The sequence below is a fragment of the Saccostrea cucullata genome, unplaced genomic scaffold (genome assembly GCF_032062105.1).
Source record: "Saccostrea cucullata isolate Sc308-1 unplaced genomic scaffold, CSIRO_AGI_Scuc_v1 ctg1306, whole genome shotgun sequence".
Taxonomy (NCBI): Eukaryota; Metazoa; Mollusca; class Bivalvia; order Ostreida; family Ostreidae; genus Saccostrea; species Saccostrea cuccullata.
The window spans coordinates 63-72,151 of NW_026921754.1; the positions used below are offsets into that span (position 1 = coordinate 63).

General features: G+C 34.3%; 1 protein-coding gene across 1 annotated transcript; it reads left to right on the top strand.

The window, feature by feature from the left end:
* Window positions 1-1,856: 1,856 nt before the first annotated feature.
* LOC134260686 (reversion-inducing cysteine-rich protein with Kazal motifs-like) lies at window positions 1,857-58,258 on the top strand. The gene is made up of 23 exons (XM_062743231.1): window positions 1,857-2,046; window positions 5,766-5,821; window positions 13,153-13,227; window positions 28,307-28,343; window positions 34,197-34,279; window positions 40,086-40,167; window positions 40,556-40,744; window positions 45,138-45,268; window positions 46,781-46,909; window positions 47,426-47,537; window positions 47,888-48,067; window positions 48,552-48,648; window positions 49,198-49,334; window positions 49,686-49,829; window positions 50,281-50,493; window positions 50,899-51,094; window positions 51,268-51,357; window positions 51,472-51,536; window positions 51,934-52,061; window positions 54,139-54,268; window positions 54,586-54,687; window positions 54,970-55,181; window positions 55,639-58,258. Exons 1-23 carry the CDS (start codon window positions 1,992-1,994, stop codon window positions 55,861-55,863), a joined length of 2,868 nt encoding a protein of 955 aa, XP_062599215.1. The 5' UTR covers window positions 1,857-1,991; the 3' UTR covers window positions 55,864-58,258.
* The last annotated feature ends 13,831 nt before the right edge of the window (window positions 58,259-72,089 follow it).

The following is a 72,089-nucleotide window of genomic DNA, read 5'->3' on the forward strand; positions in this document are numbered from 1 at the left end:
TTGTGTCAAATAAACGTTTGGTTGCTGCCATGTTATAAAGCATAAACTGCTTCAAATATTTGAATATAATACTTAGTCCAGGATATGTTGTATCTCATTCTACATTTTTTGGAGTCGCTTGTAAATGTGGGATTTTGTATTTCAGGGGATACATGTACAGGTCTTATGCATGTAAATATTGTATTTTACATCAATCTGTACACGCACAAGTGGCTAACTAACGAAATAGGCAATGTAGCGGTAATGTATACTTTTATATGTATCGGTAACGTCATGTTTTTTGTAGCGATAATTGGTATGTAGCGGTAATGAAAATTTTGAAAATGTAGCGGTAATGATACGCACCCGCTGGTGGACAGATGGTTTAATTGGTTAGAGCAACTGACTGGAGATTCAGGGGGCCGGGTTCCAATCCCGGTCTGGTCCGCACTTATATCCTCTCCCGTTACATCTGGAGCCGTACCATGTCATGGAAGTGAGTTAGTGACAGGTACATATTAAAGACCTGTCAGGGAATTGGAAGATCCTAGACTGGTGTCTTCGGGGGCCGAAGGAAGATTGCATAAGGTTGATGTCTTTGGGGGCTGAATTAAGGAGGATAGCCTAGGCTGATGTCTTTGGGGGCCGAAGGAGGATAGCCTAGGTTGATGTGAATGTGGGGAGTGCTAAACCAGCAACATAAAGGTTAGCCCCGATTTTCAATGCAACAGCTATACTATCTGTACCTGTTGATATAACTTTGACCATTTACTAACGTGCTTCACTCTCGCTATTAAAAAAAAAAGACCGAATTGGACAGAGCTTGAGAAAAAGATTCTCGTCGAAGAAACATGTCCCAGTACGTCTGTCTTTGCCAAAAAAAGGTGGAGCCCCCCCCCCACCCATGTTCCGAGTTCCGACGCCTATAGAAAGAAAAGTAAGAGTAGAAGGGGCTAACATGTACTACTGTAAGGTCGTAACATTACACCGTGCGCGACATTCAGAAGTTAATTTCTCATCATTAGATTTTTCAACAGGTAAAATGTCCTTATTGTCCACAGTATTAAGCCGCCATTCACATTTAAATAATTCCATTAACTTTAACAAACAAGGGTTGGCAGGTATCGCGGTGCGGATTATTAAACTGACCGCCCGCTCGGTTAATAAAAGAGAAATTCTGGTGCTCCATTCAACCCCTTTTACCTTTACGAGAACAAATACCTCCGACATACCTGGCGTGTTTTATTAAACGATAGGGTTACAGACTACTAATTTTACCCCTATTTCATTGACCACTCAAGTAGTTCCAGTTTAAAAATAGAGGTTTTTTCTTAAAAATTCTATGGGGTGTTTATGAAGTAGAATGGGGTTATTTTTGGGCATAAATGGAAAGGAGAGGGTCTGAAAAAAATTATAAAAATGATAATAATGGGAAATTTTGCTTTTAAGTGCGTAGTAGGAAGGGTGTAAAGAGGCCCATATTTACCCTTTCCTCGAAGAGAAAGTGAAAAAAGCAGGGTAGGGGTTATTTGCCAGGCCATAAAAAGACTTGCAGACTATGAATGTTCCTGAGAACTTGGTAAATTTTTGGACTTGAAATGGTCTTACTCTGTGCCAAGTTTCAGGTAAGTTGAGCCGGTGTAATTTTTTAAAATATTTTTTATGTTATAAAGGAATGTATAGCAAAATAATTGGTAGTCTGTGTCCATAGGAAGAAAATATATTTTAAAAATTAATGGAATCAACATGATTTCGTATATTGAACAGAAAGAAAATAATTAGTTCCCTTAAATTGTATAGCCATGCCGTGTAGTTAAAAAAAATACGCGTGCTTCATCGAGCGTGTCGAAAAATATGACATTTACTTAGGGAGGTAAAGGGAACAGCCATTGTATCGCTATACACGGAAAGCACATTGCTAAAAGATCGGTTCGCGAAAATGTTCAGTGTTGATAGTTATACGAAGGGAGTAAGATGCGTGAATATCGAGTGCATATTGTGAATTTACCGACATGATTGTGTATATATTATTCTCCATAGGGCTAATATCACACGTTAGTTGCAAAGGTAAGTTTTTCACCTTCACGAGCGCTGTAGATGAAAGGATTTTCTCTCCCTCTCTTCTCTCGCTGTGTGTATTGGATTTCACATGTTTTGTGTGTACATACCGCCATAGCAGGTCGAAAAACGGTGAACACGGTCTTGATACACAAAAAAGCTAAGTCCCCAATGGGGCCAAACATATAAATAAAATGTAAGTTATTTACAGTCATTTAATAGATTTATATATCCGATTTTGTTAATGGTTATGCCGTGACCCCATTCAGGTGAAATCACTCGTATCGGAGTTAATGCAGCGAGGAGACGGCTTTTTGTAATTATATCGACTTTTTTTTCTTCAGAAAAGCAGATCGTTAATTTTTTTTTTAATTTTCTAGTTCTGTTAAGTATTATACAGATTTAAAAGGTGACGAAATTAATCTTCATACAAAATCTCTCTCTCTCTGTCATGTTCATTTTTGCACATAACTTTTTGGGATTCAATAAAATATTATATATATCATATTTTATAAATTAATTATTTGGATGAATATTTTTCAACATATAATTTTATTATCAATATTAACATTATTTTGCATTTATCTGAAAGCTTAATTGGGTATTTATAAAGTTCTCAAGAAAAAAAAATCATTTTAATTTGTGTGATTTATATAAAAAAAACCACACACACCAATATAAAATTAATTATTATTTATACCATATAATTTGGATTCCTCTTCACTGTGTCATTGTAAAGTTCCTTATTTGAATCTTCAAAATTTGTTTGCAACGATTTCCTTCTGTCACTTAATTAAAATGTGATACTTTAATAATCATGATAATGATTAGGCTTTATGTTCGTAAGAATGGGTTTCAATATTCTTTGTCTGCAGCAAGTGATATTCATTAAAAATGTAATTTTTTCATCCAATTTCAAATGTACCAACTTTAAAGTTATTAGAATTTGATAAGATAGAGTGCATCATATTTAAAGATTCCAAGATTTACCAGCTTACTATGCTCAGCAGATCTGGTTTTGATTTATTATATTCTTTCATAATTATCATGATTATAGATCAAATCTGACAGCTATTTAAGGTGCAATCTATAAATTTATTATTCAGAGTCAAAATGTGATGATATACCGTGATATAAAAAAAAAAAACCCTGAAACACTCAGACATTAAACATGAAATGCATATTTATCATAAATAGATGGTAATTTTTTTAAAAGAGATTTTCATCCAAAGTGTATGAATTATATATTATGTACATTTGAAAAAAAAAAAATTTATAAAGCTTGATTATTTTAGCTGCTTTATTCAGTGACAAAGATAGTAAAATATTTTAGTTTACTTGATTCCCCTATCTCCCTCTCTCATTTCTCTCTCTCTCTAATCTCTTTTTCTCTCTCCTCTTTCTCTCTTTCCTCTCTCTTTCTAAGACTCTCTTTCTTCCTCTCTCATTATGACCATATCTCTCTCTAAGACTCTGTTTCTCTATATAAGACTTTCTTTCTCTCCCTCTCTCTTCATGACCTTCTCTCTCTCCAAGACTCTTCCTTTCTCTTTCTTTCTTTCTCTCCCCCTCTCTCTATTACTCTCTTTCTCTAAGCTTTCTTTCTCTGTCTCTCTCACTCTTTCTTTCTCATAAGACTCTCTCGCTCTCTCTCAGCCCATTGTGTGGATATCTTTTCAAGTCCATGTTGAAATTTAATGGTAATAAATAATTATAATTAGTTTGGAAATGGAAAGGATACTTAAAATGAAGGTGGAAATAAACTGGATACCTACAACAAACATGAAGCTGGATAGGATACTTATAAAATGTAGGTGGAATGGGTTAAGATTAAGTTAGACCTAAATGTAGTAGGAATCAAGGATAGTACACATAAAATCATGTGAAACTGGATTGGATACTTAAATGTCAGTTGATTGATTGATTTTGTATTGTTTAACGTCCCTCTTGAGAAATTTTCACTCATATGGAGACGCCACCACTTACCCATAGAGATCTGTAAATTTTGTCCTATACTCAGAACTCGGGACATTTGAGCAGGGAGGGATCTTTATTGTGCCAGCACAGGGTCTACTGTGACACGGGGCTTCGGTTTATACGGTCTTATCCGAAGGACCGGCTTCTAAATCCCACAGTTGGATTTGAACCCACGATGTAAGGATCAACTCCATACTCTACCATTCTAGAGCACTGATGCTCTAGCCATTGGGCCACACTGGCTAATTATGTAACATGTATTTTAATACATGTAGTAAAACATTTTATAAATAAAATACATTCATGGACATTGGGACTTCATCATAGTTCATGCTAGACAGCAAAACATGTTTTTTTTATTTTTCAATTTGAACTAGAAAATTATGAAAAAAAAAATAACCAGATGTAATAATTTCTCGATAAAACCTATGAATTCACCTGTCCCCTGTAACTTCGTCATAACCGTGTGTTAAAATGCTTTAACCCAGCTGCAGATATTGATGTAAGAACTTAAAGAACAAAGGTGAATCCAAGGTGTTCACTAACTTTCCTTGCATCATATTACCATTTTGAAAAGTGAAACATATCCTGAAAGTTGGTTTTTTGAAAACCCCCGAAATATGATATTACTTAGGGTTTGTTGTATAATTTATGAATTTAAATTTTAGATATCCCCCTATGATGAAATTGACCCTTTTTTTTCATTTTTATGAATATTATCAAAACAATTGAAATAGGGATCGTATAGAAAATTAATATATTCAAATTCATAAGAAATGTATGCATTAGCATAATTTTTCCATTATTTTGATTTCGCCTGTTTTGATGTCATTCTTCTCTGACTCATAATTTTTGCATATAATTCAATGTAATACAAGATTTTTTATTCGATCGTTTAAGAAAGCAGGATTATTTTTCAGATTTTAATATTTATGAAGTCCTAAAAGACTTGCATGGTTTCCTTTCCATGGTTGTTCAGAAAATATAAATATGGCTGTGATATTAACGCCTGATATTCAGTATAATAATTTTCTTCTCATGTGAAATCAAGATACACTCAATCCAGTCAAAGTCCACCCCAGTCTGTTCAAGATCCTCCCCAAATATGGTCAAGATCCCTCAACTCAACCTCTTCAAGATCCACACTGACCCCAACCTTTAATAAGATATAACCCTGACCTACATGTAAAACCCATATCGCACACACACACACACACCCCACACACAAATCAAAATCTATCCCCCAAGCCCCAAGCCTTATCAAGATTCATCCTTAAACACCAACCCCCCAGTCCCCCCCCCCCCCCACCCAGTCAAACAGAAAGAAACTAGTGAAGACCCCCCTACCAACCCCATCTCAAAGACCCATTCCCATCTCACAAAGATTTTTTCCAAGTTTAGTATAAATCTTCTAAATGTGAGCTTCAATCTAAGAAAAAAAAATAGTTCTGTTTTATGATATGTCATAAGATGAAAAGGTTTATCGTAACTACTTAGAGAACTTGAAATAAAATGGGGTCAGTTGTGTAAGTTATAAGTGTGTACTTGTTATTTCCTTGTATGGAATATTACAACGTCAGTCAGTAAAACTACATGTACTCATTTATTAGAAGACAATATACTTAATATTTCCAGTTAGGATTATTAAAGTGTTTTTGTTTAGTAAATGTAATTTTTTCAGACTGATACATTTGGTAGATAGTTATTTTGTACATGTATAAAACTTTTAAATGGGACTTTTTCTGTTGTAGCCCCTCAATGTTGCAGCACAGTAAAGGACGAGGAGTGCCGAACAGCCTGTTCTACGGTAAGGGAAAGAACTCGGTAAATCAAGACATATTGGGGAAGAAAAAATAAAACAAGATGTGTTTTTGAAACACTGATGCCCGGGCTGTGAGGCAGCTTGTGGGGAGGTTTGAACTTTCTCAAACGCAAGTCAAACTCTAAGGTCAAGGTCAAAATGGTTGGTATCTAAGGGAAGGTCTTGTCATAAGGAATAACCTGTGACATATGAAAGCCCTAGTGCTCAACAGGGTGTTCAAAAGTTATGGCCAAGGTTAAACATTTTTATAAAGTAGGTCAAATTCTGAGGTCAAGGTCAAAAGGTCAGAAATATTTATACCCATTGTCTGAAAGGTCTTGTCACAATGAATACACATGTAAAGTAGCTTTCCTATGTATGAAAACCATATAAACTCTTTGGTTATCTCAAAGTTAAGGATTATGACAATAATCTTCAAGATATCCAAAGATTTAAGATATCCAGGGTAAAATACTGAAGGAAGAAGGGGTTAATGGGATTTCAAAATCAAATTGACACATCCATCCCCGTATTTAAGATGTTAGTAGATTATGGTATATTAATTTTGGTGTACTAAATCATTAAGTGTACACATATGGATAGGTGAAATGTATACCATATAGCTAATGATAAAATTAAAAATAAATTCCTACTATATTTCTCTTAATTTTTTAAATTATTTCAACATTCTCTGTTGGTAACCATGGTGACGAGGCCCTTTTTAACTTTTTTGAACATTGAAAATCTCTTCTGTCGCCAGAACGGTCACATCAGAGACGCGAACACATCGCATGTGACATTTATGTCTCGACTGTGTCTTTTAACTTTAAGCATATGTTCCACACAGTGAGCAAAGATTATGATAATTTATTAAATATTATGTGCATATATAATTGATATAGAGTCACACTCAAATGATAGAATTATACATTAACAGAGCTCAAAGAAGTCTTCTATGTAAAGGTGTATCTTGAAGGAAGAACGTTAAAGAATTTTCATAATTAGAAATTTGAATTTCATTTCATTTAATATCTGCATTTAATTAAATGCAAAGCTGTCAAACTGGTGTGAATTTGAAAGCGGGTTTTATCTGATGAAACTTACATGTGAAATCTCGAGTTTTGTATAAATTAAGGGTCGGCAAGTATATGTAACTTTATCTGCAGATGTAATAGGTTCATGTAAGAATTCAAGCACATTTTATTATAAAGTACCTGTTTTGATTTCTAACTTTTTACAAACTTTAAGTTCATTATGTAATGGATGTATATGACTTTTAGTGATAAAGTTTTTTGGGGGGGTCTGAGAAGTTACAAGGAAATTCAATGCATTCAAACCTGCTGCTTCATTTTATTTTCGGTATATTTAGAAAAAAAATATAAAAAACCTTTAGGGAAATGATAGTTCCTCATTTCATTTCCTATCAGGGCAATTATTTTAAGAGTTGATTTTTGTATGAGAATCACTTTTGTAATATTAACTAACAGCTGTTAATACAAATCTTAGTATACATGTACCTAAATACTGCTTGGTAGGAAAATACATGTAAAAACAAACTTTTTCCCCAACTGTTTTTGGAAGAGAGTTAATGTGCAATATAAACATTCGACAAGAAGGCGTGTAGCTCTAAGTCATTACAAACAAACACACAGATCAGCCTAGAGGACCAGGGCTGGCTAGCTGTCAATCACAGGACCGACTTCTATTCCGGCTGATCAAAACGTTTTAAAGAGTCCGGGTGATTTATGACTGAGATAGGACAAGGGAGCTGTGATATTCTATACAGCTCTCCGTTACCAGTCTGTGTGGATCAATAATGTGTTCCCATTAACCCTGCCTTTATCTCCACACTATCTGTTAGGGTTTGTTATATAATCCAGACCTGCTGGCACAATGTATAGAGAGAGAGAAAAAAAACTTGTGACCTGTTTGAAAAGTTTTTTTTTTATTTTCATTTTTGGAGCTCTGAAGTGGTTTTTATGAGGTGGAAAAAGTCAATTGGAAAAGGACAATCATATATGATAGTTCCCTTCTGCTATTTAGTCTGTTAATTATGTCAAGGGGGAGGGGGGTGGGTGGGTAAGATCCCTGGAGAAGGTGTAGGACAAACTGACAGACAGACAAATTTCCTGTGAATGGGAATGTCTGGCAACTTGAGAACAATATGTCATTAGAAGATACATATATCTGTATTGTATTTCTCATCAGAAGAGTTAATTAAGAAATGAAATATTCAGACACTGTCTACAAAATATATTTTCAAAAAGTTCACAGATTGCTACTTTTAGTTCCAAGATTAAATAAATTAAGCTGTAAATTGTCACTGAAGGCAGAGCAGAGGTCAGTAGTATTTTAAGATATGGTACATGTACTAAATCGTAGACTGTAAGACTTGAAAAAATTGATATAATAGCGGACATTAAAGAAATTAAAAAGGGGTTTCAGGTTCCTGATTCCCTATCAGGATCAGCTTGCATTTGGGGGAATATCAGAATAACCGAAGGAATACTTCACATTTAAGGTTCAGGGAAAGTCCCTGGGTCTTAAGGAAAAACATGAATAGGGGTATTGTTAAATAATATTTCATTCACAAGGACTAGTGAAAACCAATTTTTAGTCAAAAAATGAAGAAAAAAAAATCAGGCTTGATACGTTGAATGACATAAAAAAATGTTTGAGATTAACATATCTTTATATACTGAGAATTAAAACAAAAATATATACAAATATAAATGTTACCATAACTTAAAGAAGATGATTTGTATGAAAAAAATGTGAGAAATTCCTGTGCAACTTTGGTCTGTTAAAATCTGATTAAGACATATATCCTTTTATTAAGATTTAATTAGATTTTGTCTCGGTACAGTATTTAATTTTAAATTCGCTTTCCCTTTTGGGAGGGTGTTTTCGGCCAACGGAAACAAACAGGGGGAGATAAATGACATCATCTAATTGCGACAAAAGAATTTAATAACGGCTGAAAAAATCCCGAGAGGCAACCCCTTATTAAGCCCAGGAGGACCTAGGGAACCTTTTTATACCCGTTTTAATTAAAACAGAGAGAGATTTGACGAGGTATAGCGTTTGTACACTGTCTGACACCTCATTTATTTCCGTAGAAGCCCTCCATGTTTACTCTCTTCTTATTAAGTCATGACTCCCCTCCGATTCCCAGGAATGTGACTTTTTTAGGGGAGGAGGAAGGTTTCAGACTTCACGGACGGACGCTGGATTAAGAAGAGACTACAGTGGGCTACTGTCTGCTCCGGATTTGTAAGATAATCCAAAGGAAATCCGACATTGAGCCTTTAGCTAACATGACTCTCTGCAATGTTAAGACTTGTGTACCTCTTATAACACAGCTTTTTTTGTTCTTCCAATGCCATTATCCAAAAAAAGGTTTTTATTTAGATGTCAATGAGACAAAGGGATATTCAATATATTCAAGAACCCCAAGGCTCATAGTTTTGAGATACTGTCAAATAGGCAGCAACTAATTTTTTAGGAGGAGAGGAAAATTTGATTAAGGGAAGGGGGTTCTTGTTTTCACTAATGCTAAGGGAGTCTTTATTTTTCATTATTACTGGGGGATCTATCAAAAAAGGCCCATAAGTTTGGATTGTGTCATCAAATTAAATAAGAGGGTAGTGTGAGATTGATTTTTTGGTAAGGGTTAAATTGAATTTATGTGCAAATTTGTTTAGTAGGCCACCAGGGACTAGCTTTTGGAGTGTTTGGTTTTTAGGTCTTTATGAACTTTGCTGTGATGGGTTATTGGTTTGTAGGTGGAGATTTGATTCTAAGTGAAATGAATTATTCAAACTCAATAAAGGTCATGTTGCCATGAAAAAAGGAAATTCAGAGAAAACAGTTCTGAAATTAAGTCATGCCCTTTTAGTAAATCTGTACTACTTCATCAGGTGTTCATGTGTATATTTCTCGAAGTCAAAACACAGGTGGGACAACATTACGTATAATATACTTTTTATCTGGAGAATATCTTTCCTGAATAATTAAGATAATGCAGAAGAGGCGGTTAAAATTCGGCTAAAACATTGAACATATCAGGTAATTGAATCAACTGTCCCCCCCTAGGGCACTTACTATAGCCGGGCGCAGTGGGAACTCCAAGCTTTCAGTTTTAAGAAATTGTTTAGAAAATTGGTTTTGTGATTTTTTGGAGAATTCTTGAACATTTACGGAAATCAGTTGCTATGGCAACATATCTATCGCCCCTCAATTCCAATTACCCAGGTGATGAGTTATGGGGTTTGTGTATCATTCAACTATTCATTGTTCAGAATTTGTTGGATGATGTCTCCATAGCAACTGGTTAAGACAAAAAAAAAAACCCTCTGGCACAAGATTTTATCCGTCAATGTCAGTGCTGTGTTGAAATACAGTTTTTTGGTTTCAGGGATGGAATTAAAAAGGACATTTATAAGTCTTCTTTATTGCATCTTTCCATGAATATAACTGCACTACAACTGCATATTATCAGACTTGTTACTATGAAAGATGTGATGATAATGAGTTCTTGCTGCCTTTTATAGAATAATAATTTAGTCAGCTGTATTTGTCAAATAAAAAAAATCGCAATTAGATTTTGTACTGACGTATTAGAATATCTGGCTTTTTCATGCATATTTAAACTTCATCACCTTGAATCTTGATTTTTTTCAAACCAGAAGAAAGGTTTTTTAATTAAAAGAATCTTTCTTGATTTAAATATAGATAAATTAATATTTATAGGAAAATAACTGTTCATTTTAATTTTCAACAAAAAAGGGGGAAAATGCCTTTCTTTCTGAATGTCATGAAGGTGATATTTGTAGAATTAACAGTGATTTAATTTTTTTTTGCAGAGGTTATAAATGGTGAAAGAAAATTTTAAAGCAGTTAGTAATCATAACTAGTCAATTATACAGTACGTTTATATAATGGCCCTGATCGAGTGACTATCTCATAGCCAGGAGTTCTCCTTGCATGTTTTTAAAGTCAAGCATTGATTTAATTATTTTCTCTCCGAAAAATGTGGCAATTTTCGAGAATGTTGGGGAAGCATTTATTTCTGATAACAGCGATTTTAGTCAGGCGTTTTGCAGGCAATAAAATGTTATTTAGAAATGAAATTGAAGATAAGGGCCTCCGATTTATAATAGACTATCACTGTGAGCGGCTCTCCCATTATAGACTATTGCCCCTGACGCTCTGCAACACTAAAGTGCAGGAAAATTATTGCAGCCAGGAAAAAACGTGGTGAATAGGTCACTATTATAGTGTCACAGATTATTGAAAATCCAAGGCAATGTCATTAAAGCAATTTATTTCAGCTGAAGATAGAAAATATATTATATTTAAGTTTATAAAAGTTAAATTTTTTAAAAAAGTTTAAAAGGGTAGGAGGAAAAGTTATTTTGAATGGAAATTTTATAAGAAATATAATGCATGGAAAAGTTGCAATGAAATTAGATGGGTATTTAAGATTTAGACTCCTAAGATTTGTACCTATTGAATGTTAATTCAAATCAAGCAAATTTCCATCCCTCCTCCACCCCCTCACCCCTCCCAATTTTCGTCTTCAGTGATCATCCATAATCTACCTTCATTCTGTTGAATTTTTACCAAGAATTCACACACATAGACTCACCAGGAGAGGGATCCTTCCTGTTGAATTTCATGAAGAATGGAGAGGGAAAGGGGATGACAGAGAGTAAAAGTGTAGAGAGAGAGAGAGGGAGGGTCTGATTAGAGAGAGAGAAGAGGGGAAGGAGGAATTAGAGAGAGTTAGAAGAGGGAAATGAGAGAGTTTGATCAAGAGAGTAAGAAGAGAGAGAAAGAGAAAGAAAAGAGAGACTGGGAGGGGGAATGATAGAGAGAGAGAGAGAAATCTGACAGAGAACTTGAGAAAGTACTTTAGCTGATATAATGGAGGTGATTTTAAGATCAGAGAGAATTAGCTGGGGAGAATGAGGTGGCTGGATATTGACTGGTATTAATAGCCGGCTCTGTTAGTGTAACTCAGCGGGAGCCTTTAACACATCTGGTGGCAATAGGGGAGAGAGATGGGCTGCCGTGGTGTTTAGAGATTTGGCAGCCCTCGTGGCTACCATTACTCCATTGTTTATAGGAGGGGAGATTTATGACCTGTACAATATTTACATTGTAGTAAATTGATTTCTGTACTGTCTGTTTATGGGAAGAAGGAGGAGTTAAGGGTGGAAAGGGGGGAATTGACAATTTTTTTTCAGTGGGTGTGGGTGGTTGTGGTGTTGGAGAGAGGGAAAGAGAGTTAAAACATTTTTTCAGTGAATGTGACAATATTAAAATATGGATATCAAACTGGAGACCTGAACTTAATTACAACACATAATGTTTTTGGCTCAGTCATTGTTAACAATGATATTTGATGTTTTTAATTTAATTTGTATGTTAAAATACATGTAAAATTATCAAGAGAATTTAATACTTTGAGTTAGAGATTCTCTGGATTCTCTCAGGAGAAAAGGACCATGATTACTCCCTCCCCAAAACACACACAGATATTAAAAGGAGCTGTGAGAATTTCTTTCTAGATTCAAGATTAAATGCTATGTCAAATTTTAAATGGTAGTAAAACAAGAGTATTCAAACACAAATAATAAAAAAAAATCAGTGATATTAACACTGTTAGCTTCGGTATGTGACAGTTTACCTGTCAGAATACTAATTCTTTTCCAATGTTGATCTTTTGTTTTATTATCGGAAAGTCAAAGGTTAAGATCATGTAGAGATGACAAGTTTACAATGTGTTAGGGCTGCCAAAATTATTCAGTTGACAGTCTGCCTTGAAATTCACAAGTAACAATTAAACTTCTGACATGTTTATAATTCAGTATGATAAATTTGTCTTTCCATATAAATGTCTCAGTCATGATATAATTTGTAAAAACAGAATATTTTCTACAAGTTATAGTACTGTATACTGTAGATGAATTCCAAAGTTATCCCCCTTGGTTTTTATTTAAATTCAGATATTGCTAGTGAAATTTCGATATTAAAAGTTGGTCATAGAAGATGAATATCTAGGGAACATTTTTTTGAATAGAAAAATGTAAAATCAATAGGCACTTATCCCCTTGCAACGTAGTGAGATGGGGATATATATCAACTTTTATCGACAGGCACTTGAGAGAGTGTGTTTAACAACTGATTTATGCAATAATTAACTGTGCTTAGTATAAAAGTTGGTTTACAGTAACTAAGGCACTTGAGAGAGTGTGTTTAATTTATGATTGTGCATTAGTGAGTCGAATTGTGCGAAATTTAAAAATTTTTATTTATATTTTTTAAAACAGCTGACCACAGCTGGAAACCAAAGAAAACAAATGGAACATCTGCTGGATGTGTCCAAGAGTTGTCATGGAGATCAGGTAATGAGATCAGGTATCGATGAAGCTATAATTTCCTCACTGTGTGTCTAGCTGTCAGTCTGTCCATTAACTTGTTATGGGGAGTTTTTTTTTCAGTTGCTTTTTAGCTCACCTGAGCAGAAGGCTCAAGTAAGCTTTTCTGATCACATTTTGTCCGGCGTCCGTCTGTTTCTGTCTCTCTGTGTGTAAACTTTTCACATTTTCGACTTCTTTTTGGGCCAGTTTCAACCAAACTTGCCACAAACATCCTCGAGTGATGGGGATTCAAGTTTGTTCTAATGAAGGGCCATGTAATTATGAATTAAGTGAAAAATTATTGGCATTTTTAAAAAATCTTATTCTCAAGAACCACTGGGCCAGGAAAGATGAAACTCATGTGGAATCATCCTCAGGTAGTGTAGATTCAACAAATTTTGGGCGGGGCCACAATGGCCGAACAAATTTTTACATAGAAATATATAGGAAAATTCTTGAAAAATCTTCTTCTCAAGAAATACAAAGCCATGATTGGTCATATTTATATGGAAGCATTCTCAGGTAGTGTAGATACAAGTTTGTTCAAATCATGAACCCCCAGGGATAGGGCGGGGCCACAATGGCTGACCAAAGTTTTACATAGAAATATATAGGAAATTTCTTTAAAAATCTTCTTTTCAAGAATAACAAAGCTATGATTGGTAATATTTACATGGAAGCATCCTCAGATAGTGTAGATTCAAGTTTGTTCAAATCATGACCCCTGGGGTAGGGCAGGGCCACAATGGCCAACCAAAGTTTTACATAGAAATATATAGGAAAATTCTTGAAAAATCTTCTTCTCAAGAAATACAAAGGCATGATTGGTCATATTTATATGGAAGCATCCTCAGGTAGTGTAGAATCAAGTTTGTTTAAATCATGACCCCCAGGGGTAGGGTGGGGCCACAATGGCCGACCAAATTTTTACATAGAAATATATAGAAAAATTCTTTAAAAATCTTCTTTTCAAGAATAACAAAGCCATAATTCATCATATTTATATGGAAGCATCCTCAGATAGTGTAGATTCAAGTTTGTTCAAATCATGACCCCCGGGGTAGGGCGGGGCCACAATGGCTGACCAAAGTTTTACATAGAAATATATAGGAAAATTCTTGAAAAATCTTCTTCTCAAGAAATACAAAGGCATGATTGGTCATATTTTTGGAAGCATCCTCAGGTAGTGTAGATTCAAGTTTGTTCAAATCATGACAGGGCGGGGCCACAATGGCCGGCCAAAGTTTTACATAGAAATATATAGAAAAATTCTTTAAAAATCATCTTCTCAAGAATAGTAAAGCTATGAATGGTCATGGGACTTTTTTTGGATTAAAACTTTTCAATAATAAACCAATTTTCTACTTTTTCATAGCCACAGTGCTCAGCTAGGTGAGCGATGTGGCCCATGGGCCTCTTGTTTGGGAGTACAAGAGTAGAAGTATTTATTTAAGTACTAAGAAGGAGTAACAGATTAGGTTATTGACTTTTATTGAGGTGGAGAAGTGTGAAGGAATTTGTATTTGTTGAAATGTGACAAGCTCATGCTTAACTAGTTGATACTCCAGAGTACAAGAGTAGAAGGCTTCATGGCACCAAGTAACAGATTTAGGATATTGACTTTCAATGAGGTTACAGAGATGTCTGAAGGAATAAGTATTTTTTGAAGTGTGATATAATTCCTAATGTAATAATGTCCTATATGACTATAAATTTTATGTGATACTAGTCTTTGGGAATAATTTTCTTGAAAAATTTGATTTACTTCAGCATGTTTGGCCTAATTTGCTGAAAATTGTTCCCTAATAACAACAAATTGTTACCTTTTGAATTTTGATTAAATCAGGTTTGGCAGGAAGAGGTTCTGTATTCTTTGTTGTTTTTTGTCCTAATCGAGTTTACACTTTGTTAAATTGAATGATGAGGATGAGGCATTTGGAAATGTTGGCTGTTTAGAAAAGACATTATTACATTATCATTATGATACTAAATAATTGTGAATACATTGTATAATGAGTATTACTGTTATTGCATCAAATTATATTATACATAGCCGTTAGCCACATATTATATCTGTTTTCCCTCTTAACTGATTTTTATCTCAGTTAATTTATGATTTTATACGAAACATAAATGTTGGTATATTAGATTAAAACCAATAACTCTCTCTCTCTCAGAAAATGTCATGCATCAGAAGTTAAAAAGGCCAAATTATTACAAAGTTTATGGACATGCAGTAAAAACAGTGATAATGTAGGCCTACCATTTGTTTGAGTGCTTATTACAGTAAAACTTGGTTATTTTAGGAATCACTGTTTATTTAGTATAGTATGCCAGGGCATCAACGCTAGTGGGAAACATGGAATAATTTGCATAACAGGCAAAGCCCATTATGCGTAAATTATCCTATGTTTCCGACTTGTGTTGATGTCCCTGGTATACTATACTAACTAGACAGTGATTCCTTATATTTCTATTTCATTCTGAAATAAAAATGTAAATTTAGATTTTAAAATATCTAGACATAGATTAAAATTACACGAGGACTCCCATGCCAATATTTCAATATCCCTCGCCCATTGACGTCAAACACAAACACAGCTGCACTTTTTATTGGAATGGATTTTTTAACAGTTATTTTGTCCTGTTAAACTGGTAATTCATATATTCGGATGCTTCACATATCCGGACAAATTGACTAGGAACCAAAGCATCCAGATAAATGAGGCTCCACTGTTCTGTTATAACTTAAACACATAAAATTTATCCTGTTTGTATGCTAATGTCATATGATAATGGTGCCACCATATTGCCATAACTGTTACAAAATATTGTTGTTATTTGTACATGAACTTAGGATTGGTGACTTTGGCAAAAAGGGGTGAGCCACCTTAATATGTACTGGTGTTACATGAGCACCCTTAATGTGTACTTTAAGTCTCTGTTTATCTGGCAGTGAAACAACCAGTAGCCTTGTCTTGTTTTTAAGAGTGTATGGATGATTGGAAAAGTCACGGATCACTTCATTCAAGAGAAAACCCAGTGTAAAGATTGGGGCTGCTCATTAAGCATGTGAAGTTAATTTTTGTGTGTTTGTTTATTTTTTTTTGGTTTGACCTTGGTCTGATTTTATTGACCAAACAGGAATGAATCACAAAGTTTTAAGGACACTCAATAATTGGAAAGTGCATTATACTGGTGCTAAAAGCCATTAAAGCCAAAGTTCTTTTTTATTTGAATATTCTTCCGGAGGGTTATTGACCAGTTGACAAAAAAGTGCCCTAAGCATTAACCTGATTAAGTTTGAGTTTAAAAGGTGCTTTGCAACAGTGCTTTGTAGATCAAGTTTTCTGGGGAACTCTTATTTTTTTTTATCAAGGTCATTTAAAATGGAATTGCCTACACCTGAATTTGCACCCGTGTTCTTTATGTCTATGTTAAAATATATGACATTGGATAGGCAGAATGGGGTGGGGGGGGGTTAGAAAACTTATTTATGTTGTATAAAACTTTTTTTGAATTCTTTGATGAATTTCTTCTTGTGTAGACATGCACAGTTCTTTTTAATTAAGATTCAGTTTTGAGAACTTGATGTCTTGACATTTTATTTTCCACATTTGAGGAGTTACAGCTTTAATAGTTTGGTTCAATATTTTTTCCCCTGCATTGTTTTTCCATCTTAAAGCCCCAGGTCTTACATGTATATTAAGTATCGATTGCTGAAGGAATTAGGCAGGAATTCAACTATTCTGTTAGACAGGTGAATATGGCTTCATTTATTTTCCTGGAAAATCAATAGGCTTTTGGCCTTTCTACCTTTGCAGGTAATCCATCAATGTGTCGCCCTGTCTGACTGTAAACTCAGAGAGAATTCCAGAGGCTGATGTGGTGTACTATACTGCTTCATTTGAGTCATTTAGGGTCAGGCACCATTATACCAGCTATTTTCAAATTTACCTTTTTGACCAGTTAGAGCTGTCGATGGCTAGTGGTCAGTTTGATTACATTCAGTACATTCAAACTGTGTGATTTCACATTCTTTGTAACTGGACATTTAGTGTCATACATTACATTTATTAAAAAGGAATTATCTCCCCTGAATTTAATCTGATAGAAATCATACATGGTTAAGTGTACAATAAATTGTCTCCCTTTAACGCACTCTTCAGAAGAAATCCCATAGACTTCTCTGACCCTTTCTGAATCCAAAACTGAGGTAACCTCATCAAGACATCATTAAACAGTGAAGTGAATGATCTTTCCTCCTACTTCACATTTAAATTTCAATTGACTTCCACATACACTGTGTACATTAGGGGAGATTCAGCTAAGATTGATTACGGACTGCCCTCGTCAGACACTCTGTTTGTTTGGGAGATGGATTGCTCTGTTTTTTTTGTCTTTGTTGAATGAAGATGTTAACATTTCTTCAAATTGATTAAATTAGCATAGTACATGTTATATTTAATTTACCAAGTCCATCAATTATTTTTATCTCACGCAAGTTTGGCACTCTCTTTTTTTTTGCAGATTTAAATGACTTAAACCTTTGTTGGGGGGTCATTTTTGGAAGGAAAAAATACAATTATAAAAGATAAGAATTTAATGTTAAGAATTTCTATAACCTCAACATATTTGAATTAGGATTATGTGCCTTTGCTCAGATGTGTTAGGATTATGTCCCTTTGCTGTGCCTATTGTTGAAGGATTGTGTCTCTTTGCTGTGCCAATTGTGTAAGGATTATGCCCCTTTCTCTGCTCGTTATGTAAGGATTATGCCCTTTTCTCTGCTTGTTATGTAAGAATTATGCCCCTTTGCTCTGCTTGTTATGTAAGAATTATGCCCCTTTGCTCTGCTTGTTATGTAAGGATTATGCCCCTTTGCTCTGCTTGTTATGTAAGGATTATGCCCCTTTGCTCTGCTTGTTATGTAAGGATTATGCCCCTTTGCTCTACTTGTTATGTTAGGATTATGCCCCTTTGTTCTACTTGTTATGTTAGGATTATGCCCCTTTGTTCTACTTGTTATGTAAGGATTATGCCCCTTTGCTATTTCTGTTGTGTGAGGAGGATTATGCCCCTTTGCTCTGCTTATGTTAGGTAAGAATTATGCCCCTTTGCTCTGCTTGTTAGGTAAGAATTATGCCCATTTGCTCTTTCTGTTGTGTGGGGAGGATTTTGTGCCTTTGCTCTGCTGTGTTAGAATTATTCCCCTTTTCTCTTTGTCTGTGAAGATTATCCCCCAACACACTTATGTTTTATAATTAAGTTTATGTTTTTGCACTGCCTGTTGTGTAAGGATTATGCCTATTTGCTCTGCCTCTTTTGATAGGATTATGCCCCTATGCTGTACCTGTCGTAGTAGGATTATGCCCTTTTGCTTTTCCTTTCAATAGATTCCCTATTATTGTGTCATTCCTTTATTTAGGCAAAACTTTACATACATGTTTAATTACTGTGCTTTTATTTATCAAATGTTTAGGTGCCAATGTATGAATGAAAAGAATTCAAAGCCTTATTCTTTCTGTGTAAAAAAATGATTATTCCAGAGAACTTAAAGCAACCAAACTGTCAAATACCCGTATTATGTTTCAGACCCCATGTCACAAAGCATGGTGTATGCTTTCCTAGGAGGTAAAAAATTATGTCATTGACAAGCAATTAGAAATACTGTGTGCCAATATTTCTTTTTGATACTTTTTTGGGGTGGGTATTTTCTTACATGAATGACACATAATGAATTAGCATTTACAAGCTGTCAGAAATTTAAATTCCAGTTAGGGTTTTTTTTTTTTAATAAGAACATTATAAGCTTTAATTACTATAGTGTCACTGTTGTGGTATTGCCAGACTTTAGTCAACCTTCCCCCGAAGAAGAAATGCTAAGAAAAAATAATTTATTTCTGTCCTTATACATAAAATAAATTGTACTTAATATTATTATCATACTTGACATGCTCAAAATAAATTTTAGAATAATATGTGAAAAAATATTGCTATGGCCATTCTTTATATATGTTATTTTAACAGTACAATTTTAGTGAGACAAAATTTGAAATATCAGTGCTACAGGATTCTTTCTACAAGCTATATAGATGAAGCTATATGCTGGAATTTCTATAATATCAGCCAACCTTGACCGGGGAATTTGACAATGTGATGGATGGTGCCTAATTCTGTACAGAGGCCTTTTATCAATTGTCCTGTAGAGACAGTTTGGGGGGAAGAAGCCGGGGGATAATCATTTCTGTCAGGTCTGAGAAATTACACAGCTGCCCCTGTCAGCTTGCTGGGGTGCTGTATGGTCAGGCCATTCATCAGGTATTGTCAGATTCTGATAGACTTGACCAGGGGATACTAGGACTATAGAAACATAACTCTTATTAATATTCCATTGATGTTCATTAAAGTACTGCTCAGTTTGTGATAAATTATGCAATTTGGAATATTAGAGGTTTTTAAGGGGAAAAAATCAGTAGATGCAGATCTAGATTTAAGGGCCAAATTCTTGTATTTTTTTGAAGGATGGTTTTTTTCTATCATCATCCTCTTATGATGGCCACATTTTAAAGATTTCTAGATGTTAAATTTCCATCCTGATTTTACCAGAGTTTTCTCCTATAAGACTCCTCTCCCCTCATTCTACCCTCAAGTAAGTCTGATGCTATCTTGCGTTTCCTCTCCATCTCTAGCCCTTTCCCTTCTTGTTTTCCCTTGTTAAAGACCAGGCCCCAAGACCATAAATTGAGAATAGACTTAAGTCAAACTTTCAAACTATCATAAATTTTGAAATAATTTTGATATTGAAACAAAATTTTTATCATATATTTTTATTAAAATATCACACAACATTGCACTTAATTTCTAAGCAAATACATTAAACAAAATTCAAGATATTTAAAATCAAAATTTTGACTTAAGTCTATTCTCAGTTTATGGTCAAATTCCAAGGCTATTAACCTAAAATTCTTCCTTTATGTTAAGCCAAACCCCTATTTCTGTAAGGTTTCCCTCCTTTTTGTTCTTTCTTTGGGTAGTTGATCATGCTGTCCCTCCATCCCCAATATTCCCTTCCTCATTATTCTTCCCGTAACAAGCCTTGCTCTTTTCTTCCCCCTGGCTTGTCCATGATGCATCCTTTGACCTAATGATTTTGCCTTGCCTCAAGGTCCCAGGTTCCTCCTCATTCTTGCCTTGTTAAGCCTTGCTTACCTCATTCCCCCCCCCCCCTCCATAGGCCCATCTCTTACTCATTTAACCCTCCTTGAACCAGAACAGCCTTGACAATTTCCTTCACTTTGTCGCCATCTTTCTTTGTGATGAAATGCTTAGTCTACAGAAGCTAGTCTGACTGCACCCTATGTTTTCTTGCTGAGCAGACCTGCCCCTCATTTAAACCCCGTCTTTGTGTTGGACCAGGTCTTTTCTCAGTCCCACGCAGAAGTTAATCACTGAAATCCGATAATTTCAGGGAGGGGATGCTCCGACGATTATTTCTCATGACCGGGCATGCTGGGAGATTAAATGAACAGCTTTAGAAATGGTCCATGATGAATAGTCCTTTGAGATCAGCATTCATCCTTTCCTATCTGACTGATATAAAAGCTGAAAAAATATTTTGTAAATTAATGGCAAAGTCGTTGTCACTTTTTAGATATGGTCGTTGGTTAGTCAGTTAGTGTTTATCTCTTACTGATGTTTATTGTGATGGTACCCATAGAAATATTATTATTTGAAAGTTTCATTTTTATCGGTATTTTGGTCCGACAGATAGAAGATTTTAATGAATAAGAAGTACATCATTTTACATATCTTTTATAGAGTATATAACAGAGCGAAAGTTTCCATGTATGTTCTGTAAAACTGTCCCTCAGAAGTTAATTGCTCTTGTCTAATTAATGTCATTTTATGCAGGTTATGATTTAGGTGCTTCCTGTTAAAAGAAAAACCAACCAAAAAAATCTCTGCCACATTTATTTGTCTGGTTCCAACAGAAATGAAAAATGAAGACATTTCTCATGAAAAAAAGAAAGATAATTAATGAACTTCTGAGGCTTAAAAGCTTAATTGTTTATTGTTAAAGAGAGTGACCATGAAAGTTTTTTTTTCCTTTAGCATGTTTAGAATTCAAATTTAAAAAAAAAAAAAAATTCAGCCAATCATATTGGTTTTATCCCCAAGAAATATCAACTCTCTATATCATGTATATAACTATTCATATTGACTTTTCAATGATTCATACTGATTCTTTGACCAATTATAGAAATTACTAAGATTTTCAACTATAAATATATAGATTCTGCAACCATTCATCCAGCTATTCATAAAGATTCTTTAACCTATCAAAATGATTTTCTAGTCATGCATTCGTATTGATTCTGCAGCCAATTATATTGATGCTACTGCCAGTCATAATGATTCTGTAGCCAATCATAATGATTCTTTAACTAGTGTAATAGTTTCTCCTGAGCCAATCAGTTTGATTCTTCAAGCATTTAATATAGGCAATTTCCAACCAATCATATTGATAACCTTTATCTATTTGTACAGTTTTATGAGAGATGTATAATATTTTAGCCATATCTTGTAGTTCATCAATTTAAAAAAAAAATATTTTATTATAAAAATCCACAGGCAATTTAAATATCTCTGATATGATACACAATCAGTTCAGTTTTCATTCGTGATACTAATGTATTTTTAATCATTAGGTATTAACTCAATGCACTTTTCAGACCTTCTATAATTATGAGACGTTATCATATTTTTTGTACGAACTTGATTAATTGAGCATTCCCTTTTTTAGAGGACTTCAGTGTTTTAAGCAGTATCTCTTTTTTGCATATTTTTAAGTGTACATGGTCTTGATTTCTGTTGTGAGAGATTGACACTCTAACTCAGACTGCAGGTGAGATGGAATCTAATTTCATTATAGACCCACACTGCACTGTGCAGCTTTTTAGTCAAATATGTGTGCATGATTATTTCACAGTTTATTGTGAACAGGGCCAGAGAGGGTGTACAAATAGTTGTAAGGGGAGAATGGCCCATTAAAAATATAACCTAATAATGCAGGGGGCAAATGAAATATAAAACCCTGGAAAGTAAAATTGAAAGAAAATTTTCAGAGTATCAGGTTTTCATTTTGAGTTGGCAGATTGGGATGTGGTGTCAGGTTATGAATTGGTTGACAAGGGACAAAGTGTTGTTTTTTCTGAGTGTCACTGGAGCGTTTGACTGACACTGGATACAGCCAGCTACTGTAAAGCTTATCGGTGACATCTGGTATTCGTGATTGCTATTACCTCCCTTGTAAATAACAAGTTTATCTTTTAAAAAAGATAGGTGAGCTAGCCCCGTAGCAATTTTTAAACAGAGAAAGGAGGATCCATTATCAAGTGATTTATTTTGCTGAATTCTTTAATTTTTATCGAGGCTGGAGAGTGATAAAGTGACTGCTGTCAAGAGAAAAGGGCCCTTAAGGTCAAATTTTCATAAATTGACTTTTTGGTAAATTTTGATAGCCGGACTCTTTCTGAATGCAAATATACATAAATTTTAAAAATATTTCACTTTTTCAGTATTTTATGAGCATTTTGGTAAAGCGAAGGAAAACAGCTTTGACGTTACTCACTGAAAACGTAATGACGTTACCTGCGTCTATTTTGTTTTTAAAAACGTAACTTTATTCCGTTTATAAAAATTCTTGAATTAAAAAAAAGATATGTTCGCTACTTCCATGCAAGCGGAATGTTTTTTTAAATTTTGCTTTTTTGAATATTTTATCAAAAATGTTTAAAGCACTGTTTCCATTGTTTATACAATTGAATTTCCTCTCCTGTCTTTTTTATGGAGTAGAAACATACTAAAGAGGCGAATAATGTCAAAGGATTGTCTTATGAATGGTTTATATACCATTCCTTAAATTGAAACTTTCTTTGAATTTATACCTTAAGTTGAACCCGTCTTTTAACTTCTTACTTTTTTTAAAGTAAATCACAATTTAAATCGGTTACAAATGTTTCTGCACATTCACCTTTTTTTTTTCATTTTGAAGCACCTGTACCCTGTCTCACTTGAACACATTTTTACAAGGACCGCTTCTATGATCTTAAAAATGATTTATGTATATTGTATAATTTAACAATAGATGTTGAATTGTGCTGTTCTTGTCTCTTTTTTATATATTCACACTAAACGGTGCTTGACTTTTCTTGAAATTACAGTACCATTACAGTTCCATTACAATTTTGACGAAATCTATTTGAAACTGAAACTGTCTGAATACTAGTATATTTTTACTCAATAAAGGCAGGCCTGTAGTGGGTGGAGGGGGGGGGGGACAGCTGTATTTTTTTCAGTAGTGGGCACTTTCAACTACTACATTTTTCTTGACAAGCAAAAGAAAATTTTTTTCGGCCAAGAAAGGTCATCTATTTATTTTTCTCCGTGACATTGACTAACTTGATAGAATAAGCTTTTCACATTTCGATGCGATTGTCTTAACCAATAATGAAATATTACGCCCAAAACACGTTTATGCTTTTTGTATGAGGCGATACAATTAAGTAATAATCTACGGATCTAATTTTACTTTCTTTCGCTTAAAATAATTAGGCAAACAATTTTTTCGTAGTTATTTCTTCACAACATACCAAACTTATCAAATGAAAGGGGATCAGCCAGAAAAAAAAATTTAACTTAAAAAATTAGTCAACCAAAAAAAGGGAGGGGGTGATTGTCCAAACTCAAAACTCTAATCCAAAATTCGCCTTTGGGGGGGGGGGGGGGTTAGGAGTATCAAGTTTTCTTAATCAAACATTATACGTACACTGCCTTATTCTTTTGTCCTTTAGTGCAGGAATTTGACTATGACAAAAAGTGTGTGTGTGTGTGTGTGTGTGGAGGTGGGGGTGACAACCGAACTTTCAGTGTAGCCCCCCCCTCCCGATGCTACTTGCATGCGACTGTAATGGCCAATAATTTTTCTTTAAAAGCAGAAATATTTGTGTTTGTTTGTTAATTCCTTTCCTTAGTGCCATGTTAGAATTATGATATAAACTTCAGTATCTCGATTTCAACGGAACTTTAAGAAATTAATGTCGAGATATGCAGGGTATTTTGATACATGTGTCAGAGTTGAGAAGTTAAAATCTGCGCAAAACGTGACTTATCTATTTTATATCATGATATCAATAGTCATTGCAATATATTTCACATTCTCGAGAGGGACGTTAAAAAATATACAATCAATCAATCAATATATGAGGGTTGATCCAAAAGTAATGTCACAGTGTACATATCTTTTGTGTTTGGTGTCATATTATCAAATACAATACACCAAAAGATGCACAAATATAAATCTAATTAACATCGAAACTTTTTAAGGAATAAAGCTTATTTCAACTTATATTATACGATATAACATAACTTGGGACAGTTTACACTATATAAACCGTGATTTTAATTTCAGTGCAGACAGTGAGACAATTTTTCCTCCAGAACAAGGCTTCACAGTGATTAAATTTTAAAAGTAACGTCAAGCGGAGTAATACGTTTTTTGACGTAACTCATTGTGACGTAAGCAAGTTATGTTATACAAAATGGATAAAATCTTTTATCCAATCAAATGACGTGTTACAAGTGAAATTAAATTATTTTCTAATAATGTTAAATTGAATTAGTTTTATAGATGTTTTAAACAATGGGGGTGTCACCGCGTCACATCTAAACGTCATATTTTAAAGAATATTTTTTTTTTAGGATGAGAAAGACAAACACATTGAAAACATTTCAAGCTTTTCTTATTGCCAAAAGATTTTAAAAGATAAAATTAACTTAGTATAAACATGTTTATCAAATGATCAGTTAAGATTAAATGACGTCATTGTGATTTTCTATTATAAAATTGTGTTTGCCTCTGATGCATTGAACAAAGGAAGTGTCAAAGGGTGGGGGGGGTGGGGGGGGGGGGCGAGCTGTTATGCATTTTTACTTCAAAGTGGGGAAATTACCAATATAGACAGTTACACTGATTGATAAGACTTACAATGATAAAAAAAGTAAAGAAGGGTCATGTTTATAGATTTTAGGGAGTGTGATAGGTCATTGAATTATTATCAGAAGACAGGAAGGCTGCAAGAAGAGAGGTTGGAAGGAAACGTTTAACATGGTATCTGATGTTGTCAAAAGACAACGTGTATCTGTTATGTAAATGTATTTGGACACCGTCTTATTATATTGTTCAAGGAATTTTGACAAAGGACTTTGTTATGAAAAGAGTGAATGCACAATGGCTATACCAAGAATTCATTAAAGAACAGAAATTTGTGAACATATTCCGAGAATCTCAAATAATATTATTGGGAAACGTTTTTAAGTATGACGGCAAGTATCGATAACATGACGTTATTTAGATGCGGCGACTACCAGATTTGCACATTGTATATAATTCTATATTTTTTAAAAGTATTATTTACTTTAAATTAAAATTTTCAGGTCTGATTTAAAACAAATATAGCTTCCATCATTTATAATTATGTTGTTGTACGTTGACTAGTAGCAATTTTTTTCAATTTTATTGAAGTTGTGACATTACTTTTGGATCAACACTCGTATTTCACGCTCATTAAAGTTTTTAAAGATTTTATGCAGTTTTATAACTTTTTGAAATTACATCCATAACCACTTGTCACATACTTTTTGTTCTATCAGTTATGTATTCTCAAAAGATGCTGCCATATCGGACATCAGCCAGAAATTCGTACGTATTTTTGCTTAATCTATGGTGTTTTTTTTTTATTCTGGTTTATAAATATTCTCATTCATAATATCATTGTCCGATGTAATATTGTTAATTTCTTCAACACTGGGTATAATGCTTTTGGGAAAAGTCTATAACAGCCAAGTTTATTTTCTAAACATATTGCAATACAGGTTTGAGTGGAATTTCATTCATTTATTTCATCGGAACATTTTAAGAAAATTGAAACATAGTAATTTTTACCATATATTTCTCTTGAATGTATTTATTAAATTTTGATCATTTGTAAAGAAGCTTTTGAAACAAATTTATTTTTAGCAAAATTTTAGTGGCATCCCCATCCTCCGCACCCCCCCCCCCCCCTTATTTCCTTAGCATATTATCTTACTGTTAATTTACATGTAGTATAGAATTATTTATTGTTGATGTAGAAGGGTTGGATCTCCCATGTTACCAAAATCTATATCCAATCAAAGAAATGTTATGTTTTTTTAGTTTGAACTTTAACCAGTTGTCTTTTTTTTCGGAAATTTTTTTTTGCTTATCTCCTTAACCCTCTCTTTTCACACACATTTTAAAATCGATAGTTCACCGTAGGCTGGCTATCGGTGTACATCAGTATGATTAACTATGGCTTAAAATTAAAATGGCTAAATGCATTTTAAATTATGGTATATATTTTTCAGGAAAAAAAGTAGTGCTAATAAAAATGGTAAAACTATGTGCAAAGATCTCTCACTCGTTCATTTCTCTCTCTCTCTCTCTCTCTCTCTCTCAAAAAAAAAATATATATATACATGTGTATGAAATAAACCTTTTAATATTTAGACTTTTTAACATGAATTCAAATTTAAACATTTGTGAATTGCTCAAAAAACAAATAGGCAGCATCTTTAATTTAGTCATGCATAGACTTCGTTTTAATCGCTGTTCCTTGCAATGTGCATACATATGTCAAATGTCGCGTATATCACCATGAAGTTAAATACTTAAACAGATTAATGAATAAACCACGTACTAAATAATAATGATATCATATACCTATTACAAAATGTCTGCATCAAATTTCAAATCTTTGTTACACTTTGAAATCTAATATTATTTCTAGTTCACGAAACGCAGTAGATAAAAATTACTTCCGTGTTTACAATACCGTGACTTTGACGTCATTTTCTGAGCATTGTGACGTCAAAAGACAAGGGCCCTTTTTTCGTGACGGCAGTCAAGTTATAATTGTAGGTAAAGAAATGAGAGGGGGGAGTGTTTTGACCTATTGGTTTTTTGGCGCAACGGAACATTTATGACCTTTACTGGAGAGGGGGAGACTCTATATAATATGGATAAGATGCCGATTGAGGCATTGTATGAGCTGGTTTAAGAATAGAATTTCGTGGCAATGTAGCAAAGAAAATACAGGGGAGTTAAGAAAGGAATATAGAAAATAACTCAGAGTGTATGTTGTATAAAGAAATCCAGAGAGTTCCGAATGTGACGAAGTGAAGTAGCTTGGTTGGGTTTTCTTTGTCAAGCAATGTTTGGTTAAAGGCCGTACACATCAGATTTTTTTTATATAAACAATGGATTTATTTGTTATTTTTAGTGTAAATTCTTGTTTCTGGAGTTTGTAAGATTTGCTGAATTGACCAATCAGAAATAAGAGTCTATCTTTGGTTGTGCTTAGACGTTAAAAGAAGATTCTCCCCTGTCTTTGTTTAGAACAATCAGATAATGACTCGGGCTTTTCGGATTTCCGTCAGAAAAAAACGGAAAATTTGAAGTATTACAATTATGCAGTTATCTTTAAAGTGTAAGCTACACAAAAAATAAACATAGTTATTTAATGCTACAACATGATACAACGAAATTCTTATCGTACAGTCTATCTATAGTAGCTTTCACAGTTTTCCCAGAATGCACGATCGTGAAGCCGAGCATGCGTATTCAAGGAATTTTGGACTAACGTAGTTGCTAGTGCTCGAGAGCGCTAGCAAAAAAAAAAAAAAAAAAACGACAAAATTGGGTTTCTTAAGGTGTTTAGTTTTAAAAATCTTAATGTACTTATGCTTTCAAAATTTTTGAATTGTAGAAATTGATGAATTTCTAAATGTAGATCTGTAGCTTGCTTGGTGTCTATCCCAATTTTTTCTGACTTAAGTGAGCTACAGATCTGCAGCTAATATCAGATCTGCATGAAATATAGTCTTGTAAGATTGCATAGTGTGATCTTTTATACAGCATTCATACCCCAAAGTACATGCATTTACTATATTTATTTTGAATTCTTGTTTCTTTTCTTTGTAGATTGAGTTCTGGCAGTGTGTCAATCAAACAATAGAAGGTAATTAAGTGTGTAAGCTGTAAATAAAGGAGAAATTCAAGGGCGGAATTAGAGAGTGTGAGGGTTAGACCCTCTACTTTTGGCAAAAAATGAAACCAATATATAATGACCTCAAAACTCAGATCACCCTCCCTGTCAAACGTAATGATATTCATCCTTAGGAAATATAGAAAGGACTTCCTCTACCCTACAAAATAGATTTTTTTTATTTGAAGAAGTTTGTAAAATGGGATTTTTTTACTTGTCACAAATTTTTTTGTGGTATAAAGTTTTCTTTTCTGAGTGTATGTTGATCCTTCTGAAAAAAAATCTTGGATCCTTACATGATTTGAATTGTCAATCTCAAAGCAAGCTGACATAACCTTTAAGCTAATTGGTTATTAAAGGAAAAATTAACTTTTTACCTTCATGCTGTACAAGAGGGAGACTTGTTTACTCACTTATCATGCTAATTGTATCCTTGCCTTCAATATTGTTGTGACAGTCTATAAAAAATTAAGCCAAGATAACTTGATATTACCTTCAAGCTTGTTAAATCACTGATCAAACTAATTGTATCCTTACCCTCAAGATTGCTTACTTTCAAGTTTGTTGGTTAGGAGAGGATTGTCAATCATCAGTCAAGCTCCTTTAAGCTGGTAGATAAAGGTTAATTGATCCCTTTCAAGCTAAATGTCTTCAAGCTTAATGTATGAAAGTAGAAGATTGTCAATTATCTTGAGCTGATTCAGAATTAGAGATCTTACCTTCAAGCTTGCAAGCAGATATAATGAAGATTGTTGCTTACTTATCAAGCTGAGATAAATTAAAACCCCTACCTTCAAAGTTGAAGATAGAAGGAGAACGTTTGATAACTTAATTTAGCTGAGAAAAACCCTAGCTTGTAGCTTGTAGGTAAACAGGGTTGTTGATCACTTATCAAAAATCTTCTTCAGTACAAAAAGCATGCTGTCCAATACAATATCTGATTTTGATTTTTGTGTCAGAGAGAGGAAGTGGGGGGTGGGGATGGTAAAAATAAATGCATGAAATGAAAAAAGCAAAGGATTAGGCTAAACTTAATTAAGACATAATTTTTTATGTTTGTTTTCCTCTAACAAATGAGGAATTCAGAGTCATGTTGAAATCCTTTTTCCAATAAAAAAGATCTGCAGTAAGCTGCTATATAATTTGACATCTGTATAGGTAACAGCCAGAGATCAATAGCCATATTGAAGTTTTTTGTGTGCTTCAAAATGTGCCAGGCAATGGTTGATTGAAAGAATTATAAAGTCGTCACTTACAGGCCAATTAGAGTGACATTTTTCTAATGAGCAAAGATTATATCAAAATTTTTATTCTTCCATATTTTTCTCACAGTTTCATTTAAAAAAATTAATCGTGACTCAATTCACATAAGGTCAAAATGAGAGATTGTCGCAAAAGATTTGGAAATTTTTTTTTCCTGTGAGTTGAACAAAAAATTTCTTTTGGTGAGATTTGAGGCTTATGTAATCTAACTTAATCCAGGCAGAAGACTGAATAGAAAAACCAATGTGTGGTTGTCAGTCAAACCAAGAGTTAAGTAGGCCCTGTTTGGCAATCATTACATCAAACATACAGGTGAGCCAGATGAGGTCATAGTTCAATAGCTTTTCTGTTAAAGGAGAACAGAATAGTCCAAATTAAGAATATTTAGGGTAGAAGAATACAGTCTCCAATATAAAAGCTCTTATTAAAAGGCAAAATTTAAAATAAAATCTGAAATTATTATCTAAAATCTGAGTGTGCAGACATTTAATTTTATATGATCAAGATGATAATATATGACACCATATAGTAATGTCCTATTCAGCATTTAAATTCCTTTTATGAAAAGTTTTATACAGCCAAGAGAATTAGTTTTAAATGCTGGCTGAGTTTTTTTTAATTTTTGTCAGGCAATTTAACTTTATACATCAGTACATGTAATTGAAATCATTGTTTTTAATTTATCATACAATGCAGATGTACTGTCCCCAAATTGGTCATGAGCTGAGTAAATAATTATATTAATTCACAAACAATCTGACTTGAATCGTTCTGTAGGTAGAAAAATTTCTGCCACAAGACGCTTTTTTAGCATTGGTCATTTCAGATAAAACAGTCAAATCACAATATCTTGAACTGGTTTGGACCAAGAAAAAACTAAATTGAGATAATTTCGAGTATTTGAGATGTTTATTTGAGGTAAAAATAGTTAGTGGTTGGGACTTCCAAATTCCTTTGACATTTCCATGGTATTTGAGGTATCAATGTTGGAGATTTGATTGAAGTTCAGCTATATGATGGTTAGCTTTATCATATCTTTTTTAAAAAAAATTCTATGAAAACAACTTTGGTGTAATTCTTTCTGTTAGTTAAAGCTCAGAGGGCCTGGACAGACTTCCTTTCTTGACCCATATCATTCCCCCATTGTTAATGGCCTTTTTCATTTCATTGCCCTAAGAGATCCGTAAAGCTAGCCTGCCAATATTGGTCTTTGAGCTTAGTGTTGTTGAGGGGTTAACTACTGTTTTGTTTGTTTATGTTCTTTCTGTGTAATTGTTGGTGTCATCCCCTGCCATTCACTAAGTCTTTGTTTGGAGTTTGACTTTGTATTTAGAAAATGGATGTAATTCTAAAGATTTCCGATTTGAAATTCTGGTCATTAAAATGCTGGGGCATTAAGATCAGAATTTAAGTCAGCGTTTTTTTTACTAAGCTCCGTGCTATTTTTCTCTCTCTGGCTGTTATATTGGTAGAAGGCCGGAAAATTATTATTTAATTTTAAACAATATTTTATTCACAGATGTTAATGTGAATGGGATTGGGGGCAGCTGGCTCAGCCTATTTTAGCCCCCCATCTCCCTAGAAAATTATTATTGTTAATTAACAATTCAATTGAGAGTTTCATCTAATCATGGACCATTTTAATGGCAAACAATTTAATAAAAAATATATCTATAGAAAGTAAATCTATACTTAAAAGCCACAAGCTAACAACCAATTATTCTGAAACTGTCAAATTAAAGAAAAAATTAAAATGTTCTATACCTGAGGAATGTTATGCTTTATCAACCGGAAATTGGCTACTGTAAACATAAAATTGATAAAATCTTCATTGAAAGGTGAAATTAAAGATTATTTTATTGAAATATTTGATAAAATGATTTTGCAGTTTCAATTCAAGTCAATAGAAATCTACTGTGTCAAATCTTGACAGGTGTCAGAAATTGCACAGTTTGTAGTGAACCCGAAGAGTCAAAAACCATGTCAAAATTCCTAAACTTGGTTGGAAAGCATTTGTAAAGTGGGCCCTGACTCTGGTATTTAACTGTGAAGGCCAACATCATCCAGACTGCTAGTAAATTTTAGCTGCAGTTTTTTTTTTAATCAGAGGTGACTTCTTTATATCAGTCCTAACGGACTGCCTCAGTCCTGTAGACCTAATGTTCTTAGACTTTTGAAAGTATTATGTAGTCTTGTGCAGGCCAGTAACATTTGATAAGATTTAGTTCAAGTCAGCTCTTCCATTTTAGGACTGTCTTAGTCCTGCAGACTTTTTTCTTAGGACTTTTAAGTATTAATTATGTTAGATTATATATAGTTCCTTAGAGAGCTCTACCTCTATCATAAGGACTGTCTTAGTCCTGTAGAACTTGTTCATCACTCGATCATCTAGGACTTTCAGTACTAATGAATTCTTGTATACTCAGGTTAGACAAATTGGTTTTTATGAGCTCTGCTACCATGGTACTCAGTTTCAATCCTTCAGACAAATTACTCCAGTTTAAGGATTTTAGTATTAAGTTGGCCATAATAGGTTGGACAGCTAGGTCTGCAGACCTACATCACTGTTCACCTCACAGTAGGGTTTTATATATTAAGTCTGGTGTAGGTTGAGCAACTAGGTCCTATTGCTGTGTTCCTATAGGATTTCTTTTATCCTTTTCTGTATTAAGAAGTTGTTTTCCAAAACCTCTCGCTCTCCCTCTCTTTTAAACTGAATCATAGGACTACCACATTCTTCAAATTGAACTTTGTAATAAACTGACTGAAATACATGTAGTACATACTTTGAAATAAATTGAATGGACACTTGGACAGGTATAATAGTAAGATTGAAATGCAGATTGCAGTTAAAGCAGTTTTGTGTAATACTATCATTATGATTAAATCCAGTTAAAGATTGTTAGTAAACTATAGAGAGAATGATCAGCCATTCATTTTGTGTAATCCTTCACAAAATCAGTTAATCCAACAGCAGTGGAGTTATATTTATATTTATTCAGAATTTCATCTTTCTGTGCATGTTAATACAGACTAGCCTTCTTCACCTCTTTACATCTGATAATAACTCCGAATGCCCCTGTCTGTATACAGTACCTGGAGTTACCTTTAATGAGGGTATTTTACCAAACTAATGATGCGTAGTTACGGATAAAAGTCAGACTAACAACACAGACCGCCCGACTTAAAAAGCCGCCATTCACCACGACTGGGGTTTTAACAGATCTTCGGGGGATATGTCATCGGTTGTAAAAACACGAGAATAAAGGGGGGTTGTATCGAAGCCTTGACAATCCATTATCAGTTGCACAGATCACTGCACTCGGTAAAAAGGAACTCAGGAAATGATTGACGGGGAGAGAGAATAAGGGGAATGATTGACAAGGCAAAGAGTTAAAATGAAGTCGGAGAGAGAAAAAAAAGGCATGGGGGGAAAAAAATCAAAGGGTTGATGGTGTAAACTGATGTGGAAATAAAACGCTTTGTATGGGTCGGGCTGACGCTTCTAGGTTTGTTGGAAGTTCAGGTACAAAGGAGCGAGGAGGGGGAACGTTTAATGCTGTACTTGTGATTTTGACAGGGGGGAGGAGGTTTAAGGTCGGGGGTCATACCGCTAACTGACACCTGTGTGTCAAATTGTTATCTTGTTAATTCCAGGGGGATGTAATTATATCGGCCTGCAGTAAATTTTTTTGTTTATCGTGATGTGTTTAGATTTTTTTCTTTGGTGGATGATTAAGTGTAGTTTTTTTTTAGACTCAGAGAGATATCATGTCTTGAATATTTTTGGATATTTGCTTATCATAAATGTACCTGAGCTACATTTTTGGTTGCACGCAATTAATAACTACTACCTAGTAGGTTGTCAGTTCAAGATGTACATATGATATCATATTTCATAAGTCTGAGATTCTAGATACAAATTGCTTTGTAAATGAGTAAATGACTATACTGCTACTTTAAATATGGAAATATTTGTGTGGAGAAATTTTATTTACAAAGTTTTCCAAGATCAAGTTTTGCAAAATTTAAAACCTGACATGTAAGTTTTCTGCAAAGTACCATATACTTAAATTAAAAAAAAAAAAACACCAACATATGATTTTGCAGTACTTGCAAATGCTGTGATACATGAAAATTGTTAAAGATTCACTCCCTGAAAATGTCCTTGTTTTAGCATCTTAGTGACATATGAAATCTTGTAGACAAAAAGTGGCATATTAATTATACGAAGTGCCATTTTTATTTACTTAATGAAAAGTACAAGAACCTAATATGGTTGATTTTGATATTGTAAACTAATAATAACTCAAACTGTAAAAAGTGGAATGAGGATCTCCCTAAAACTTTCAACCAGAACTTTTCAACCCTTCAAAATTTATAGATCTTTGATTACTTCAAGAACATCAAATTTATTCTAATCACTATAGTTGTCAAATAGTCATAATACCCTAGTATAAAAAACTTTGAATTCAGCATATTTTTTCGAAGCTGCCATGGTTGGTCAAAGCTAGGAGTTTCACTCACTGTATGAAAATCGACTTCTTTTGATTTTTTTTTCAGTTGTCCACTCTTTGGCAGTGTGGTCAGGACGACCTTGCTGTGACCTTGCCAAAAGTCGCGTCTGTGAACAGGCCTGTAGAGAAGTAAGTAAAATCTTAGAAAATCAGAGTATAAGTAAAAAAAAATCTTAGAAAATAAAAAAAATCATAGAAAATAAAAAAAAATCTTAGAATATAGAAAAAAATCTTAGAAAATAAGAAAAACCAAAGAAAATAGAAAAATCTTTAAAAAAAAAAGAAATAATGTAAAAAGTGAAATAGTACTGATGTAATTTGTTTTAAATAATTTATTAAGTTGTAAAACTGTTCACACACAGTAGTCATTTCTGAAAAACATTTTTCATTTAGAACACAGATATTTTAATTTTTTAGGAATTTTATGATTTTTAAAGATTTTTCTAGATACTTAACAAAATTGATTACTTTTAAAAAAGAGAAGACAGAAGTTAAAAAAAGATAGTGGGTAAAAAAAAAGGTAAACTTTATAAAAATTTTTCAGTTTTAAGAACAGGAATCTTTCTACGTACAAGGTGGTCGTTTATAGTTTTTGTGTAGGTTTTTTTACGGCAGTTAATTTAGACGTTGAAGACAAACATCAAGTAATTAAGCTGTAGTAATGGGTTTGTCAAACTGAGTCTGACATAGAAAATATTTCTCATTAGTTTTAAAAGCTTTAACCATTCCCCGGCTCTATTTCTGGAAAGTGATTTTTTTTTATTTGGCCCTGAAGAGTGTTATAGAGAGATAGGGTAGGGTGGGTAAGGATTTAGTTGAGAGTGTGACAGAAAGAGAGAATTTTTCAGCATTTAAGGAAAAGGGAGCTGCAGGGTTGATTGAGGACAAAATCCCTTACAGAAATTTCTGATAAGTGACTTATAAGTGATTTATTCTTTTACTTATAAGTTGTTTATTCTGGACTTGCACTTCACTGATACATTTAACTAATAAGTGACTTATAAGTTACTCATTAGGATTTTATATGCAAATGAGCTACTTAACCTGTAAGTGACTTATAAGCCAGTATTAGCCACTTATGCTCTATGCAGTATAGTCACTTATAAGTGACTATAAGTCAAGCATTAACCCTTCATACTTTATCAAGTATTAGTCCCTTATAAGTGACTATAAGTGACTTATAAGTGAAGTAAAATACCTATAAGATCTTAATTTAGAACAGAACTTCCAACCATGCAGGGGTTGCATGATATGTTCAAAGCTATTTTTTACATTTACACATGTATCTGCACTTTAAATGAAATAATCAAGTAAAATAAAAATTTTATGGAAAAAAAATCACTTTCATATGACATTTCTTTGATGATGCAAACTTAACATATTAATTCCCCAAATGAAAAAGAAATCTAACAAAATACTTGCAAAATATCTTCAAAACACTAACAAATCATACTTTTATATTTTCTTAGTATGTTTTGAAAGTGTTGCATTTAATGAAACATCAATGCAAGACTTTACAGGATGGAGTGGCATGGTATTTTGTTAAATTACATTGTTGGTGTTTTATAAATGTTTCTTTAACTCTGCAGAATGAAATTGCATTTTGAAAAAGTCTGCATCAAGGTAATATTTTGTTAGCATTTCATTTGATTAATTTGTTTTAAGGTGCAGTAAAATCTTCCAAGAACAACTTAATTTTATTACTAGTTTTGCAAACCACCAGCACTAGGTCACACACATGTAAAGTATATACATGTATATTGATCCCTGATTGGAAAAAGCATAATCAGGATTTTGGATATAACAGAGGTATTTATTTATTGCATATGACATAAAGTTCTTTTATGCTGGACTACAGTAATTTTCAATCTGTGAATGTGGATGTGTACATATATGGCCTGTTTTTATTGGGGTTTTGTTCATGTTAAGAGACCTTTAATCCATACACTACCCAGCTCATATCAGTTTTAAGCACTGGATTAAAAAATTATAATTATACTTGAAAATTCTGTGAAAATGTATGTGATTGGAGAAGTGCATGGCCAATGGCTTGAGAATTATATCTCTCAAGTTTTTAAATGTTGGAATGGTGTGCTATTGTCTATTGAAGAAAAATGTCAATCCTGGAATTCAAAATACTGTGAAACAAGGTGTTTATAATGTTTCAATATGAGATTGTGTTTAGATGTTTTCAAAGACTTGTGAATTAATGCTAATTATAATTTTAAAAATTCAAATTTAGTGGTTTATTGATGATTTGTTGCTTATGATTTGTTAGTAGTTTATTAGAGTGTTTCGTAAGTATTTTGTTAAAGTGTTTTGTTAATGGTTTGTTAGAGTGTTTCGAAAGTAGTTTGTTAAAGTGTTTTGTTAGTAGTTTGTACTGAAAGTGTTTTGTTAGTAGTTTGTTATAGTGTTTTGTTAGCTCATTTGCATGTGATTTGCTATACTATCGGAATTATTTTCTTTCAAAACATGTGTTTTGTAAGTAGTTTGTTATAGTATTTTGTTTCCCCCTTTTTTTCATTTGGGTCAGTTTACAAACAAGAATGTTGAACAAAAAGGCAACAAGATTTAATGACCTTGAGGCTTAATTTTTCAAATTTATGAAATCTGAAAGCAACTGAGTCAAATGATTCAAAATTTCATGCAAAGGAAGTTAAAATAGAGAGATGATGTAAATAGAACCTACTTGTTGTACCTGATGTGAAGGTATACTCAAAATAAATCTAAAGTCTCCAACATCCTTTCACAGACACAAACTTGGTTTCAAATTCTTGTTGCTGATCTCTGCAGAGACAAACTCTCTGATTGGCTACCTTGAATACCCATAGTGCTCCTTGAAAGAAGTCTAGTATAGGGTAAAAAGTCTAAGTCCACACTTATACTTCGCTCATACCATACTGATCTTCACTTATAAGTGAGGTATAAGTGAAATATTCACTGATATGTAGCTCATCTTTACTTATAAGTGAAGTAGAGAAATCCATTCCTCACTTATACTTACTTTTTTATAGTACACTTATAAGTAAATTTCAAAATTTATATGTGACTTTTAAGTTACTAATAAGTGGATTATAAAACACTTATAAGTTTCTATTAGTTTTTTCTGTAAGGGATGGCTGGATTAGACAAATCATTCTGAGTTAGACAAAATTTTAAACATTTAGTTTTAACGTACACACTGAAATGGACTTTACGTTTCATCACATTATTAGGTTCCAAAGGAAATAGCTGGATTAGACAAACCATTCCCAGTTAGACAACATTTTAAACAAATAAATTTAAAGTTCGTACTGAAATGGACTTTACGTTTTGAAATACACAACGTCTGGATTAACAGACAAATTTCACTGTTCTTTAATAAGCTTTAATTTATTTATGGAGAACAAAGTAAATTTTCCTGCTAAGATAATAGCAGGGATTTGTTTATAATATTTTTCCAACAGCCCACAAGATTTTGAGGATTTATTGGCATGCAAAGGGAGTGCACAAAATGTTATATTAGCCTGCATCTTTAACAAACATACATTCTATATCGATCTTCGATGACTTATAGCTCGAAGCTGGAGAGAGAAAAAATCGTTCAAGTATTTTGTGGCATGTTTATTTAATCCCAAAAAAGAAAGAAAAAAACCTTTTTTGTACTGAGTGTCTTTCTAGCTGACGTTTTAACAAGGCGTGCATTGACAGGCAATGATCTGAGTGCAATAAGGTCAATCTTGGCAGCTTAATCTTATCTTACTATCAGGGCAGCAGATGCATTTTAATTAATGAAGATAGCAGAGGGAAGAAAAACATTGTCGTAGGGAATAAAAAATTGATTGGCTGAGGTAAAACATAAAAAAAAATCTAAATGTTAGTAAAATTTAAAAAAAATTTCAGAGGAGCTTATAGGTGGCCAGTCAGAAATTTGGGAGGGCCGGGGTAGAGGTGGGGGATGTGCATTACAGTAGTTCAGATTTCTTCAAGTATGTTAAATTGATTGCTTGATTTAATGCTAGGTAAATAAAAAGTTTATTTAAAATTTCATCTCATAAAAATGGAAAGTATTGACACAAATTATTAAATTAAAAAAGAAAAATAAATGATTTTCACCAAATTCTTCAAATTGGTGATCCAGTTAATGCCTATGTGCTGTTAGTTCATGATCACTTAAATTCTAACATAAGCAGAAAAGATAAGTTACTGAAATGGTTTGTGAAAAGTAGATAATTTGGGGGGAAAAGCTAAAGGGGAAAAAATGCACAAAGATCTCTTTGAAAAGTTGGAACCATTACTGACATAGATTGTAAATGACAGTTAGAGAAAAAAATAAATTTGTAAAAAAAAAATGAAATATTTGTCGGTTCAGAACACCCAGAGAATCTGTCTTAGAGAATTAAAGTCGGCCATTAAATACGTGGGATGTGATGCGTTTTGACAGAAAGCACTTACCCCAGTCTCAGCCAATCAGTGGAGGGACATAATTCACTGCAAATACGCAGAGAAATAAAGTGTTCTTGTCAACAGCGGGAAATCTGAGGAATAAAAAAAAAGCCAGGCTTATTAACTATATATTGTGCAAAAAATTATGTTTTTGTCGCCTTTCTTTCAAGTTAGATTAACAAGATTTGTCAAGAGGTTTGAAGAGAAAATCAATTTTTGATATTTTTTATTCATTTTAAGTTTGCAAATATTTGGAACTTTTTTAACAACTTTCTGAATAAGACATTGATGGAGCTGTTTCCTTTTAATTTTTTGAGTCGTGAAGTGAAATTGTTTAAAATATTTTTATATAACAATAACATTTATATTTTTGGAATCTTTCACAGATTTCTCATACATCCTCTTTCTGTGGAGCACTTTAAAAGTTAACATAAATATTTTTGAAATCAAAAAGTTTAAACAAAATAAAAAAAGTTTGATGATTGATTTCAGTTCTCTTTTAGATGGATTCAAAGTACTAGATACATACCTTCTATTTAAGATGCCAATTTTTTTTGTTGCCTATAGATAGTTTTCAGTAGACCCAAATTAACAATTTTTTTTGTTGTCCTACCCCTTTATGGAATAAAAATTATGAAATAAAGGAGGCTCTACCAAATGTATATTTTTAAGAAAAACAATGCTTACCACCCCACAGTTGCCAATAAAATAAGTTAAAGTTGGTTGAATAATAAAGGAAATTATGAGCATGTTGACCCCCAATATGGCGGCCAACGGGAAATTTTTGTTAATTTATATATAACTATAGTTAAAAAATTATTTAAAATATGGGACGGAATGATTTTTGTTATATTTAACATATAAAAAAAACTGTCAAGTTTTTGGCTGCAACAACAAATGCATGAGGAGGGAGGAAGAGGGGAGGGGGGAAGAGAGGAAGTAAAAAATATAGGGGTTTGTCTTTGTGTAGTATCTGTAACTACTAGTGAAGGAGAGTTAAACAGTACTGTGTGATTTATTGACCTTTACATGGTAGCTGATCTCAAAATTCATCCACTGTAAGACAGCTTGATGAATGAAGGGCCATCTGGAAGGGTCAGCTGGTGACCTCTGACCTTTAACATAATGAAAAGATGAATTCTTTGTACTGTCCTGCATAATGATTAATAGGTCACTGACAGATAATATTAATATTAGGCCAGGTTCTTTCACAGTTGTTTCCTTTATTTGGAGATGTAAATACATTGTATTATTCAATGTGGTGGGGTGGAATATAAGCAAATTACTCCCCCTTTCCCATTATGCTCCATATTTTGCACTCTCTTATAGCAATGTATAATCATGATACATATCAGTTTCAATTTATGCTATATGCTCAAATAAGTTAATTCCCTTAAATTTTTAAATGTCTGAAACATGCATGTATTACATGAAAAATTCAATTTTCAGAGAAATACAAATTGAAGTGCAATTTTAAAATGTAATGGTATGTTTATTTGATTTTTAGGCTAAGTCTCAAAGTGATGTCAAAAAGGCATGCATGGAGAGCTTAGAAACCGACCTGTACGAATGTGTCAAGAAACAAAGAGGTAAGGTCAAAGGTCAAGGTAATGTCACAAGTCATGGAACTGAGATAACAGGTTGCAGAACCAATGACTTGGTCACTGATCGCAATCTACAAGTCCTTATTGGGTGTCATAAAAATCTCAACAGACAAATTGCAAAAATGTGAACAATGTGTACATGTACGTGAAAGTATATATGCACTATATGCCTTATATTCATATTAAGTACGCTTGGACAAATTTCCGCGGAGAGTTTGTGACCGCGTACTTAGCGTAAATTAATACCACGTGGAAAATAGTACTTGTACAGTATATGCACCAGTACGAGTACACATACAAGTTTATTATTTTAAGGTTTCAACCACTCTATCGATTGAGATATGCCTGTAATTCCTGTAATTTTATTTTACAGAGGGTGAAATATGCTGCAGCAGTGGAGAGGACTACAGTTGTCGTATTACTTGTCAGGGCACCTACCTCGCTAACTATAACCGTAAAAATCAGCGCCACACGCTGAGGACTCAGTGTAGAAGCACTAACACTATCATGCAGTGTGTTATCAGTAATGTGGATGATTTCAAAGTCATCAAACTCATAGATCGTAAGTCAACTTATTGTAATGGGTCATAAGTCGTCTCAGAATGTTACTAACTGTAAGTCATCAAGTATATTGGTCATAAGTCAACTCAGACTGTAACTGATTGTAGGTCAGTTTGGTGATTGTGTCTGTTCAAGCTCATTGATAGTAAGATGACTCAGATTGAAACTGGTCAAAAGTCAACTCAGAATGTTACTTATTGTAAGTCATCAAGCTCATTGGTGATAAGTCAACTCAGATTAAAACTGGCAATAAATCGACTCAGATTGTAACTTTCTGTAAGTCATCAAGCTCAACTATAATTGTAATTCAACTTCAGTTATAATTGATCCTAAGTCAGTTTGGTGATTGTAGCTGATCAAGCTCATTGATCTTAAATCAACTCAGATTGTAACTGATTATAACTCAGCTTAGTTATTGTAAAGGATTGTAAGTTAGCTCATTGATTGTAACTGATCTTGAGAGATTAATAGTTGATCCTGGTCAAAGATTGAGCTAATTCAGATTGTAACTCATCAAACCTCAGTGATTTTAAGTCAGTTAAATAATCCTTACTCATGAAGGTCATAGATTTTAGATCGCCATTATGTTTGCCGCTCGATCATCAAGCTAATTTTTTGAAAGTTGGCTCAAAGTAAACACATCAGTTTCAGAGTAATTTGTGTTAATAAAACTACGAGTTATCATTCAGTAATCAAACTCATTAAATTTATTCATCATAAGTAAGCAAACCTGGATTTAAATTTCATTAAAAATCAGTGGTTTTAAGTCAGCACTGTCACTAACAGAAATCATTTATACTTTTTAAAAATGTGTATACTATAGTATACGGTTTTAACTCTGGAAATAATTGCTTTTAACTCCCCCGATTCTAAATGTAAAAGACCTCTGAGATGTAAAACTCTACATCTGTATTATGCCAGAAGTGATATCTTAATTGATGTTACTCCGTAATAACACAGGGATAGGTGACTGTTACTGAGCCTCTCTCACTGGTCAGTATAAACAGTTTACATCCCCCAGAGTTTAGGAGCCATCCCCCGATCTATTTCTGTAAAACTCTGCAAGAAAATGTACACACATGGAGTGCAATGTTTTTATCCTGAACCAAGGAAGAGCTTGGGAAGAGAGAAAAAAAATCTGGTGCTTGTAATATAGATAAATCAGTAGTAATGGAGGGGCAATGTGGCTCAGTAACACCTGGGATAAAGAGGAAATGTGTGGCTAATCTCCCGGGGGATCTAGAGAGTTAATTAGGTGGATCTATAGGGGTGTTTTTATGGCCTGACTTGTAAGTTTGATAAGAAGCTCCAAAGTTTGTTGTTTTATGGTGAATGGATACAGTGTTAGGGGAGATAATTCTGTACATGAGTTTTGTTAAAAGGGAAGTAATTATAGTGTTGAAATAGTTTTGATTTGTGACAGAGAGTAATATCCAAATGTTTTGTTTTAATTGGATTGTCAAAGATCTGATTGATGAAAAAATGGATCTATACCAATTTTTTTTTAGCTCACCTGAGCCGAAGGCTCAAGTGAGCTTTTCTGATCATATTTTGTCCGTCGTCCGTTATAAATCTGTCCGTCTGTCTTTCTGTCCGTCTATAAACTTTTCACATTTTCGACTTTTCTCAAGAACCACTGGGCCAATTTTGACCAAACTTGGTACAAAGCATCCTTGGGTGAAGGGGAATTTAAATTATTAAAATGAAGGGACATATCCCCTCGCAAGGGGAGATAATAAAAGACAAAAATAGGGTTGGGTCATTAAAAAATCTTCTTCTCAAGAACCACTGGGCCAGAAAAGCTGAAACTTATGTGGAAGCACCCTGGGGTAGTGTAGATACTAAATTGTTCAAATCATGACCCCCGGTGGAAGGGCGGGGCCACAATGGGGTATCAAAGTTTTACATAGAAATATATAGGAAAAATCTTTGAAAATCTTCTTCTCAAGAACCACTGGGCCAGAAAAGCTGAAACTTATGTGGAAGCATCCTGGTATAATGTAGATTCTAAATTGTTCAATATATACCCCTGGGGAAAGGGCGGGGCCACAATGGGGAATCAAAGTTTTATTTAGAAATATATAGGAAAAATCTTTGAAAATCTTCTTCTCAAGAACCACTGGGCCAGAAAAGCTGAAACTTATGTGGAAGCATCTTGGTATAATGTAGATTCTAAATTGTTCACATCATGACCCCCGGGGGAAGGGCGGGGCCACAATGGGGTATCAAAGTTTTACATAGAAATATATAGGAAAAATCTTTGAAAATCTTCTTCTCAAAAACCACTGGGCCAGAAAAGCTGAAACTTATGTGGAAGCATCCTGGTATAATGTAGATTCTAAATTTTTCAAATCATGACCCCCAGGGGAAGGGCGGGGCCACAATGGGGAATCAAAGTTTTAAATAGAAATATATAGGAAAAATCTTTGAAAATCTTCTTCTCAAGAACCACTGGGCCAGAAAAGCTGAAACTTATGTGGAAGCATCCTGGTATAATGTAGATTCTAAATTGTTAAAATAATGACCCCTGGGGGAAGGGTGGGGCTACAATGGGGAATCAAAGTTTTTTATAGAAATATATAGGAAAAATCTTTGAAAATCTTCTTCTCAAGAACCACTGGGCCAGTAAAGCTGAAACTTATGTGGAAGCACCCTGGGGTAGTGTAAATTTAAATTGTTCAAATCATGTAGGGCGGGGCCACAATGGGGTATCAAAGTTTTACATAGAAATATATAGGAAAAATCTTTGAAAATCTTCTTCTTAAGAACCACTGGGCCAGAAAAGCTGAAACTTATGTGGAAGCATCCTGGTATAATGTAGATTCTAAATTGTTCAAATAATGACCCCTGGGCGAAGGGCAGGGCCACAATTTGGAATCAAAGTTTTATATAGAAATATATAGGAAAAATCTTTGAAAATCTTCTTCTCAAGAACCACTGGGCCAGAAAAAGTGAAGCTTATATATATATAGAAGCATTCTAGGGTAGTGTAAATTCTAAATAATAGGAATCATGACCCCCGGGGGAAGGGCGGTGCCATTATAGGGAATCAAAGTTTTACATAGAAATATATAGGAAAAATCTTTGAAAATCTTCTCAGGAACCACTGGGCCAAAAAAGCTGAAACATATGTGCCCATGGAAGGATCATGGGTTAGTGTAGATTTCAAAATGTCTAAATTATGATCAGTGGGGTAGGGTGGGGATGCATTATGTATAACAAGGGGGAAATCTGGTAAAGAACAGAATGGTCAAAGCTTCTCAGGTGAGCGATGTGGCCCATGGGCCTCTTGTTTCTCATTTACTCACAGTTACAAACTAGCACATTTTCAATTTTTTTGGCAGCTAATTTATACTTGTTTTTTTTTTCTTAGCACAATAAAATTCATCATAAAAATGAAGAAAACTTTAGAATATATATACATATGATTTAAGCTCCTCTTTAAAAATTGCTAGGATGCTCAGGTTTACATCAAGGAAAATTGAGCTTGATGCCCTCCCATCATTTGAATTGAATTTCATGATAAACAGGCTGGTTGTTTTGCCTAAAAGATATACACAACCCCTGCATCTGCAGCAGAATCTCTTGATAAGTTTGATATACTTTACAAGATTGACTAGTATTTTGAAAATGGCAGATCATTTTGATTTATTGGTCAGCAATTTGTGATATAAGTCAGTAATTTGATATTATTCATTGGTCAGCAATTTGTGATATAAGTCAGTAATTTGATATTAGTCAGTAATTTATTATTGATCAGTTATTTGAGATCAGTCAGTAATTTATGATTGATCAGTAATTTATTATTGATCAGTTATTTGAACTGGTAATTTATGATTGATCAGTAATTTATTATTGATCAGTTATTTGAGATCAGTCAGTAATTTATGATTGATCAGTAATTTATTATTGATCAGTTATTTGAGATCAGTCAGTAATTTATGATTGATCAGTAATTTATTATTGATCAGTTATTTGAGATCAGTCAGTAATTTGTGATTGATCAGTAATTTATTATTGGTCAGTAATTAGTTACTGGTCAGTAATTAGTACGTATCAATTAGGATAACCTGCCTCCATAAAACCACAGAGCCTGCAATTGTCAAATTGTAAAGTACAAGTTAAAACACTTGTCTTAATTAGTCATCTTGCATCACGACATACTTTGATCATTGTTATTGCATAATGTCTACATGAATGTTGAATTTAATCAAATCTAAGATTTATCATGTTTATCAGCAGCAAATATTTGAAAGAATTATGATTGTGCAAAAAAGTGAATGCATGGACTTTGATAACTATAGTCTATAATTATCTATTTTTATAGTCTCTTTAAATGTTGCTCTAAGTGTTATAATTTCACACCTTTTCATTATGCTACACTTGCATTACAGACCTACCCTGCTGTTACCAGATAGAGAACCCGCGATGTCGTGAAACGTGCGAGAGAACACTGTCCACCATGAAGAACCAGGAGGAAATAGCAGGGAAACTAGAAAATGTCTGTGGACCTATTTTCCCTCAGGTAAATAACTCAATATGTGTCCTTTCTGCAGAAAAAAGGGAGGGAAACTAGAAAATCGCTATGTCAGAGATGATAGAACAGTTTTAAGCTGGTTAAATAAATATCACCAACAAAAAAAAAATTGTTCAAGTAAGTACAATAAGTATCCTGTAAGTGTGATGACAGCTGGCTAACAAGAATCCATTAGGATGAGGAATCAGCTGATTACGACATCAGCCGTGATACTGGGAGACAGCCGAAATGACGGGGAGTCGTAATTTCTCACACGATCTCGTCACTCACCGACAAAAAATTCACACAAAGAGTGAGTTTCACTCATACATTTTTTCGCCTTATCTCTGTGGGTTTTTTTCATTTTACGGGAGGAGAGATTTTTTAAAAGGTTTTTCACCAGATGATAGAGGGTGAAATTGACAAGAGTGAGCGCACTCCGCAGGGGGAGGGGGGAAAGCTTATGGAACAGCTGTCAGGTGCAAAGTATTACTTGCACAATATGTCAAGTATTACGATTGGTATTATGAAAAGTGTGTCATAAGAATATTACACAAATTAGGAAAAAAAAAACTTTTAATTTACAGTGGTAGAGCTTTAGGAGATAATTGTTTTATATCATTTATGTCACTTTGACAATAATTCGGACAGAAAGAAAATTAATTTAAATATTAAGTTAAACAACAGTTACTCTAAACATCCCTAAAATTGGATTTTTTCTTGAAGACCTAAGCTCAAAAATAAATCAGAAAAAAAATCCTTTCTTATTCAATGGATAAAACAATGACAAACACATGGAACTAATATCTAAATATTTGTTTCATTTCATCAAATCTCTAATTTTTCCGTCAAATAGCCATTTAAACCCAGGGGAGATAATGTCCCACACAGCAGTAGCCTCCCCTTAATATTGTCATCACACAGTGGGTACTACAACAGAAGAAGAACAAGGGCTGATAAGAGAGGAGTTTGCTTGTATCATTGAGGGAGACAGACGCGAGTGTTATTTTGATGGGGGTCCCGTGGCTGGCACGAAATAGCAGCTCTCTAGTGAGGGAGATATTTAAAGCACGTGGGCTCTTTTACGATCTTTTACCGAGGGGATTGGGTACAATGCGTTATGTTATGAGAAGCGTTTGGGAAGTTGACAAAAAATGTGATAAGAGCCGAAGTGATGTAGTGGGATAAATGTATGGCAGTGTGATAGCTTAGATAAATTCAATTTATAACATCTGCCAGAGGTATATCTTCCGATTTATTTTATCAAATCTGGGGTAACTGAGCTTAGAGTTAAAGTGCTATCATATTATATACAGAGCTACAATTTATATGTGTCATGTTTTTTAGGGGTCGGGGTTAAATTTTCAAGTAGAATCGGTGTAAGCTGAGATTTATAATTTCATAGCTCTTTAATAGAGATGTTTTTTTTTCTTAGTAAAACAGGAGAATGGGAATGGAGACTTGTATATTTTGCTCATTTTGAGTAAATGTTATTATTTAAATTTTTATTTACTTTTCCAGCATCCACCTTGGAGTTGTTTTCTATCTCAACCACCTCACAAAAAAGTAGAAGAAATCACCATGGACTACGCCAGACTACAGTGTTGTTCTAAAGCCAGCAATGACCGCTGTAGAACTCTCTGTACCAGTGTAAGTGTACAGTGTATAACAAAAATCTCCTCTTTATCACATTCTGTAAAGTACAGAATTTTATTATACGAGGGCCATAATTGCCAAGTAAAGGTCTAAATCTGCAGCCCTCCACAGGCAAATGTTGGCATCTCAATATGAGAGAAATATTCTTGAAGGGATATTAAACAAAAAAGTATTTCTTGATAGAATCATTTTTTTTTTTTGGAGTTGTTTAATTAGATTTAAATTAAACCTTTATATATTGTTATTAATTGATAATTATGTACACAGTACACCCAGTAGGTCAATGATAATTCAGCGTACAGTTTGCTAAGCATTTTTGATCTCTCTCTTAAAATATATGAATAAAGAAAATAAATGTAATAAAATGGGATTTTAAAGACAAAAATACACATACAATTTAATTAAAATGAAAAAGCAGTATTCGAGGACCCAGATCTTGTAATAAAATCTTGTGTTTACCATACATAGATCAAAATGGTCCTTGATAATTTGAATTTCCCGCTCTTTCAGACGTACAGCAGTGATTGGCAGAGCCACTACTCGGAGTTCCAGTCCAGCTGTCAGGATCTGACTTTACCTGTGTCTAGGATGGAGGCCCCAATGCTCACCTGTATAACAGACGGTGAGATGAGTCTCTGTTGTGATGGAATCACAGCATAAGAGACAATGTTGTACTGTAATGGGAGCTTTTAAGTTTGTCAATTTCTACTGCATAATTTTCATGATTTTTGTGTATCTTTCTTATGCCAGGTTTTAATTTTGCAAAATCAAGATGAAAGAAGACTGATTATATATAAGCATGCATGATATAATAATTTAAAGAACATGATGCACTGGGTTAAATTTAGGATGCTTCTATGATCACAGACATAATCCCACATTTCCATGTTTTCATGAGTGATACTTTTGATACACTTTATCTTCTTTAAAACATTTGAAAATTTGACTAAATTTGACCTATTAAAATTGCAGCTTATGAACCTTGTAAGTTGGGATGTGATGGTATGGAATTTTGTACCAACTTTAACAATCGCCCGACAAGTCTGTTCCGCGCTTGCTCCAAGCAGTCTGATAATGCGGCCAAGGCGGAGTTTCAGAGTTGGCTGGTGACAAAGCGCCCCCTCTCTCCCCAGCTTCAGATCCCCGTCAAAGGTAATGTCTACCTCCATCAAAGGTAATGTCTACCTCCAATACGAGAAACTATTGTACTTCTCTCAGCATATATCTTAATTTGTTACCTTTTCTCCCTGGTTTTCAAAAATTTGGAATGAGGAACATTCAATCCTTTTTCCTTTTTAAAAAGGATTTGGAAAATGTATTATGTGCCCCAAGAATGGAGGACATTCACAAAATAATTACATGTAATGGCATCCATTATATAAACTGTACCATTTGAAATTCAGCAAGAATCCACTTCTTGCCAATGTATATGAACTTGTATTACATTATTTATAAAGTACATTATTTTTTAGTGTTTTACATTATACAATTCTGAATATGACCTTTTAATTACTTTAAAATAATACAGAATTGCTTAATAATTTCTTCACTTTTCTGTTATGGCCTGAAATTGTCTGCTGAATTATAATGAATCTTTGACACATAAATCTGTATTGAGTTTACATTTCTATGATAGATATCAACAGCTGTGAGCCAGAGATGTGGAAAGCCATCGCCTGTGCCATGCAGGTCAAACCCTGTGGACGTAAACCGGCATCCTTTGTCATTTGCAGGTAAAAATCGGATTGATCGAATTGGAAAAAAAATGATCCTATTTTCAATGGCTGCCTGTGAATATCGTGTAAATATCATTGGTTTTGGTAGGAAAACAGTTATTTTATAAGTAGTTTGTTTAAAAAAGCTGTGCCTAAGAAATGAAATAAATGATCTTCACTTAATTGGTGTCCTATAAGGACATATGCAGCCATCTGGTTGAGATTTCAAAACAGCACAACTTTAATGCTCAGGGACTATGTAATAAGAAGGATAACTCTAATTTGGACAAACAACTTTTCTTCACGAAGTTATAAAGTAAAAAAATATTTCTCTCAAATTTTACATCCCAAGGTATGCTGAAATGAGAAGCCCCCAATCAAAATTTATACAATGTATAGGAAAGTCATAATAAATTATCATGACAAACTTTCAGATACTAAATTTGATGAGTGACTTTTGACATTTGAAATGATAAAGTCAGAGTTACTTCGATCTATAAACATGCAATCTGTAGTCTCTTTGTGAATGGTTATCATTTTTCTAGTAAAGAATGGTTTTAATTATAGGGATGACTGCGAGTACCTGCTGAACAAGTGTCTGAACACCTCGGCTATCCACCCCTCCCAGTCCGTCAGTCACCTGTGTAAGCTCCTGTCTCCAGACGACACCGCCAGGTCCTGTATCTCCATCAAACAGTTCACAGGTCAGTAGATCACACAGGTCAGTAGGTCACACAGGTCATAGGTCAGCCATCTGTGTAGTACATGTAACCAGACGACACCGCCAGGTACCGTATATCCATCAAACAGTTCGCAGGTCAGTATGTCACACAGATCACAGGTCAATAGGTCATACAGGGTATAGGTCAGTAGGTCACAGTTCATAGGAAGTAGGACATGCAGTTAATATGTCAAAAGGTCATATAATTTTATGTTATAAAGTTCATTCAGAGAATTAACCCTTTTGGTCTTACCAATTGCTATGTAGTCTTATAAAATTCATGTTGTATGTTTATCTCTATTATTTTTGATATGTTAATTATATATCTGTACAGAGCGGAGCCCATTCAGTGACTACCCCACCACAGAGCTGACCTCCCCCTGTAACCCAAACCCGTGTGGTGCCGACGAAGTCTGCTGGAACAACCACCGAAAATGTCACCATCCAGAGAACTGCCCCGCTTACGTGTGTCACAAAGGTAAATGATAATGTCACCACCCAGAGAACTGCCTGGCTTATGTGTGTCTCAAAGGTAAATGATAATGTCACCACCCGAAAACTGCCCCACTTACGTTTGTCACACAGGTAAATAATACCGTGTAAGTAGAATTTTTAGCGAGGATTTAATTTTGGCATTATTAGCGAGAGTTCCGATATCACTAAAATTGAATATCGCTAAAAATTAATTACATTTTATTTGTAATGGCTTCTTTAATGTGCATGTTAAAATTGCTAAAATAACATTGCGCTAAAAATGAATTACCAGTTTTTAAGGACAAATCACTTAATTTGCGTCTCGCTAAAATTTCCACTTTTAATATACGGTAATAAATGTCACCACCCCAAAGAACTGCCTGGCTAATACTGTTGGAACAACCATTGTTCTAATGTAAATGACATTTCAAATGAAGATTTGTTATTTATTGTAGCTTGCTCTATGGGTATAGATTCCGCTATGGCAGTACCTAAGCATGTGTATGTCAGGATTCCCACCACCTCGGTCGGTGACAGTAAATCAGACGGCTGTGTCAAACAACAGATCTGTCGCTGTGGCAACAAGAAGCTGGAAAACTGCAGGAGTATTCCCTGTACCAAACAGGACAAGTGTCATCTGGGGGGTGCACAAGGGGGAATCAGTAAAAGTGAGTATTGTGGAGGCACATTAAAGGGATATTGTGGAATCATTTTGATTTGTAGGGGAGAAGTGTTTGTGGGCAAGAAAAATTTTATTTGTTGTTGGAACATAATTTTCCTTGGTAGTTTGCTTAAATGGTACAGGAAACATGGTATATGTAATGAATTGATGTGTTTATGATTAAGTAAATGTATGTGGGGATGAATATTTGTAGTAAAGGTGATTCATGATATCCACAAAAACTGGTCCTCCACAAACATTATGTTTCCACATACACTTGTCTAACAGTATATTTAAAGTATAGAATAAAAACATTGGCGAGCAATTGCAAGTAGTTAAGGAGCTACTTAAATCTTTTTAGATAAATATGAATAAACAAAATCAGTATTAAATTACCACTTTTTCTGTTTAGATCACGGGGAACATTTCCGTATTGACTGTAATTTCTGTATCTGCCACTCGGGAGAATTAGTTTGTACGAAAGGTCGCTGTCCGTCGGGAAATGACGACTCCACTCTGACCGGACTGTCCTGTGATTGTTCACACAATTATCACCCAGTGTGTGGGGACAACGGGAAAACCTACCCCAACGCATGCCTGGCCAAACGGTGAGTGTGATGAGATACAAAATATTTAACTCAAAAGTGGTTGAGCATATACATACTATATTCGTACTCCTGGATATGGTTTAGTGGTGAGGAACCAGCATGGACATTGTGATTGCTCTGTGCTTTACAAAAAAAATAGTGTTCAAAGAGAGATAACTCGTTTTCCATTTCAGTTGTGGAGGCCTGAGATCTGATCAGATTCGCCAAGGAGCTTGTAGGTTGTCTGATCCATGTCGGGAAAACCCTTGTGGAAACAGCTTCAGGTTAGCCTGAGAATTTTTAAATGGCGCATGTCTGCAAATAAGATATTTTAGCTATTTCTGTTTTATTTTTGTTGTACATGTGTATATTAAATTTGTTTTTTTAATTAATTACAGGTGTTTACCTAAGCCTCAGGTGTGTTTACACATTGCCAGGGAAAGCTGTCTGCAGTATGAATGTGGTAGGTTACAATTCTCAGAATTTTCATTCATACCCTTGAAATGTAATGAAAAATGTATCCATAAAATGACTAATAGCTTAAATGAAAAAACTAAATTGTTATCTTAATTATCAACTTCTGTGATCAAATGTTTTAAATGTGACAGGAAAATATCTTTTTAAAATCTCGAGATCAGTGCTCTAGAATTCATTTTAACATTTTTGATGCAGACATTTTTTCTGAAAAATATTGATTATTGGGAGGGGGGCTAATGGAAACTTAGCCTCTATTGAGGCAGCGAGTAAATTAATGAATGTGACCTACATGTAGGGTCACAAAAATCTTTTCTTGAATTTGAATCAAGTCTAAAGCTATTTTTATTGTGTCCATGTGACAGTATCCCTGTGTTCTGTTACAGTGCCCCACGGTGTGAAGTGTAACGCGCACTATCACGACCCAGTGTGTGACACAGAGGGAATGGAACATTCTAATGCCTGTCTGTTACTGAAAAAAGGGAAAACTCTAGCCTACAGGGGGCACTGTCAGGTGAGTGGACATTACTTATACTGCAAACAGAGGGGAGGGGGGAGAGAGAAGAGTGGACATTACTTATACTGCAAACAGAGAGGAGGGGGGAGAGAAGAGTGGACATTACTTATACTGCAAATAGAGGGGAGGGGGGAGAGAAGGGTGGACATTACTTATACTGCAAACAGAGAGGATTGGGGGAGAGAAAGTGGACATTACTTATACTGCAAACAGAGAGGAGGGGGGGGAGAAATGGACATTACTTATACTGCAAACAGAGGGGAGGGGGGAGAGAAGAGTGGACATTACTTATACTGCAAACAGAGGGGAGGGGGTGAATGAAGAGTGGACATTACTTATACTGCAAACAGAGGGGAGGGGGGGGGGGGGGGGGGGGGAGAGAAGAGTGGACATTACTTATACTGCAAACAGAGAGGAGGGAGGGGGGGGAGAGAAGAGTGGACTTTACTTATACTGCAAACAGAGGGGAGGGGGGGGGAGAGAAGAGTGGACATTACTTATACTGCAAACAGAGATCTGCCACTCGGGAGAGAGGAGTGGACATTACTTATACTGCAAACAGAGAGGAGGGGGGGGATGACTCCAAGAGTGGACTGTCCTGTGATACTGCAAACAGAGGGGACCCTGTGTGTGGAGAGAAGAGTGGACATTACTTATACTGCAAACAGAGAGGAGGGGGGAGAGAGAGAAGAGTGGACATTACTTATACTGCAAACAGAGAGGAGGGGGGGGGGGGTGGGAGATATATACATTACTTATACTGCAAACAGAGAGGAGGGGGGAGGAGAGAAGAGTGGACATTACTTATACATCAAAAAGAGAGGAGGGGGGGGGAGAGAAGAGTGGACATTACTTATAATGCAAACAGAGGGGAGGGGGGAGAGAAGAGTGGACATTACTTATACTGCAAACAGAGAGGAGGGAAGAGAGAAAGTGGACTTTACTTATACTGCAAACTGTGGGGGGGGGAGAAGAGTGGACATTACTTATACTGCAAACAGAGAGGAGGGGGGGGAGAGAAGAGTGGACATTACTTATACTGCAAACAGAGAGGAGGGGGGGGGGGAGAAGAGTGGACATTACTTATACTGCAAACAGAGGGGAGGGGGGGGAGAATAGTGGACATTAAGGATACTGCAAACAGACGGAAGGGTGGGGGTAGAGAAGAGTGGCCATTACGTATACTGCAAACAGAGGGGAGGGGTCTGGAGAGAAGAGTGGACATTACTTATACTGCAAACAGAGAGGAGGGGGGGAAAAGTGGACATTACTTATACTGCAAACAGAGAGGAGGGGGGAGAGTATGGACATTACTTATACTGCAAACAGAGAGGAGGGGGGGAGAGAAGAGTGGACATTACTTATACTGCAAACAGAGAGGAGGGGGGGGAGAGAAGAGTGGACATTACTTATACTGCAAACAGAGAGGAGGGGGGGAGAGAAGAGTGGACATTACTTATACTGCAAACAGAGGGGAGGGGGGGAGAGAAGAGTGGACAGTACTTATACTGCAAACAGAGGGGAGGGGGTGAATGAAGAGTGGACATTACTTATACTGCAAACAGAGGGGAGGGGGGTGGGAGAGATGAGAGTGGACATTACTTATACTGCAAACAGAGAGGAGTGGGGGGGTGTGGGAGAGAAGAGTGGACATTACTTATACTGCAAACAGAGGGGAGGGGGGGGAGAAGAGTGGACATTAATTAAAATGCAAACAGAGGGAAGGGTGGGGGGAGAGAAGAGTGGACATTACTTATACTGCAAACAGAGGGGAGGGGGGGAGGTATTGCCAGGTGAGTGGACATTAATATATATAGCTTTATTTTTGCTCTGTATAATCTTCCAGTTGCAGTGGAGATAACTCTTTGTAGACTTTACTTTGTAATTTTGTCCATACCTGTGATGAAGGCAAATGATGACAGAAATAAAAATGTTGTTTTAATGCCCCTGTATACAATATTCATTGTAACAGAGAGAGCTAGGAAAAGGAAACTTGCACGCTCTTACAGTTTTGATTTGGTTGTATCAGTTGACTCCATACTTACTTTAACTGATGCCCGTTTTATTATTTCAGACCCACTGTGCGACCACCTCCCCTGTTTGTGGACATGACGGGGAGACCTACGGCAGTCAGTGTCAGGCTCTAGCGGCCCGCGTCACCGTGGACTACCAGGGGCCCTGCAGGGTGGTGGGACATTTCTCAGGTGAGTTTTTTGAGGGGCACTAGGGAGGGATCATATGCCATTACTGATTACAGAACCATGGCTTTTACTTTTTCAGCAAATATGCTAACAAATTATAATTTTAGAGAAGTATTTTTATATTAAAACATATTATGTAATGGATGTATTGGATAAAAGGAATTACCTTGATAACAGATATAAATTGTCATCTTAACTGACACTTGTTTTACTGTACATAGTCCAATTTGTTTAGTTAAATAAAGGTTTTCTTCATTGAGTCTGTGTGTATTAAGTTAAAGTAGTGATACAGTTGATATAGTTACTCTTACACTTTCCAGGAAACATGTCCAGTGGACCGTGTCCTGGAGTTACCTGTGACCCAGTTCTACCTCGGCAGTGTAAACCCATCCTACCCCCGGGGGCCTGCTGTCCTGTCTGTGGTGAGTAGAACATTCTATAAATTATACTATATCTTCACTATTAAAGTTTGTTTGTACTTAAACAATGTAATACAGTTAAACTTCATTAACTCCAACTTCCTAGTGTCTCTCTAATGTTTTTTCTCTGCGGAATTCTTTGCAAACCGGAGCTGGCCGAAATAAATGACTATCAATTTTTAATTTTATGTATGTTTTTAGCTGCGGAGTTATGAGTCCTATACAAAACTGAGCTGGAGGATATAAATGACTAATGATTTTTTTAATTCTATGTACGTTTTTTAGCTGCGGAGTTACGGGTCCTGTACAAGCCGGAGCTGGCGGAGATGGTTTCCCGGGAGATGATGACCGGTCCACTCAGCGTCCAGCAGACAGTGGACATTCTGTCACACAACCTGGAAATCCTCGAGTGTGATGTGTTCGGATTCCTGGGAGTGGACCAATCAGAAGTCGTCATCTTAATTAAACCAGTGACAGCCACGCCCACTATGTTACAGGTATGTAAATGTCCCACACTAATTACAGTAAAACACAGTTCAAGTGAAAACTGTCTAATTTGACACCTGTATATTAATCCATCACACTGTAAATTCCTACATTAAATTTCTTTCTTATATTTACATTTTGCATGTTATTTAACACTGTGCAATCCAACACCCTGTCAATTCTGACTCAAAAATTGTCTGCCAGTGCATGTCAGATTAGACAGGTTTCACTGTATTGATTCTTAAAACATTGTGAGATTCATTTCCCATGGCTTTGAAATCTTTGCGAACATAATGGTTTGAATGAATTACGTTTAAAATGAAGCAAAACTGTCCATTCCTCGAACTTTGTTTTAATCGTGTTTTACTACATAACCTTGTTGATTAAAATTATGGAAGAAAACAAAGGTTAATTACTGTATCTGTTTGTAAATTTAACATATCTCACCTGAGTATTTAATTTTTCCAGGTACAGGCCTGTATACGTGAGGCTGAGAGGATAGAGTATCTAGTACAGACAGACAGTCCGCTCCTCAAGGCCTACGCTGCTCTCACCCCGTTCCTCCTAGCCCCTATGAGGGCCCCCAGGACAATAGCGGTGTCCAGGGGTGGGGCTGTGACCCCCTCTGTGCCTCTTTTATCTGTGTTAGTTTTACTGACTCTGTTTACCTTAAGGACGTTTAGCAGGTCATGACACATAGGAAGCTGCAGTGTCAGGAATTATTGACGATTTATTTTGACTGATCATGACGACCTATCCCCAAAATTGATAATGGTTGGTCACTGTGTAAAGACGTATCTTTGTCAGAGGAATGTGTTCATAAAGACTGGAGGATGAACAATGGTGAGGACATCATCCAAGGAAGAAAACTTGGATAGGAAAGGAGGCGTGAAGATTTCAGAAGAGGAAACGAGAAAAGGGTGAAGACCCAAGTTTCATAAAGTTGAAGTCAGTTTTCATTAGTTCATATTGGAAGCAGTTTAAGAAGATCTAAAACTGCTTTAACAGGAAATTGGAGAATACTTTTGCGCTATTTATGTTTTTGTGGTCAGTTCTTCATAATTGTGTGGTGATTTTTATTGGCCAAATTTTTGACTGTGATAGCCAATCAGTGCTGAAGAAGACAAACAGATTTTGATTGGTTAGTAAGAATGGCATGTAGAGATTTGATTGGAGAATGATGATTTTGGTGTCCAATCAGTATTATTCTTTGAGACGATTTAGTTGAGTGTTTGGTGCTATAAATTTATAGCTTTACAAATGATCAACAGCATTTATAACTATCTCTAAAACTCAGTTTTTATATTTTTTCATTTTGCAGTATAAATCGGTTTGTAGAAGGAAATTTTTTTCCCCACATGTATGATTCTGAATTATTTAGTATTATATACAAATGAAGACATTTTCCTGTGTAGCATTACATCATGTTATATTTATTACATTATACATTTGTATATTAACAAAATGCCAAAGACTTTCATATTTAACTTTTTATGCTTACACAAATTTCAAATTTTTATCTTCTTCAAAAAATAAGACACAAAACAGATACAGCATTTTCCTTTGAGGATTTTTTATTTTTGTTTTGTGTTTTTTTAATGCCATGTAATTCGTAATCTCAGTATATTGATGGGACAGAATCTCGCGCGCAGTATGAAAAAACAAGAGAGATGGATGTGTTTCAATACTCATGACTCTCGGACACTTTTAATCTTGTGAGGCATCATCATTTATTTTCTGTATTTTGTGTATGTAGATGTGTTTGTATGAAAAGTGCTAAAGGTAGAGTCAAGGAGACTCAACAGTATTCATTATTTATATTAATAAGTAGACAAAATCAGAGAGAGAGAGAAAGGGTGTCATGATCTATTTTGTATTAATGTGGATATTTTTGTAATTCACTGTAGAAATCTTTTTTTGTCTGTATTTTACTATATATGTAATATAGAATGTGAAGCATTGTTGTATGTTTATACTTGAAAGAAAGGAATCATATAATATTTGTACATGTGTGTGACTTAATTTGGATAAAGTTATGTTTGTTAAGTAATTTGTATGATTATGATTGTGTTTGTTTTGTATGGTATGTTTGTCTGGGCTGTAAGTATGGTGAAAAACAGCATTCTACAAATCTGGCGGCCTCTCTAAAAAGTGGACGTGACATACCCTTGTCATATTCCCTTGTTAATTGGGGGCAGCCATTTTGTATTTTGATAATCAGTATTTCTAGTCAAGGTTAACTGATGACATAGTGATGGTATTCTTTTCCTTCATATTTTTTATGTTAGGTACATGTGATCTATTTATAAATAAATATTTATCTTTTTCATGGCAATTTCTGACTTGGATGAAAAAAATCTCTTAAGGTGGAATGACCCTCTAATCAGGAAAGATAACTCTGTTTTTAGATTTTAGTCAAATATAACTCTAATGTTGAGGAAATATGTTCCATTACTACAATTACTTCATTTACTACATTTTTAACTTCAAAAAGGATTATTTTTACATAACACAGAATTTGTTGAAAATTCCTTTTTATTTTCAACTTAAGTTGTTTCAGCTTCATCTCAATCTTCCATCATCATTTAGGAAGATCCCATCGAAATTTGATTAAGTGAGCAGAGGGGATTCTTCTGTTTTTTTATCTTTAAAGATATATTTGTTTCACTCACATTTAATGAGTTCCAAAGGTAGCTAATTAATGGCATTTATGTACTAGTAAATTGATATTTACATGATTTTAGCAAAAGCTTTAATTTTTGAATCACGCTTAAAAACTTCAATAATGAGAATCTGACAGAACTAATTTCTTCTACATTCAAGATTGAAAATGTAAAAAATTTCTTCTATGTATGTCTTAATCAATTGTTCACATGTATCACATGACATAAACAGCATGGTCACATGACAATGGTCACATGACATTGTCATGTTCAGTATTACAGCCAAACAAGAGACATTTTATCATTGTGTGCCTGATTCTGTGTCTATATATTTTGTGTAAGGCCATTGTTTTTTTTTTTTAAAATATGTGCACGTAGTGCATGGTGTTTGTTACAGAAATTAAAAGAAAATGTTATTTTGTTAATACTTGTTTGTTGTCTTCATTACATTATTATGGTTTTGTTTGGTTATTTGTTTGTTGTTTAATGTCCCTTTTGAGATTTTTCACTCAAATAGAGACACTACCACTTGCTGTTGAAGGGCTGCAGTTTTTGTCCTACACTCTGCACTTACGGTCATTGAGCAGTGATGGATATTTTTCGTGCCAGCACCTACTGCAAAATGGGACTTTGGTTTATATAGTCTCATCTGAAGGACAGATCTCCATGTCCCACAGTGGGATTTGAACCTGCAATGCAAGGATCAATTCCATACTCTGCAACTCTAGAGCAGATGCTGTAACCACTTTGCAGCGTTGGCCATTATTGTTGTAGTCTATCCAGAAGGAATAAAACTTAAAAACATGTACAGTTTAGTATAATCAGCATGCTGATGACATTGTTACATGTTACAATTGTCTCAAAGATAAATGTACATTTCTTACTGGGCTAAATGCAAATTTCAGTCCGTAAGGTCAAGGTCAAAGACAATGTCAAGGTTGAAAAAAGATAAAGTTGAACAGCTGAAACCAGTATGTATCAGCATATAGATTTGATGAAAATATTTGGAAGTTTTCTTTAAAACTGGACTAAATGTAAAACTAAGAAAAGTTTCGGAAAGTTTAAGGTCACAAAATGTTGACAACCCTCATCAGTTTGTATCATTGAGTTTGATGAAACTGAGCTAAACAAAAAGTTAAGAAAAGTAAGGACAAAGTAAGAAATAGGTCAATGTCACACAATGTTGATGCAGTTGAATAGCCCTTCAGAATATGTATCGGTAAATGAAGTTTGATACGAAAATATCTTGAATGGTTTCTCTCAAACCGAGGTCAATACAAATTCTAAAAAGGTCAAATTCAAAGGCCCTGAAAGATCAAGGTCATAAAATGCTGAAGCAATTGATAACTCTCATCAATTTTACCAGCAAGTTTGATTTAAAAAAAAATTGAATGTTTCGTTAAAGCTGAGCTAAACACAAATTTTGTCAAAATTTTACTTTATGAAAAATGTACATGTATATGCTAACATGGTCATTATATCGACTACAGAACTTACGAAACGGTGTCTTTAAACGAGACTGCTAGTATTCCTGTTTCAGCAATTTGTCTGTCTGTAATTTACCTCTTTTTAGAGAATGCGTATCGAATCAACCGAGAGATATAAACCCCGTATGCAGGTGATAAGGATATTACGAGGGCTGTTCAATAAATAATGTCCTGAGCACTATGACATACAACAAAGAAATCATATGACATTACTCTTGACTTTCTCTCATGATTTAATCTTTAATGAATTATTTACAGTTTATGTGACCACTTTTCATCGCATAGTTTCATTGTGAGAGGCTTGAAAACAAGGGCTATTCGAGACACTGCATTAAAAATGAATGGTAAAGAATCCGTAAACTAGAGTGAAATCAAACGTGAAATCAAACGCATCATTTAAGCTGCTGTAAAACTCGTTAAAAATTCCAAAGAAATATTCACTGAAATATGTGAAATTTACAGCAACCTATATCTGTTTTATAGGCACATGAAGAGGTGGATTTCAATGAATAAAAATTATATAATGGGCATCAAAAATGGGTACCGTCCTTGGCGACAAGGATTTACAACAACCAGTGTACTGTTGGCCAAAATTCAACAAATTATCACTGACGATATTTGATTGACTTTAAGACACTTAGCAAAACTGATAGGCATCGTTTGGGGGGGGGGGGTAGTTTACCCTGTATCAAAGGAACATTTGACAGTTAAAAAGCTTTGTTCTCGATGGCCACCCTGTGTTTGAAAAATGAGTGAAAACGACAGCGCTTAAGAATGTCTACACTATTTTTAAAAAAAAAAAAAAAATTACCGGTATATTTATCAACGTTTGTCTGAAATTCAAACAGATAATGAAACTTGAATCCATTGCTTTAATTAACACCCTCAAAACAAATTTACAATAAGATGCACTTTACAAAAACAGCCAAGGTCTGAGAAGAGCAAAGAATTTCAAAAGCACAAAAACAGTTTTATAGGCCATTTTCTTAAATACGAGGGGCGTTCAATAAATAATGTCATTGGGGCTCAGAAAGAAGCAAACGACGCTTTTCAATGATTTAATCTTCATGATTTTACTTATTAATCTCTTTTAATTCAAACACATGTCCGTAAAACTTTTTATCCAATTTCTGATTGATTTTAGAACTCATTTTTGGGTATGACCCTTAGTATACTGGAAAATGGCAGATCCAATGATTTCCTGGACTTGTTTTTTCCTTCTGAAAGGTGTTTTTTTCAAGTTTGGAAATAGAAACAAGTCAAAAGGTCAAAGACCTGGCAAATATTGTTAATGTGAAAAAACATTAACTTTCTGTTTATCCCGAAAACCCCTTTACTCTTTAGGGCATGCGGGTTTGAACGCTGTCATGAAGAAATTCAACTAGTGGATTCCTGATTCTGGGTCCTTTCTCTGATAAACCTTTCGATTTCTTTGCAAAAAACTGCTTTCTAGACACCTCCAGATATTAAACTGTCTCCCCGAATACGAATTTGAACAACAATACCACTAATATTTAAGAAAATTGCATTTAAATCTGTCTTTGTGCTCTTGCAAACCTTTGCTCTTGACAGACCATCGCCGTTTTTATCCAGTACATCTTATGTTAAAATTTGTTTTAATGGTTTTAAGCAATAGATTCATGTTCCAATATCTGTTTGAATGTAAAACAAACGTAGATTACTACAATTACTGATATTTTAAAATAATTGTTAAGACTTTTGTACACGCTGTCGTTTTCACTCATTTTTCAAAATACAGGGTGACCTTAGAGTACCAAGCTTAATTACTGTCAAACGTTTCTTAAAAACAGTGTAAACTACTCCCGATATGATGTCTATCAAATTTGCTATGTGTCTTAAAGTCAATCATACAACATCAAATATCATTTGTTGAAATTTGACATACAGTACATAAGTTGTTATAATTTTTGTTGGCAAGAAGGGTACCCATTTTTGATGCCCATTATATAATTTTTTATCATTGAAATCCACCTGCTCATTTGTCTATAAAACAGGCATCAGTTACTGTAAATTTCACATATTTCAGTGAATATTTATTTGGGATTTTAAACAAGTTTTACAGCAGCTTTAATGTAGCTTTTATTTTCACTCTAGTTTAATGATTCTTTACCATTCATTTATAATGCAGTGTCTCGAATAGCCCTTGTTTCCCAGCTTCTCACGATAAAACTATGTGATGAAAAGTGGTCACATAAACTGTTATAAATTCATTAAAGATTCAATAATGAGAGAAAGTCAAGCTTTATGTCATATGACTACTATGTTGTATGTCATCGAGCTAATGACATTATTTATTGAACGTCCCTCGTATTAGAGGTTTTGTTGTTCAAATTCTTATTCGGGGAGGCAGTTCAATTTCTGGAGAAGTCTAGAAAGTAAAGTTTTCCAAAAAAAAAAAAATAATAATAATAAATAAATAAATAAATAAAAATCGATTAACTTTTGAAAAACTTATTCGAGATAATGGGATGACAATAAAACTATTTGCAGTCCTTGATTGAAAAAAATCTACATTACAAGAAAAAATCCTTTTAGTCTGGACGAAAGAAGTCGGTTCACTTTATGCATAAAATGGCCCTGTAGATATACCAATTGATTGATCAACGCTTGATTTTCAATTTGAAGTATTAAAATAAAATAGAGACTTAATGCTTTCATATCATATTAAAATTTTTCTCCTAAATGTCCAGGTCTTAGAGAACTGGCTTTATGAAATTGCAATGTTCTTGAATTTTTAGGTAAACAGGTATACTTTCAGGGAAGGAAAATACTATAATCGCACTCTCTGATCTAAAAAATAAAACCTGTCTTTTAATTCTCAAAAACAGTTCTATCATATACATGATATACGAGTTGCATATTTTAGTTCAGAGGTTGCGCTCTATTGAAAAATAGCTTTAAAAATTGGCCGTTAATATACACGTTTTCAGAATATGAGGAAATTAACGCAATTTGTGACGTCATAATGCATTGATTAGCCAGAAAATTACGTCATTTTTGATAGTTACGCAGTCACCAAAGATCTAAGGGATATTTAATGCATTGTTAGCTAAAACTATGGAGTTTCAGATGTTCAGAAATACACAGGGCCAAATAAGGCAAAGGTGAACCTTGTTCTTTGAAGGAAAAATGCAGTATTTACACTTGTAAGCTAAAAAATCCACTCAATAGATAACAAGCAAATTCAAAGAATTGTGGTCCCCAATTTGCGGTGTCTTTGTGGGTGGGATGTCATTTTTTTTATGACATATTGTGTCAAATCTTGTCACAGGTAATGCACATGTCAAATATGAAAGCCCTATCTCTTCTCGATCAAAAGTTATAAGGAAGTGAGTCTGATGACCCCGTATGGCAAAATAGGAAAGATTCAACTTTTCCTAAATGCAAATTAAATATATATTGGTACGCAAAGTAGGGCCATCTCACAAGAAATACAATTGTGAAATATTAAAGCCCTAGCATCATCTGTTCAAAAGTTATGGTCAAGGATAAGTTTTTAAAAGGTAGGTCAAACTCCAAGGTTAAAGTGTCAAAGTTATTTATATCCAATGAAAGGTCTTGCCACAAGTATAACATATGTGAAGTATGAAAGCCCTTGCCCAAACCGTTCAAAAGTTATGACCAAGGTTACAGTTTTTAAAAAGTAGGTCAAACTCCGATGTCAAAGGGTCAAAGCTGTTGGTATCCAATGAAAGTTCTCCTCACATGGATTACATGTGTGAAATATGAAAGCCTTAGTCCGTACCGTTCAAAAGTTATGGCGGTGAAAATTATTTTTATAAGTACGGAAATCTCCAAGGTCAAGATCAAAAGGTCAAAGTAGCTGGTATCCAATAAAAGGTCTTGCCACAAAGAATAAATATGTGAAATATGAAAGTCCTAGTAACTACCGTTCAAAAGTTATGGCCAAAGTAAAAGTTTGGAAGTGGGTCAAACTCCAAGATCAAGGTCAAAAGGTCAAATTTGGTGGTACCGGAAGAAAGGTCTTGTCACTACGAATACACATGTGAAATATGAAAGTTATAGCTCCACTAAATCAAAAGTTATGGGCAAGGTTAAAGTTTTTGTGACGGACGGACAGACTGATGGACAGACGGACAGACGAATGAGACGTAATGTCCCCTCGCTTTCGTGAAAGCGGGGGACAAAAATTAGGAGCAGAGCTGAAACGTACAAAATAGGGGCAATGCAAACACGGACCTCCAAAACATCAGAGATTGGATAAGGTGCCATGGGGGAGTGAAAATCCCGTGACGACCGGTAACACCGGTGTACCAGTGAAAACTGTCGCTAGTGCTCAGTGTCGCTCTAAAAATAGCGGTAGCTTCACAATTCGGCGCTCATATAATTTGACCCCGTAGACAGTCGTAAATAGTGAAAACAACTATATTATGCTGTTTAAATGATGAATATCGACGCTCAGATTTTCTTAGATATTGAAACAATGTTGTAATAATGTATTTTTAACGGAAAATCAGAGGAATGTTGTATTCAGCACATTTTTGGAACACAGCGATCGGCATTTGGACTTCGTTCATTTGGACTTCGTTTAACTTCATTTTCATCTAAGAAGAAACAATTTGATTGATAGTTTTACGTTAAAATGGTATCAATAATACTGAATCTTTTATTTAAAAAAAAAGAATGGAATTTCACAGGGTAATATTTTTAATTATTATTTTTTTTTACACACGTATCATCGAGATCGGCATTCCAGTTTCGTAGGTTGATGCCTGGCATGATTGAGTTTTTGGATTGTTATGATTGTTAGAATAGTAAGTTATAACAATTTTATATATAAAAAAATATTATGAATTCTTTGATTTTATCGTTAACTAGAAAAGTTGTATATAAAAGGTGTCTTTAAAAGATTTCTTTCTGTCTGTCTAATTCAAAACAAAGTTGTGACTCGAATTTCCTCCAAATTGTTTCTGCGAAGCATTTCCATAATTTCCATACAACTGGGAACTTGAACAGTACTTTTTATTTAGGCTTGTTCCTATTGACGAAATGCTGGTTTCTCTTTTTTCTAAATTTCATATATTAAAATTTAAAATAGTTCTTGGATCAGATGTTTACAATGTTTTCCACATGACTAACACAAACAGACAAAGTTTCATTTCTATCTTAGTTTCCATCACTAGTCTATTCATGAAAAGTTATACTGTGTATACTACTATCCAACTAAGGGAACAATAATTGCGTTTTATGTCTAAATCAATTTTACACTTCAGTGCATTAATTTTCACAAAATATCTAGTTTTGTTCAATGATGATGTAAGAAATGATTCATAAGTAAGTAATAGAACATATTATGGATATTGCTAGAGTTGAAATGGGGAATGCAACGTCGATGATAGTCATAAAACTAGGCCTAGTTTATAATACGTAATTAGGTGGATCTCCGAGTACAGCAAGATGCTATGCCTGTCTTTGTAGTTTATGTATTTTCAAAATTAGAGGAGCAAGATCCAATTAATAAAAATTGATTTAATAAACATACAATGTCTGATTGGCTCTGCTCTGCGTTAGTTTATAACAAGTTTAAGTTCATAGTGGCCTCGATTTAATGAAATATCTTTACTATGTCTAACGTGTTATCTTGTTACCTCATACAATTTGAAAATGAATCATATTTTTTTCTTTTAAAGAAATTTAGTGGGCCCTTTAGATGGTGATTCATCAGGAATAGTCCCAAGTCAAAGTGGAAGGCAGTTCTTTAGCAGTTTTTTAACCTTAACAGTTCAGTGCTTTAGCAGTTCTTAGACAGTTTACTAGCCTTCTCCTCTGTTGTTGGCAGAAGGGTTTTGTCATACTGATCATTAGGCAGTTTTTTAGCAGTCCACAATTTAAGCAGTACTTAGCCAGTTCATTAGCAGTAACTTAGCAGTTGCTTAGCAGTTTCCTTAGCAGTATCTTAGCAGTCAATAGGAAGGTTTAGGAGAACTGCTTAAAAACTGCTAAATAACTGCTAAAGGTGTTTTCTTTTGTTTGCTCTACTTATATGGAAATGACTTTGAGTGACCTACATATAAATTTGAAAATTTATTAAGTAAAAAGAATGCTATAAGCACTATTCTTGTCTACTTATAAGAAGATAACACCACCCATATACATGATATATGAATACAAAAATGCATATAATTTATGCTTCCAGGGTAATTTATTGAAATAATAACATCACATTTGGGAATTTAACTTAGTATTGAGATTTAGATCAGGAATGAATTGTAAATATAAGTCCTTTCATTAAGTCCATTTTCTTGCATAAACGAGTGGCAACTTTAGAGCTTGGTTAATACAGTGAACTAATCTACAGACCCCTCTATCAGTAGCTTAAATTAAATTTATCTGCAAATATTTTGAATTTATATTAAGTACTAATAATTAAAATACAAACTAGATTATACGTTTTATAATTTAATAAGTTATCCAAATGATAGAGGGGATGGCTATAATTATATTACAAGCCCACACACTTACCATATTTTCTGAAGCATACCTTTCTGACAACAAATCTTTTAAAAATTTTCCTATATCACCCAGTTCCATTGTTGCTGCATGCATGTATGATCAGATTTTTATAATAATGATCTCCCATCTCATGGAAATTAATTCAGATACACTTGTCACTAAATATTAATTATGTTCACATCCAATCCAATGTGGTGATCATGAGAATTGTATTTTCCAAAGCATATTTTACTTCTTCACTGTATGGGTATAAATATATATAATATTCCAGACCATCACAAACATCTTCACAATTTGTAATTTTGAACTGATGTGGAAAAGGCGCACAAATCTTGACTGGCTTTTCTCATTGGATACAACCCTTTAGTTTCAAGCAACCAAGGGGGACACAGCAGGTTGTTAAAGTAACTAGAGGACTGGATTTGCAAGCTGATGGGATAAAGATTAGAAGCTCATATGTGCATGCTTTTTATAATATGAAGCCTCAATTTATTATCAACTATTGTATCATTGTCATCTCCCTCGGGAGATGACACATTAAGATTGTATGCCGGAAGTGAAGTCCTAGTGTAAGCCTCCATTAATCTTTCGGGAGTCCTCGATGTTTTACAGAGTTCCAAGTAGCCTGTAAACTGGTTTTCTTTTAGAAGAACTAGCTTAGGAGTGTGTGATCTACTTTCGGTTTAGGCCTATTTGAAAGCCAAGGAAAATTTAGAAAAGAAGTACGATGCTTATAAATATCTATAGTTTCGGTGTGTCGTATATATATTGATCCTCAGTACTATGCCTTATTAAATGGGTAAGCCACACAAGGAGAATTGACAATGACGTGATTCCTATATATAGATTTGTTGACGGGAAGGGAAAACTGGTTCTCGCACAAAAGAACAAGCTTACAATTATAGATTCTGCAAAAAATGAATGAAGAATGGTCAACGCTAATTTTATTTTAATTTTTTAGTCTGTAATTGGATTTATTAAATTAATTCCTGTCAAACTTTAATGATTAGCTGCTTTTAAATGAATGATAATTATTGTTGATAATTCCGTATTGTGTTAAGAAAATATAGTTCAAGGAAAGTATTTGAATTTAAGTAAATTGTAAACATCAAGAACCATGCACAAAGACCGCTAGAATGAAATTTCACCAAAAATCGCCTTGGGTTCTCTCGCAGACGTCCATGCTTTCCATATACATGTATATACTGCGGCCAAAAGAAATTGCGTACTTTACTGTGGAGTTTGCTGAATAAGTCATTTGGGAACTTCAGGTGTAATAATCCAAATATTCATTGCATTAAAATATCTCCCTTTCTGTTTTATTTCTTTGACATTATTGATACCAAAGAGATGACATTTCAGGCTTTCTGGAAAGCCAAACTTGTTTCTAGTAAGATTTTAGTATATATTTTTTTCTTTTTAATCTTATTTTCTGTATAAGAAACTCCTGCCTGGCCCCCAACCATTTGTGACGTTATCATCAGGAAGCATTAACAGTAACACATGGGCAGTAATGAAGGCTAGTGAAAGTTAGGACCACCAAGAGTGAAAAAGTGTTGTATTACTTCTTATAAGAATTAGTTGCACTTTTAGCAGTTTTGAGAAACTGCTTGTTTGACTGCTTAAGTTTGTTCAATACTGAACTGCTTACACAAATTCTTAGCAGTTTTTTAACCAGTCTGTAAGCAGTCTTAAGGAATGCTAAGACTTCAAGACTGTTAAGAACTGCCTAAAAACTGCCAAAAAATTGCCAGACTGCCTAATAACTGTTTATAAACTGCTAAAATAAGCAGTTCACTTTGACTTGGGGTGGCTCATAAAAAGGAAACACTGATTTTTTTACATTTTTTTTTCAAAATTTAGACATTGACTAAGTTTATGTGAATGTAAAATGGGCAAATATTCGGTTGAATATGTTATATTTTATTTGAATATGGACCTGAATATAGCCGTATGAACCAAATGATGCAAAAGTCGACTCTTTTATAGCCGTTTTCATTAATTTTGTTGTTTCAGGGTTTTTCCATAAATTTTAAAACTGTAAAATGTATTCCAGTTGAAGAGTCTGAGAGACGACACAGAAATACCAAAATCTAAACTTTTAACATTTCTTTTCTTGCCAAAAATGACAAATTGGATTTGGGCTTTAAATACTGATTTAAAAACTTATTACATGTATGTAAAGTGTCCCGTTAGCTACACTGGTTTGTTGCTGCATTCTAGCCACATTAAAGCAGCATTTTAGGTTCAAATACTTACTCACTCAATCCCCTCTGCGCCATCAGGTGCTTGAGGCGGCTACAAGATGTTTCCATCAGGCTTGGTCTGCAGCTGTTTGTGGTGCTGTCTCCATGGATAGACCTCTGCCCTTCAGGTCTTTCAGGACAGTTCAAATACAGTGATTTCTATTATTATTATTATTTTTTTTTGTTGAAAATTTTGATTTGGTAGTAAAAAATTACTCCTTGAATCAAGTTTCAAAGTAAGTTTTATAAATTAATTTAGGCAACATCGTCTATTTTTCAATGCGTTTACATTTTGTCATCTATAATAGTGGCAACTTTTCCAAATAGAAATAAACATACATGACTTTAATACTATAGAATTACACATGATTTGTATTTTATACTTTTAAGGATGTATTTTGAATTCAATTGTATATTAATAACTGATTCAAGAAGAGACTATCACAATAGTTTGAAAAAGGTTACATTTGACCTTTTTATTTTAGGATATTTATTTATGTTTTGAAATTCTTGACCTATAAAGATCAGGAAAAGGTAATATTAAGTTATTATAATGGGTCTGTTTTATATCAAAAAGACAGTCTATACTCTATACTAACTGATAGTGACCTTCTTCCAATGGAAAACTTTCAAATGAAGTTCAAAATAGTGCTATTATTTCCATTTATTATCTTGGTGAGCATGAGATAAAAGATACCACAGAGTCTGACACATCTGTTTCATATTCAGGCACGTAGCATCCGGGGGGGCCTGGCCCCCCCCCCCCCCCACTTTTTTCACCAACTTTACTTGTACTATAGGAAATGTTCATTGAAAGGCTGGTTGCCCCCCCCCCCCCCACTTTTTGTTGAAGTAGTAAAATTAAGTATAAAAAACTGGAGACCGTTTTTTTTTTTATGCTTTTCAACTTAAAAAAATTTATCTCTGGCTGCCCCCCCCCCCCCCCCCCCCACTTTCAAAATCGAAGCTACGTGCTTGATATTTGGATATTTTACTTAAAAAATACATTAATGGTAAAGTAATCTAACAACCAAATTCCATAATAAACTAGATGACTTTTAATTTTCAATTGTCAACTTCCCTTAAATTATGCAGCAATATATCTTCATGGCTTGCATGCAGAGTTAATATGTCTCAGTTAATTCGATAGGCAAGAGCATGCTCTATGTATGTTCAGTTTCCAAAATAAGGTAAATTATTGAGGAACAAGTTGATGAATCCAGAATTCTGAATATCAGCAGTCTTGTTAAAAGTCATCATTTTTAGGTTCTATGGACGATACAATGACCTTCTCAGCAAGTATTATTTATCATTGAGACAAATTTTAACTGACTGACATTCATACTAATTGTTAGTCCTTTATGAATTGTCGATTAATTTTCTATTATATCTTGATCATGACTAGGAGCTCTTGACAGGTGTGACCAGTCAGCAGGGGATGCTCACTCATCCTTGGTACCTGATCCCATCTCTGATGTTTCGGAGGTCAGTGTTAGGTCTTCCCCTATATGTTTATTGTTTAATGGACTTTTCAGCCTGAATACTGTTCATTATCTCCATACATTTTATACAAATCATTTATTATTTTGCAGGCGCCATATAGTGATCAGTCTGTCTAGCTGTCTGCCCATCCTTCCATCTGTCTGTCCGGTTAAGATCTCTTGTCTAGAGTATATATTATTCTGAATCTCTCTCCTTGGCCCAATCTGGAAGAAAGGGTCATTGGGTAAAGGATGTTCAGTTACTGTAAACCATGTTTCTAGGTCGAAGGTTAATGTCAAAGCAGATTTATATGAAAAATCCTTGTCCAGAGCATATCTTCTCTACCCTTTGGCCAATGTGGCTCACTCAAATGGTCAATGGATGGGCAGTGACCTTGAACAAAGTTTATAGGTCCAGGGTCAGAGTGAAAACCATTTTAAGTTACCTTACATTTTCATGTTTATTGCTGAAAGCAGGGTCCTATGGGATAGTGTAAAATTTTTTAAGGTGCTTAGGATAGGGTTGGGCTACTTAAAAGGTATTGCATGAGATCATGGAGTTTTTATAGATCATGAACATCAAAATCAGAACCCTTGAAATGATACACATGTACCAATTGGAACCATTTCAATTTTTAGGGGTCAATGTTTGTTTCAAAGCAATACTTTCTTGTTTGTGAGACATGTTATTGTTTAAACAATATAGTTAATGATTAGGTATGTTAACAAATTACAACATGGAAACATTTTTAATTCATGGGTTCTTGTAAGAGTGACCCATATGTTCCCCATGATCAATGGTGATTCATGTATAGGCATCTTCAAATAACAATTGTAAAATTAGCCAATGGGTTTCCAGGGGTAAGGAATAGTATGCGTGCCTCTTGTATTGTAGCTAACTCATGAGTTGATCCTTGTGTTTTCACTGTAATGGGTTCAAATCCCACTGTGGGAAATGAATACAGGTCCTTTGGATGTTGGACCATATATAATGTATGGCATATAAACTGTGGCCACAGAGATGAGTTTTTTTTCAGAAATAAGAATGATATTATTTATGCATGCAATACATGTATATATAGAAAGCTATTTTAAATATAGTGTTTGTCATGTTCTTCCTCAGTCCTTCCCTCCTTTTTTTCCATCACACTTTGCGTTTACCTCTATTCAAAGCTCAGTTTCAAAGAAACTATCCAAGATATTTTCATTTAACTTCATATACTGATAAATATTGATGAGAGCTTTGCAATTGCACACCTTGACCTTTCCTTTGACATTGACCGCACTTTCTTAAATTATTGTTTAGCTAATTTTTAAACATACCATTTATTACAAAATGGTGTTATCAACAGCTATTCCACTGCATCACCATTTTGACCTTGACCTTTCCTTTGACCTTGTCCTCACTTATCTTTAATTGGTGTTTAGCTCAGTTTTAAAGATACAGTTCAAGATATTTTTATCAAACTTCATATGTTGTTACATACTAATGAAAGTACCCTAATGATCAACAGTTTTGACCTTGACCTTATTTTGACCTTACTTTTTCCTAAATCCGTGTCATACTTTATATGCTGATATATACTGATGTAAGCAATTTAACCTCACTTTTATCAATAATTGTTTAAGTCAGTTTTAAAGAAACCATTTATAATATTTTTCAACTTCATATGCTGATACATACTGATGAGAGCTTTTCAACTGCATCAACAGTTTTAGACCTTGGCATTTCCTTTGACCTTGACCTCACTTTAATGAAATTAGTGTCAAACGTCATATGTTGATACATATACTAATGTAAGCAATTCAACTGCCTCACTATTCAAGATATTCTGATCAAATTTCTTACAGTAATAAAATTTTTCATGTTGTATTACTACTGGTAATATACCCTCATGGGCAATGATGCCCCATGGACAAATTTCTAGTAGCTTCTATCATACATAACTCTATTGTGTTTACTGAGTACTCCAAGCATAGATGGGCTTAAGCTTTTCAGATACTCTTGGCAGTAATGGTTTAATCAATGAACATTTAATGATGCTAGCTCTCCTGAGCCATAAGCTCACTTTTTAGTCAATTTTCTATCAATTTCATATGCTGACAAATACAATTTATCCATGACAGTTTCTCTTCTTTGGCTTCTCCAGAAAAACATATTTGCAACCAAAAACACACCAGAGTGTGGTGGGCACCTAAGATTGTGATGGACAGTCACCTTCCAACGAATGGAAATTTTAAGAATTTTTAAAAGATTTAGTCAGGTATTTAGTTCACTTGAGCTTAAGTGATATCTTGGTGTTCATTTGCCTCTTGATCCAAATGTTAATATTGAACATTTAGACCTATTTTAAGAAATAAAACCATAAGGTATTCATGGATGTAGGGTATTGAATCTTATTAAATGAAGGAGTCCTGTTTTCTGAAAAGGGGAGATAAGTTATAAGGAAAAAGTGAGTGTCTTGACAATTTGTCAAGAATCGCTTGGCCACAAATGATGTAATTATAAAACTGAAATCTTTCATAGTAGGCAAACAAAGTATATCA

What these genes read in the sequence shown, in the direction of transcription:
- LOC134260686 (XM_062743231.1), top strand. Translation starts at nt 1,992, where the DNA reads ATGATTGTGTATATATTATTCTCCATAGGGCTAATATCACACGTTAGT. An exon ending in GTGGACCTATTTTCCCTCAG is followed by an intron (nt 45,269 to 46,780) that starts GTAAATAACTCA and finishes TTACTTTTCCAG; the next exon opens with CATCCACCTTGGAGTTGTTT. An exon ending in GCTTCAGATCCCCGTCAAAG is followed by an intron (nt 48,068 to 48,551) that starts GTAATGTCTACC and finishes TTTCTATGATAG; the next exon opens with ATATCAACAGCTGTGAGCCA.